Here is a 72,089-nt window from a genome sequence, read left to right as displayed (position 1 = left end):
AAAAACATCACCTTTACTTGTTCGTCCTTGATACGGATATATAAAGGTACTTTACCTACGCACTTACATTCTTTTCCTTGCGCCGCTAATACTGTCGTATTATCCGCATTATATATGCGGTATTTGCGAAAATACTTTCTAAAAAAGACTTCTGCCACACAGGAACACTGCGCGCCGGTATCCAGGAGTGCGGTGGCCGGGATATTATTTACCAAGACTTCAATCTTCGGAAGAGTCAAATTTTTCACCATTACTGTATTTATCTTGTAGGAAGAGGGGTTTTCGTGGCCTTCGGATTTCCGCACCCTCTCGTCAGCAGAAATCCGTTTTAGTTTAAATTATTTTTCCTTTCCGTGCTTTCCTTCTTTTTCCCCTGGCCTTGAGACTTTTTTCCTGGGTTGCTATTGAACTGTCGACGTTCGCCGGCTGTTTTTGAATGCTCGGGTTTCCTTGCCCACTGATTCGCTTTTTCTCCGTAGCCGTATGCTTGAGTTTGCTGTAGTCTTGGCGTACCAAATTGGTTTCGCTGTTGATACTGGCGTCTTCTTTCGGCGTCGGCCGTTCTTCTACTTTCAAACTGGATTGCTAGCTCAAATAACTTTTCCAGTGTAGTCGGATATCTTAATTCAATAAAGTCTTGCACTTGGGGTAGTAACCTCGGCAAAATCACTTGAATTATTTCAGGATCCGGACGGTTTCCATACAAGAGCTTGAAAACGTGAATTTTTCTTAAAATAAAGCTCGAGAGGTTTTCGATTCTTTGTTGATATATACTAAAAATTTCCGTTTCTAATTTCGCACGATCCCTTACAACAGGGAAGGCTTTTAGTAGGGCAGTCTTGAAATTTTCGTAAGTATAGGTGGGACTTCCTGCTTGACCCAAGAGACTTCTGCCGATACATTTGAACCAGTTAAGCGCTTGGCCCCTCAAAGCGCTGGTAGCTAAGGTAACTTTTTGAAACTCGTGCACGGGGTAGAGCATGAAGTGGTCATCCAATTTTTCCAAAAAACTGGTTACCGGTGAGTTTCCGTTAAACGTTGCTTCTGGTTTCATCGAAGCGCGCATGGTCTGGACGATGTAACCGAATCCTTCCAGGGCGGCAGCTGGCATTTCTGGATTCTGAGCCGTTTCTGCAGGCAGCACAGGTTCTTCTTGAAACTCGGCCATGGTTATTCTTCTTCGTTGGGCGCCACTATCAGGATCAATGTTCCTTCTAACCTTCTTCGGGAACATACAAGGACCTGACTCGGAACAGAGAGCTTACTAAAGCTATGTTCACTAATTGTGGTAAGTAGACAGGATACAGACGAAGGGTATACAAAACCCTTTATTTTTCTCTATATACAATAACTTCCGTACTTCGGAATACACTGACCCTCCACTCGGGGTCTAACGTAAAAAAGTATAAAAACAAAACTAAACTCTAATTTAACTTTAGAATAATACACGTGGAAGATTGGCCTTATAATAACAGGAAGCGTATGTAGCACAGAGACTGTGAACACTACAATACGTTTAATTTATCAAGAGGATTAAAACCTCTGGCCTGGAAGGCAAATAGCAACTGCGTAACTTCTAAGGTAAGCGGCCTGCTTCGAACTCACTGCTTCCTCTCCCTTGCTTGGCAAAAAGCCACAACTTAAATACTTGGCGTTCGCCAGACAAACTTTGCATAAAATCCTTAACGCTTATAATTCTGGCCGGAAGTAGAAAATAAGAAGTGATAGTAAAGATTTAAAATAAAATAAACGTTAGTAAAACTTAAGATCCTTACAGTATTTTGGTATTCAAATTTAATTAAGGTTCAAAATTAAAAAAATGAATTCATAAATTTTGTCGGGAAACTGTTAAGTTTGCGACTGAGTGTAAAGGATTCGAAGATGTTAGTTTCATGTTTAGGAGCTTTCATTAAAATAACTACTGGAGAAGTCGACTTGTTTTTACACTTCACTTCAGTACTAGCCACAGACATTCTACGTGCATAACAGACAAAATTACAGGAAACATTCCAAGAGTATTTGAATTTATATGAAAGTTTACAAGATTTAACTTTAGCAGAATCTGCATTTCGTGAATCGATATAAATTTATATTTTGTTGAAAGGACTTTTTTTTTTTTTTTTTTTTTTTTTTTTTTTTTTTTTTTTTTTCCCTTTTTTGAGAAGTAACTAAAAGGGACGAAAATTTTCGATTTGCATGTTGTTCTAAGTTGGCATGCGTTCTAGTTGGGATTGCTGGAACTAGAAATTTTGAATTCCCAAACCGTGAGCAAGTTTCACTAAATACGCTAAATATAATAAATATTTAGCAGTTAGTCAAATCATTCTGAGATTTTGAATAAATTCTCACATCAAAACCTTCAACTAAAGAAGAAAAATTATCTGAAACTTATTTTGTTGAAAATCACGTTCGCGGTGAAAATGGGCTTAATTCCGTAAAATTCGTATGTAAGTATAAAGGGAATGTGTTATGTAATTCTAGATCATCAGCGTTTAGCAAATTTCTTAGTCTAGAACAAAAACTCTTAAAATATCCTGTAGTATATCAACAATATGAAAACCTTATGTCCGAATATTTGCTTCTTGGACACATAGAGGAATCATCCGATGGTAATCTAGATAAAGAATATATGGTTCGTATATTCTTTTAAGGTATATGATTTACTATTCTTTGGGGGTTTAGTTGCTATTTCGTAGCTATTAGTTGTGACTTCCTGAAAATGTATCGGCCAGTTCAAATTCAAGATGAGTTTCGCGATTACCAAAAGTATTGTGGAAAGATGATCTATTGAAGCTCATTAAAACTTATAGGTTGTGCACAGCTACGTACAACACTACTTCAACTTCATACTTGGTTAATCGCGTACTCATTCAACTAACAATTGACGATGGGGCTAAATTCTCAAAAGCAGCTGAGATAATCCGAAAGTAGCAGATTCGAGCCTTTAATGAGGAGCCGTCCATCTGATGAGAATCTGGAGTTCCACATTTGAATTAATAATTAACAGATGATCATTATCATGAAGAAACTGGGATGACCGCTAAAAAGGCCTTAAAAATTGTCAAACTAACGGACAGTAAGCATAATATTTATTTTTCTGAAGAGCATCAAGGAAAAATTTCAGACTATTTCACCAAAGGAACTCGTCCAGGGCATAACACGGGCCGCAGGAGACAGGCGCAGGCAAGCTCGCAGCTGGAAAATCGCCCCTGATCTATTTAATCATTTATAGATGATAACTGACTTTAAATTCCTGCACAAGCCTCGAAAAACTCGGTTTCTCCATCCATCAAAATTTTACAGGCTTAAAATTAAACATGAAATTAAATGTGACCAACCGGAAAATTTTTCTCTTTTTTTGTTTTTATTATTTTCAGTCTCCGAACAAATAGAAACAGAGATGCTGCTACAAAGACATTAGCTAGGCACCCGCAAAGTGAGTCACACCCAAAGGAGCGAGAAACAGAAATTTGACCTTTTTTTTTTTTTTTTTTTTTTTTTTCAACTACGAAGAATAACACGAATATAAAGTCACTACTGCCCTTTTAATTGCCGCCTGAAAGAATCTCACTCGACGCCCCATCGTTTGAAAACTCATATATCCATCACCTGCAACATTCACAAAGCAAAAGTGAAGCAAAGGCGCAATTACGTCTTCCTTTTTACAGTCAGAAAACAAAATCTCCCGCAGCTACCAAATACTTTAATAGCCTTCTCTCATCAAAAATGCTATTCACAATCCGCCCAAAGAATCAGTTTAAGGAACCCTTGTAGAGATATTAGGTTATATCGAACCCAGAGAGATGAAAAAGGAGCAACGCCTTCGCCAGAAATCGAACAACGAACCTCTGGAATACGCGCCCAGCGTGCAGACCACTACATCGCGAAGGCACGCTAAGAAGGTAGGAGAAATACCTTATATACTTCCCTTTTAAAGGCTACTGGGGTTTTAGGGGACCAAATCGCAAAATCCTGGGCTTGGAGAATCATCATCCACCACCCTTTTAGTTCGGCGCCGCTGTAGAGACATTAGGATTTTTTAAAAGCATGAAAGATGAGCAACGCTTTCGTCGGGAATCGAACCGCGGACCTCTGGAATGCGCGCCCAGCGTGCAGACCACTACACTACGAAGGCATGCTAAGAAGGTGGGAGAAATACTTTATATACTCCCCTTTTAAAGGGCGACTGTGGATTTAGGGGACTCATTTGCCAAATCCTGGGTGTGGAGAACCATCATCTACCGCCCTTTTAGTTCGGGCGTCACTGAAGTGACATTAATTTGGAAGCAGAAAAGATGAAAATGCGCAATAACTTCGCTGGGAATCGAACCACAGACCTCTGGAATACGCGCTCAGCATGCAGAACACTACACCACGAAGACAGGCTAAGAAGGTGGGAGAAATACCTTATATCCTGACCAATAATTTTACCCCCACTTCAGTTCAGATTTTGCGAAAATCCGCTCCCTAGTTCTTTGTTAGAAAGTCTATCTATCGAAAAATAAGCATAAAAAGTAACAAAAGTACAAAAAGTAAAAGTTTTATCTGCCAAAAATAAATAAATGTCCACTACACTAAAACAATTTCAGTTAAATAAAAATCTAACAGTAATTAATTAAATTGCATTAACACAATTAAAATTTGCTCCACAACAATTACGAGCAACATCAACGATTACCATAATACTTCAAAACATCAAAAGCACTGAGCTGAGCACTTGAACTTTATTTATGAACTTTGAACCTTGGACTGAAAGCTCTGAGCTCAGTACAGTCTTACCTGCAACAAGTATCCTCACATAAGAAGAACCAGCCATACTAATATACTAACAAAATCAAATCAAACATGTTTCCACTTACATAAAAATGCAAAATTTCCTATGTAAAGTCTTCAGAGTATTAAATATATTTGGTTACGTAATTGTATTACATCCAATATTGTAAAGAGTTACTCAACAGTTATGTAACTTTGCCTAATTCTATGTTATTATGTTTAAATGTAAGAAATGTATACCAGCGTTCGTTAGGAGAAAACCCCATACAGTCAATTCCAATTTTTCAAACTATATCTGGTTACTGCACTGCAATAGCTGTCGATTCTGTAGAGAAGTACAGAATACTACAAGTAAAAGTGCATGGTGCCCTATGTACTTTTACCTGTGTACCTTAGGATGTGCTGTCCAACCGGCATATCGTTAGTGAGGCTGACTGCCGTACCGATGGGTCCGGTTTTGAATCCCGCTGAAAGCACAGATTTATCTTAGCTTCTAGTGTCTGTCCGGCAAGTGGAGCGGGACTGCACAGTTAGGGTGGTGGAACTACACCCATACGACCAGTGGTGAAATTCTGGTGTTCCGCATACTTCTTTGTTCCTTATGAGGTACCTAAGTTAGGACACTAACCACTATGCCGTCTAAAAAGGGATGCTCAGAGGTGGTAGTGGTTAATGCCCCTGACTACCGAACCGAAGAGCCGGAGTTTGAATTCCGGAGAAGGCAAGGATGTTTGTCATTGTACATTGTCTGTGCAGCAAGGGGGGCCTAGCAGAACTCTCGGACCGTCTTGTGGGGGTTTTCCCTCAACACTGGGGTGGAAGATTAACAGTCAGCAAAGCCCGGTGATACATAATGTTTAATTCAGAGAATGCACAGGGGCCAGCCTTGCTTCAACCTCTACTTATATCTTAGGAAGAAGCCTGTGTAGAAAACTTTATGTGGAAAACTAGTTTGTATTTGCGTTCTGTACGGAAAAAAATAGGAAAATTCTATGCGGTTAGCCCGATTTTAGAAAACTAAGCCGCGAATGGCTATGTAACATTTTCTATTTAGTTGTATAGCGATTTTTGAATAATAATGATTTTCGTTTCTACAACGTGACACAGTCAAGAATAAAGTAATAGGACTGAAAAGAGCGTTTTTAACCTTTTTATTTAAAGACAGTAATGGGAGCCATTGCTTAAAATTTTCATTATAGTATGCTATTCAATTTTTCAGAGATTTTAGTTACAAACTTAAAGAAAATGAGATACGAGCTTAGAGAATTTTACAATATGCAACGGGTTTTTGCATAAGTAACCGAAATTTGGTTTAAAGAATTAGGTCTTACCGATATAACAAAATTTACGCTTTATTTATTCTGTGAAGTCAGATATAAAAAGGAATAAAAAGCGAAACGTAATTAGTGTTAATTTCAGCACAAAAAGATGAGACGCGTTTCGAGAGTGGGAAAAAAGATCTAATCAATATTTCTATGGCACTGTTGATGTAGAATTTAATTTTCCTCTCAAACAGTTTTTTCATCAAAGTCGAAACATCTCTTTTCGTGATGAAATTAATTCCAATAAAATGGTGTTTCTTAACACCTATTTCTTTTTACCTAAAATTACTCAATTACAAGTATTCCTTCTTATTAACTGGATATAGCTTTCAAAGCTTGTTATCTGTGGATCGCCTTGTTGTTAGATTTTTTCTGTGCTGTATCGAAGAATGTTTTAGCTGTGAACATTGCTATTAGACTGCAGTGAATGCATCCTATGGTTGGTAAAAGGTAATGATTGCGAATTTTAATAGGCAAGGGTCGGCAAGGCTGTTTTGTTATTTCAGCTGATTGTTGTGTGACAACAACGTTTACAAACCGCATAAAATAACACTAATTTGATATATTTATATGTACGTTTGTAGAGTCATTAGGTTAATTGGAAGCAGAAAAGATAAAAAATATGCAACCGCCTTCGCCGGGAATCGAACCACGGAACTCTGGAATACCGGCCCAGCGTGCTACCGTTACACAACGAAATCGCGTGGGAAGTGGGAGAAATACCTTATACGTTTTTATTTTTATTACATAATTATTTGTATTTTATTGTAATATTAATTTTCATGTATTATTATTTTTGTTTTTATTATATCATTACTTTTTTATTATTTATTTTCATTTAATATTATTTTTATTGTATAATTTTTAAAATTATATTCTATATTTATTTTCATTTAATATCGTTTTTAATGTTATTTTAGCCGCCCTATGGCATCCGCTGAACTCTCGCATTTTTGAAATATGCCCTCCTAGTAAAAAAGTTTGACGACTCTTGTTTCCAGGTTTCGATGTAATTAATTTTTTTTTCTTTGAAATGCAACTAAGTCATTCCGAACAAAAATTCATTTTTTGGAAAAAAAAAAAAAAAGAGGTCTTAACTGCTTCAAATTTTAAAATACTACATTTACCTACAACTGCGTACCTAGCATAATTTAACTGCCACTTATTAGTCGTTAGTAATACACGTTAGGCTCTGTAGGTAAGAATACCTACTTTAGAATATAAACTGAAGTTTCTTTCATTGTCAGTTTATTTAAAAATATATGTAACAGATAATTGTTATAAATTACATTCTGAGATTGAAACGAAACAAACATTCTGAAGGTAGAGGTTTTGAGCCCTAGAACTAAACTATATATCTTTTGTGTGACTCATGAACTAACCAGAATTTTTTTTATGCAAGTAATTTGTACTTCTTATGGTACCTGTAGTATATCTCAAGGATATTTATTAATTTTGAAAAATAATATGCTTTTCGTTACGCATATATAATTTAATTTAAAATATATTTCTTTATTTTTCAATAAATGTAGTAAGTAGTCTTGAGACTACGTCATGATTTTCGAAAATTACTTTAGTGCTGAAATTCAGAAAGAAGCGTGAAAAGTAAAAAGCAAAGGAAAAGACTTAACATCTGATGAAAAAAGGAGTCCTGGTTAGAAAAAGTGGTACTTTTCTGTTATCGGAATCGTATTCAGAAATGTATGTATGCTCGTGTTACGTATGTATGTGCTATAATTGCTATAATGTGTATACACACACTATATAGGTGCATTATATATATATATATATAAATGTACAAATGTTGAATGATCTAAAATTCACTTCGTTCGAAAACAAGTTTTTCTAATACTTGCGCAATAGCTGCAAAGTAAGATAATAATAATTTATTTACTAAAGAAATACTCATTATATTATCTCCTAATATAAATTTAGTAGAAGTATTAAAAAAGAGGGAACCCATATGTAGAAAGTTTAATTCTGAAAATTGTTTTAAAGTAACTTGAATGTAAATTATGAAAAAACGTTTTACGGGGACTTGAATTTAAATCATGAATAACAAGATTTCAAACTTTGAAAAAGAAATTAATAATTAAAAACAAGTAATTATCGCTATTGATCGGAAATTAGTTGACTTTTCAAGGGGAACAAACCAACTCCCGTTCAATGAACAATAAGTGCCCGTTCAATGAACAATGAACCTTCGCATTTATTAATTATTGTTCAACAATTAACAATAATTGCCCGTTCAATGAACAATGAACCTTCGCATTTATTAATTATTGTTCATTGAACGCGAGTTGGTTTGTTCCCTTTGAAAAGTCTAGTAATTTCCGATCAATAGCGATAATTACTTGTTTTTAATTATTAATTTCTTTTTCAAACTTTAAAATTTTGTTATTCATGATTTAAATTCAAGTCCCCGTAAAACGTTTTTTCATAATTTATATTCAAGTTACATTAAAACACAATTTTCGGAATTAAACTTTCTACATATGGGTTCCTCTTTTTTGATACTTCTACTAAATTTATATTAGGAGATAATATAATCAGTATTTCTTTAGTAAATAAATTATTATATATATGTACATGTATATATAGGTGCACGTGCACACACACGCACTATATATATATATATATATATTTCTGAATCCGTTCCCAGTAACAGAAGAATAAAGAAAAATTAAAGAAAATTCTTTAATAAACCGCTTAGTATTTATTTTCAACAACAAAAGAAAGTTCACTAAAGCTAGATGGATGCTAGACTTAGCTTTGTTACTTACATAACTAAAAGAAATTGGAGTTGTCACGAGACGCTTGTAGGATATTTAAAAAGCTTCGATTTTTAGCGCAGAGAGATTTTGTTCTTTCACTTACCTTTAACATACTAACGTCCATTTAAATGACTTTTAAGGTCCACTGGCGACAAAATACATAAAGCAGTTGAAGATTGGTATTTCCACCTACTCCTAAGTTTTGAGGAACAGGCAGGCTGTGGGGAGCTCTTGATATTCCCTTAGTATTATATGCAAACGAACTTGATTGCATTAGGAAGGTCTTCCGCTAAAGCACTTCTTTTTTTAGACAGGTATAAGTCGTATGCTTCCCTTCAGCGGTTATTGTAAACTGTAGTCTTAACAGCCATGAAGTTCTCAAGCTTTCATGTGGCATGAATTGCACCTCGAGTGCAGAGTTGCAATGCGGCTCATGTTTATCAGCTTTTTATCCTTTTACTGTGTTTAATATATAATACGCATTGACGTTCATTTAAAATAAAATCACCTTAATTTTTATTTAACATAAATTAATTTATTTCCATTTAACGCAAAATATTCATTAAACCGCATTTACCGTAAAGTACTGTAAAATAAAATTAAGCGTATAACATATGTAACTGACTTTCCACTTTAGCCTTAATTTTTAAGTTTCAGCATTTTAAGGTTCAACAGAAAAACACATTTTTCTTTTTCTAGATAATAATTTAAAAAATTCATTTTATTTCGATGTTTTTAAAATAATTACACCTCAGTTCATTATTTGAAGAGCTATTATTACAAAAAAAAGTATTTTTCCTCCGTAATAAGAAGTTGAATTTAAACTCATTTCGTTTAAACTTGAAGCATAATTTTAGTAAATATATGATAGAGAAAGGACATGAATTTATATACAAATATTTAAGAAAGAGAAGTAAAGCTCTTTTCTTGTATTGTGACAAAGCCTTAACTTCAGGAAAAGATACAACGCAGCGTGCGAAACAAACATAAGAGATTTCGTGCTCACGTCTGTTGAAATAGAAATTATGTTGCTATGAATTCAAAAATTATTTCCTCCCAAATTTAATTAACTCCAAGATCGAAGAGTTTTGTTGTTAAAGTTTAAACGTTAAATTGTAAACTGAATAATTTGTTTCCTTTGAAAGACTTGAGATTTCAAAGTATAAATTTCACATTTCATGCCTTTTGTTTCTCCACCCTGTGTCTACCTTCCTTCAGATTTGCTGATATTTTTAAAAAAATATTTCGCATGACATGAGATAAGTTAGTAAGAATTAAGTTAAGAAAAATATTTCAAGTTAATTAATAAAGTTTTGAGCAGATGGAAATATAAGAAATCGAAACAGTTTTGTTATTTAACTAAAAATAAATTTTAAAGCTTTCTGCCCTGTTACAATCAGAATGGAGATTAAACAGGAGGAAAATTTCAGTAGTATAGTTGGAGCATCTGTGCTTCTTTCCCCATGAGGTAATGAAAACACGAACTAGTTTTTTTAAAAGGTTCTTCTGCTCCTCAGGTGCTTGCCGTACTCGTTTAAAAGAACAAACATACAAATAACTCAGTGGCCTTTTCAGTACATCATTACTCTGGAGGGAAGAGGTCACCAAGTTAGCTTTGAACCACTGACATCCGTAACTTTAAAATGTTTCACACTTAACATTTTACAGTTTTCCGATTTTAGGGATATTATTTAGCAAATTTTGATACTGGATATTCTGAAAGCGAGAATATGTTTAAATCATAGATTTTTTAACTTTTATTTTTGGCTGAAACTAGAAATGCTAGAAAGTTGCTAACATGAGAGACCTATTAAAATAACACAACTCTGTTGCAAACGACTTCGGTATAGGTTCCAATTCAATTTTCTAATCATGCACTGATATATTTTAATTGATATATTTTTAATTGTCGATCTATATCTGTTGTCATATACTTGATTGGCAGCATCATGTTTCAATTTCTCTGTTATTATTAGCATCATTCTCAGTATTGTAAAGTATGCTTTTATAAATTTAGAGCAACTTTCACTTTTCTTGCTATTTCTTCGAGCCTTGGATCGCTTGTGCACAATAAAATTCTTTGCCAGATGAACAAATATAATGATTATTATAAAGAGCAAAAATAGGCTGGATTTAAAAGGCAAAACATCCACCCTAGTTTTGGGGTAGATTTTCAATAAAACTTTATCTCTATGCATAAAAATCTTTTTATTACCATCAAAAAGCGCGAATATGTCATCAACATATCGAATCCAGAGCCAAAAAGGCAGTTCCTAAAATAATTTGAGCTGGAAATAATGCATGTGCGTTAGCAAGTATTGAACTAAGTGGATTACACATGATTAATCCTTCAATTTAGCGTTAGTGGTTATTTTGGAAAGCGAAATGTCTCTGAGTCAAATAAAAGTTAGTGAAAGAATTTAAATTTTCAGTGTTATATGTAGATAGTTTTCAGTTCTCGTATGCAACAATATCCTCATTCTCATCCATTTCAAGTATATGCTCAAGATTTGTGAGCCCAATTTCTCAATTTCTGGATGGCACAAATGGTTGAGTACCCTTGCTTTACAATGAAACAATGCAATTTCTGTGTTCCATAATACTCTATGGCCTTGTTAATCATTTACTTTATCGATGGGATTATTTTCATGTCAGATAAAGTTATTGTCTTTTCATAGATTTTATACAATAGCTTTCGGCTGTTCCTTTTACTGACTGACCTTTACTTCATACTTAATGAAAGCTTAATGTTGATCAGCTATAGAGAACAATAACAGTATTATCCTGATATTAAAGGTAGTTAGCAAAGGCTTAGGTCCTGCTAAGCTTAAGCTTTCTTTGTAGTTTCGAATAACTTCGAAATCGAATTTGAACATACTACGCGAAGTACTAAAAGTTGTTCTTCGTTATCGACTATACATATTTGGTGATGGTGGTGGGAGAAATTTCTGTAATCCATAAAGACCATCCATACCGCCAAAAATTAAGGGATATTCGAGGTTTCACTGCATTACATTTTCTTTTCAGGAGTTGACTCTAAAGCAAAGAAAGGCCCTACCGGTAAAAGAAACACACATTTCTAAAACTTAACCTTTTGACTTATAATTCTGAACTGTGATAAAGAAACCGTGCAGTTCTGAACTGTGATAAAGAAACCGTATCTCTATGCATAAAAATCTTTTTATTACCATCAAAATTCAGTTACTTTTTGACAATATTTATTATTACTTTTTTATTTTCCGTTAAATGTTGAACGAGAATTATTAAGTTGTTAGTTAATTAACTAACAACCATTTAATAATTAATTTGCAACAATTCCATATTAAGTTGTTAGTTAATTACTAGAAGTTTGAAGTTAATTGATGCATTCTGAGTATGCTGTAAATAAAATCAACGTGATATAAAGAGTTATTAGATTTCTGGAAGCAGAAATCTTGAATAATCAACCGTGCCTGTGCCAGGCAGCGGATTTGAGACCTTAGCCTTCTTAGTTGGATATGTTGAGGTCAGAGATAGATATATGGAAGGAATATTTTAATTCTTTATAATGACAATGATTGTAATTTTTGGCCCATAATAGTTTGCTGAAAAGTAGCAAATTATTGTTAAGGCAAAATCTTTTCGCACAAAAGTAATTTTAAAGTAATTTTTGAAGCACTTTAAATTTATCTTGAAATCTTCACTTTGGTTCCTTCTTTTGGGAATTTTATGTATTTGAATATAGAGTTATTGGCTCAAGAAAAGTAATTGACACTAAAATTATGTAAATGTATTTGAAAATAACCTCGAAAAAGTATTAAAGGAAAAGGCTTTCTTTAAAATATTTTTTTTTTTTTTCAAAAGAAGTAAATATTTTCTGAGAAACATTTTGCAAAGACACCAGTTTGCTACACTCTCACGGAAAATATGTGAAAGAAGTAAAATCGCAATTCTCACCTTCCATTATGCAAATATAAATTATCAGATGCAGGTTTGAGCAGATAATTTAAATTAATTTAAATTTCAGATGTTAAGAAATTTTGTGCATTCAGTTGTTTAATATCGGGATGTTTTTTTTTTTTTTTTTTTTTTTTTTTTTCAGTAACGGAGCTTATCTCTAAATATTTCTAAATGATATTTTAATTTTTTCGGCTATACAGTTTAATATTTAAACTGAAAAATTAATCTGATTTTTTTGACTAAATGTACTAAATATTCTCTGTTCGATTTATCTAGTATTCATTCTTTACTATGGTTTGTGATCATTGTAAATTGAATTATATATTACGATGTTATTTCATTCTTTACTATGGTTTGTGATCATTGTAAATTGAATTATATATTACGATGTTATTAACAACTATATTAATTTATTATAAACATAATAAAGGAGCTTTTTGAGGCAATTTCTTTCTAAGGAAAAGTTTACCTGTTAAAAATAACAATAATTTTTTTAAATTTCTGCTCTGGCTTGTGAACTATGTGTGTGAGCGAGCGAGAAAGATATAGAAAGAGCTAGATACACAGATAGGTAGAAGGCAGATAAACAGAATGGTAGCTTGATAGATAGGCAGAATGATAGACAAAGATAGAAAAAAGGGGCAGGTGAGACCTGCACTTTCTACTGTTAGTGAAATCAGTGTACTTAGATACTAAAATATTACATTTCGTTAGAAGTTGTGTCTAGCATGAATAGTTTGAGTTATTTAATTATAAAATAGCATTTTATTCATCTGTCAAACACAAAATAGCAAAAATAAAGTTTTACCGTATTGCAAATCCAGACAAAAAAAATGAAGTACAAAACTCTTTTATTTAAATGAATTACAGAAATCAAAAGCTACCAACAAAAGTTTACTTATTTAATTCAACTATGTAGTTATTATTTAACTTGATAAAAACATTTCTTAAATTTACCAGCGAATTCAAGAGCACTCGAAGGAACCATATACCATCAAGTCAAATCTAAACGTTTAACGAAACGTTCAAACCTTGAATCCAACAGAATCGCACCAACCTGTCTTCTTCATATTGTAACGAAGAATAGATATTACAACAGTTAACAATAAACATTTAAAGCTGTAGAGTCATTAGGTATTTTTGCAAGCGGGAAAGATGAGCAACGCCTTCGCCAGGAGTCGAACCACGGACCTCTGGAATACGCTCCCGGCATGCAGAGCACTACACCACGAAGGCACGCTAAGTCGGGAGAAATACTTTATAAAGCACTAAAATGTTTTCAAGTTAAAACAGCTTCTACAAAATCATATATCATTACATTGATACAATATCACTTATAAAACAACAATACACAGCTATATGAATATATACATATACAAAGTTCATACGAATGACATAATAGTTATGAAAACAATCAATAATTATATGCATTTACAAACGGTAAAGCAGATCGTTTGTTACTGGATATATACGTGTTTGAGTTTTAACTCAAATTGTAACCACTCTGATAACATTATCCTTACCCTGGTGCGTTTTGACAATCATTTTTGCAAGATTTCATTTTAAGGGAGCTGAGTGTAGATTAAAATCCCCTTTATTCCTTCTCTAGCGGTATAACTTTAAATTTTTCTTTATTATCCTTGTACAAATTTCTCAACATTGTACGCAATCAATGGTTGGATCCAACGAAATTCGTACCATTAACACCAAAAATTTCCGAAGGAAGCACGTAACTTACCTTTACGTGCTATGAATATTTTAACGCACCAAAGAAGGCTTCAGTGGTTAGTCTATGAACAGTATCAAAATGAACAGCTTTAACAATAAAACAGATAAAAATACAAGCGGAAAATTTATTAAAATTCTTCTTTCTACCTAATAAAGTCTTTATAGAAAAAGGCTCAGCAAAATCAACAACTATTTTATTAAACGCTCTCGAATGAGTAATTCCATCTGATGGTAAGTCTGCCATTTATTTGCTGGGAAACTTTTGCATTACTTTTAAACAAATTGTACATTTATGCAATAACTTTTTACGGCATTCTTGGACATAACTATCCAGAACATTGTTCTTATTAACGGAGGGGTTCCATCTGAACCTATATGAAGAAAAAAACATAATTATGATTACTAACAAGATACGTAAAATTATGGTTGTGAGGAAGTAATTACTGGGTGTTCTTGATAAGGTCGTCTCGAAAAGTTTTTTAAGCGTCTGCCAACTCTTAAGAATCTAGAAATGGGCACAAACTCTATAAGTTTCTAGCATGTGACAAACATTTGCGCCTTTCTAAGCACTGAATTTCTTCAAATGTAGATGTAATTAACCAGTTTAGATTTTGTCTAATACCAAGGAAGTTAGGGCGCAATAATTGTAGTTGTATTAGTGCAATGTTCTTTCTTTTTATTTGATTTATTATGAAAAATAGTGCAAATATATTTGTTTTAGTTGTTTTATTATTCACTGAAGCAGTGTGCCGTAGGGTTTATGGTAACTAACCTTAAAACTGTTAAATTGATGAACTGATGTATTATCGGCTGATGGTATTAGTAATCTATTGTGATAACATGTTATTATATTAATTTGAGTAATTATGATCATTGGATTCATTTGTAGCTTATTTGAATAACGCATCACCGTGGTTTGAGTAATTGATTATGACATTTAAAGGTCAATCAATTATCTAAGATTCTTTTTTTTTTAATTTAAACTAGTATGTTTTTGTCTTATTGCTTGTGCTATACTACCGACACTCTTAGTTGGAATTCGGATTGTTTGGGTTTTCTAACACGCAACGCAATATTTCCAAAGTTATGTGATTTTTATGAAATGATTTAGGGTTGATAAAACTTTCCTATTAATTTCGATTCATATTTGCTGTGTTACGAATTTTATAATTAGTACTATGAAAGCTTTTCTTGTTTGCAATGAAAAATAGATTAAATTCGTATTTGGGAGCTTATAAATTTTTAATAGAACAGAACGTTCTTTTGCTCATTAACTGAAGTCTATTGCTACTAGAGTTGAACAGAGCAGAAAGAAGAGAAAAAATTTAGCAAGTGTGATTCTAAATTTTCTGCAAATGTTTTGATAATCACACTCGTTTTATACATATATAGTCTCTTTTTTCACTTTTAATCTACTTGCTTTCGTTTCTATTTTAGCAGCTATAAATATAGTTTCCTTTCGTTACATTAAATGCTTTTGAATATTCTAATAATGAACACTAGCCATTATTTAGGTAGTTAAACTCATATACTTAAGCTAAAATTAATTATCAAATTTCAAACTTATAAATATTTAACAAATTCAAAGCAGCAGTCTTGCAACTTAGAAGTGGGATAATTAGGCACATGAGAATTATAAAATGAAGGAACAGAATACAAATGGAAATTATCAAAAGGATTTACTCTGAAATGCTAATTGAATGCGAAAGTCTATCAGCTTAAAATGTGCTATGAGGTTGCGTTATAATCTCCCCATCTGCCGTTATTTAAATAGCTTCTAAAGCGAATGCGCGAGAAAGCCGGATTTCCCGATCCATTTAATACCTTCTTTTCACTTAAAATTAGAAATATCTTCAATATAACGGGATTTCCAATTTACGTTAGAAACTGCATAAAATTTGTATTAGGTTTTCTCTTCACAAGATTGAAATTAAGAGTAATAGAAGGAGAATAACATATCTGAGAGGAAAATTTAATACTTTAAATCATTTGCTAACTTAGTTTTTACTGTTTATTTTCAATTGTCTCTATCAAACAAGTTTCTCGATTTCTACTATGAGATTTAGATTTAAATCCGAGTTTCAGCTAATGTGGAGAAGTACCTAGAAGCTTTGTAATCTACTCATATTTTTAGCGAACTAAATCCTGTTTGAGCCGAAAATTCTCATAGATATGCTCAGCAAATTATTTGTTTTGGGGATGTTCAACAAAAATGACGAGAAATCTCAAATTTTGCTCGATAATAGACACCGAAAAATACTGTATGGTAATAAAATCATTCTTAAATAACTGCATGAATTTTATACCAAAAATTATAAAACAGGTTTAGTTAAACTCACTGAAGGTTGGCGAATATTTTACTTACTAGAATTCTTGCTTTACTACTATAAAATAAAAATTAGTTTCATTATTTACAGAACTCTCTTCCCACGTTACAGGGTTAAAGTTAATTTCGTAAAAATTCAGCATTTTTCTTTAGAACTATGAAACAGAAACTATTTATCTAAGGTCGATGTTTAAGGAACATTGGTTTGAAAATATTGTTTCATGTGCAGCAGATGAAGCTGTACAATCAAATACTTTTCATTCAAGCTCAACTACAAACTTAAAGTCTTAAAATAAAACACAGGAACCTTTTAAAGTAACCTTAGGTAAACCTTTAATCTTTAGCAAGCTCGCACTCCACTGACTGATATTTGAAGAAATTAAGCTTAGTTCAATAATTAAGTAAATTTTACTAAGCTCACACTCCTGGTGAATATTTGCAACTGTTTATGAATGTTTCTTTAATAAGTGGGGTTCCACTGTTAGATTAAACATAACGAATCTTAAAACTACATCCCGCTTAACTTTCCAATGTTAAAGATGACCTATCATCTTCCTGCTCTAGGCAGAAGTCTAGAAGTAAAAGAACAAAGACGCGATGAAAAACTAAATTAAAAAGTTTATTAACATTAATATTTTAGGCACAACTAAACAAATTTGTCTATTGCTCCCTGTGGGAGCTCAGGAATACAAAATGCTTAAATATTTACAAAATAATATATATATATCTAATATCTGTACAACCCAGTTCTAGATTATACGGGACTTCTAAACATAAACGTTATCAAATATCAGGAAACACTCGACACACACACAAAAAAAAAAAAAAAAAAAAAAGAAAAGAAACTCGGACAATAGTTGGTGGTTCAAAAAAGAAACAGCTTTCCTGGTGCGCTGCCAAGCTCTCTTACCAAACTACAAATTCTCTCAATGTTTAAATTCCACTTAGTTTACATCCCTATGATGCTTATGAAAAGAATGGAAGAAACACGAAAGAATTAACATAAGAAAGTGTTAATTAAAATACACTTTCGCAAATAACACAAGTCTCGATTACTGGTTAGCTTTCTGACTACCCCATGGCCATCAAATCAGCTATAAAAACTCAAATTATTTATATTTGAAAAATTTTGATTCTAAGCTATGCTTCTTCTTCTTTACCGAAGTAAGCATGGAAAGAAGGTTTTTAATCTGATTTTTTCAGATCATCATTAAACATACCCATACAGGTTTTATAAAAACATAAATTTGGCCATGCTTTAGAAACAAGTTTATTTAATTAACTATGACAAAACATGAGAAGGCTATCTGGCTAAGTGTAGGGAAAGCTTATCGCAAAATATTCGCAGTTTAGGGCAAATAAAGAAAATTTTAATAAAATTGCAAATTTCTTAATAGTAATATTAATTCAGGCCGTACAAAAGCACAGAGTATTTACGCATTCAAATAAAAAAGTGCAATCACTTTAATTATCCTTCAGAATACTTACCTAGGTAGTTAGCTTGATGTATCAAAAGCACTTTTAAGTCTGAAAGCTTACGTCTGAAGTATTAAATTTTACAAACTTTGTATAAAGACTGAAAAGGTAAAGATGGCTGTGGATTGAAAGCCATGAATAAGGAAAAATAAAACTAAAATAATCACTCCGCATGAAAACATTTTCACACATGATGAAAGAGTATACAGTCTCATATTTTTAGGTAACATAGCCTGACGAGCTCTTGACGACTGTGTAAGGAATTATTTTTAAATTATCCTGTGAGTCGTTGGGCTAGTTTAATTACATTTTATTTTGAGTTCAATATTACTTGTTTGAGTTAAGCCAGAAGTGTCCGCTTTATATAAGCCCAAGTGGGACCATCTGTTTAACTATATGTAATATAATAAAGGGCCATTTTCACCCTTCTTCTGACATTTCTGTTGTCGTAATCTTTTAGCACGCGCCTATGCGCAAAATTTACTACAAATTCAGTTTTTAATTCACATTTTTCGCATATCGAAGCTGAGACGTCTGAAGATCATTTCTATTACTCCTTTCTACCCTTCCCCACATCATGGAATGTGCCAATAGGAAGTAATTTGACTTTTTTTTAAACTGGGCATTTGTGCTACGTGGCAGCTTTTTCATAAAATTTACTACACGCGCGCGGTCGTGTTTTAAAATTCGAAAAAAAATATTTTTTCTCAAATATTTTGTAATTTTTTGTTATCAATTGCCGTGTATTACTTTAATTTGAATACATTTAGCTCTGTGAATTTTATATCGGTTTTCATGGCAAAAAAATATGTGCAACCAGCTGATTTTGCTCGCATTCTTCAAGAATTATATGATGAAGAACAGAAAGACAAGGAAACTTTTGGAGAAAAAGAGCGCTTTCAATTCCTCATTTTCTTTTATTTCTATTTTTTAGAAATAAATAAAAATATTAAAGTTAGTTTAAAGTGTGTTTTTGTAACCAGTAAGAAGTAAATTTTCTTGCAGAAGTAAGTAATGCTAAAGTTACTGGATGCTGGAAGGTTAACGCACAAGAAAGCTATGACTTGTAGAAACCAGCTAAAAACAAGCCAAATGGCTGGAAGCACTCAACGCCATAGAATTAAATAACGCCATAGAATTAGAAACACCATAGAATTGCTGGTAATCCAAAGTAACAACGGGACCTTCAAGCAGGTATAACACGTTCCAAAATCACCTTTCAAAAGCTTCTCTTAAATGGCACTTCTTTCTATCTTAATCTGAATATACGCGAGGCTATCTGATTAGCATTCTGGCAGAAAAGCGTGGATGAAAACGAGACTGAGAAGACAGTTGCTTCAGTTAAAAATTAATTGTTAGTCAAAGTAAATAAATCCCCACAACTGATTTATAGCTTGTCTCTTCGTTTTCCCTCTGCAAATGTCTGATCACATATTTTAACACATGTGCCCTTCAATGCTAACACCTTAGAGCCACTTTGTTCTCTCTCCTACTCCGTATCAAAGTATTGACTTCTCTGGCTAAATTATCTAACTCGCACAGCTCTGACTGGGTAGCGATCTCTACGAGTGGCTTGCTGAGCTGCCTCGAATTACACTAAAGCGCTTTTCAAATCTTTAACATCCGCCATTCGCAGTGCTTTCTGTATTTCAGGGTCCCGGATGCCATCGATGAATATTGCAGGGACAGGATTTGCCTTGTTTCTGTCGGGCACTCCTAAAAGGCGTGATGTGACAGCCTTTCAACATCCATAGCGAGCTCCTGAAGTGTTTCGGTGAGCTTTTGTTGACGGGATTTTAGTTGAAGCCTGCTGTAGTCTTTCAAACACTTTTCCCTAAAGCGTAGCTCCAAAGCGTCAGATAGAGCTTCAAAGTCTAGTCTCTGGTTTTCGGGAAGCGTCTGCAGGATATCCGCTGCGTCTGCTTTCAGAAAAGCGGCGAGATGACAGGCCTTAGCTTGGAAATCTCATCCATTCACATCCGCCACGATAGAAAAATTGTGTGTACACTTGCCAGGAGGTCTTCGCGTCATATGTAGATAGTTTCAGAACGTGACGAGCAGGCATCGGTAAAAATTTAAAACCCTCAGAATTGCTTCCTTCTGTCGCCATGCTCTTCTTTAAAGTGTCAACTTCTTTGGCAATAGCAACAGAAATCCTTTCCTCAATTTGTTGTTCGATTTGTTGTTGGACGGCCGAAACTCTTCCTTTGACTCGTTGCTCCACAGCCGATACTCTCTCTTCTATTTGATCTTTGACAGAAGAAACCTTTTCTTCAATTTGTCCGACTTGATTTTCGACAGTTCCTATTCTGTCTTCCATAGCCTCGAATTTATTTTCTAATACGCAGGTTATTTCTCTTTTCCTTTCCTCTTGACCTGCTTCAATCTGTTCTTGAACGGCCTTCATCTCCTTTTTAACGGATTCTAGGCCCAATTTCATTTCTTCCTGTCCCGCTTTAATTTCCTCTTTAACGAAGTTTACGGCCCCTTCCATTTTTCTTGAAAAGCAGCGAATGCTGTCATCAATTGCCTGAATTGGTCTTCCATCGCTCTTGTAATTGGCATTCAAAAATCCCACCGCTGCCACCAAAAATTGTTGCGTGCGTACGGGTTCGTTATGAAATGAATGCAGAAGTCCAATAAAAAATGAACAAAATTTATTATCACAGCAAAAATGCTTGAATTTCCTCAGATATTCATGCAGTATTACAATATCTCACAGTAGTTGTCTTTTAACTACTCAAACGTTCAAGAGAACCTAATTCAAAAACAGCTAAAGAAAGCTAATCCGCGAATTTGTTACAGTCAACAAGAGCAGTTTTTTAAACAAACTCTTAAACCAACAACAAACTAACTAACTATTGAATTGAGAGTTTTTCCTCTTTTTCATAAGATTTTAAATCGCGCGAGAGAATTTTTTGGACTTTTCTCGAAATCAAAAAGAGATATTTATTGATTAAATGTTAAAAGCACGTGCTTTTGTATTTTTAATTTTCCGGCTTAGCTTTCCTTTAATATTCGTCACGCGCTGCACCGCACGGGGAATAAAACAATTTAATTTATAATTCAACTAACATTAGCTATTTAAATACCAATTTCGTAACAATAGATTGAATGTCAAACTACATTTGCATCACTGTGATTCGATTGGTTCATTCTTATATTAGGCTGATATAAAATTCAACAGTTAGACAGTTAGGCGGTTATTAGGCTGATATAATATTCAACAGTTCGGCTTGAACTTCGCAGGTAGTTTGCGAGGTTTTGTCTGTGTTAGTAAGAGGAAAGCAATAACTACGTAAATAAATCCATTCGGAAATTTAGTGCAGCTCGTTTTCTGAATGGATTGAGGAATGGGAAAATTACGCTAATATTTTTAAAATCTTCAGAGCCTGGCGCTAAAAGCTGACGGGGATATACGATAAAGTACTGTAGTTATGTTCCATATTTTTGTTAGAATATAAGTAAAAAATATAGTTTACGTTTTCCGTTTTTAAAAGGGCAAACTTAATGATGCTGAAGAAAACTAACTGAATATTTTTTGCCGTTAATTTGGACCCCTGACTATTAAAAAAGGAAATAAAAAAATTTATTTTGTATCAATGTATAAGTGATTTCGGTTTTCTTAATTAGCTCATTGATTGCTGAACTTACATACTTCAATTTATATATTGCTGTCAACGAATATATTGCTAGTTTGGTATTTCCTATCAGCGCATCAGAAATATATAGACTTACCATATCTCTGAGATAGCACGGACACGGGTTCCTGGGCCGGACCCCTATCCCAGGCTAACAAGATGTGTGATAAAAGTAGCATGAAAACATAACGTATAAACATTCTCTATTGCGAAAGCTTTTGATAGGGTATGGCACCGGAGACTTATATACAAACCTATCAAGTTAAACTACCGCGATAATTTTATTAGACTTATTGCTTCCTATTTCCAAGACAGACTTTTTAAATATTAACAATTTTAATTTGCCATAAACAGCCAAGCAGATACCTAATCCATATCGGATAACACTCAATAGCTTCCGCGAAAAAAGTGTAACACTTTAGAGACATCAATAATATGAGGTAATAACACATGTAAAATAAACATTTTCAGACACTGTTTTGATTTTATTGAGTTACATGCTCCAATACAATTCAAAATTTTACGAAACTTCTGTTTACATACTCAAGAGGCAATTAACAATGAAATTTGGGAAAACAGTGAATGCAGAATCCAATACTGCATAATTTGCAAACAGCTCTTGAATTTTTCTTCCATGTATATGATAAGCATCTTCTCCGGCGCCGCTTGGCATTTTGTATCTATATGCTTTTGCTGCCAAGGCGGAGAAGATCTTTATTATTCTGCCTCGAACCGCATTGTTCCTAGGTGTTGTTCCTAGGTAATGCCTCGCCTAAATAACTTATGATAATTGATCTTTGAAATGCTAAAATGTCCTGCGCTTCGTCAGGACAAAACAGTTTGGAAACACTCTGAGAACTGTTTCAAAACGGTTTAAGAAAAGAGGCCAACACTACGTTTTTCCTTGGATAGAAGTAAAATAACCTACTACGTGGCTGTCAAACAAATTCACCCCATTTTTGAGTTTGTTGTTTGAATTTATACAAAACGGAACATCGATTTCCTTCCTGCTTCTTTTCACCCTGCACTCCAATTTGCTTTTCACTTCTATTCCTTTGAAATTTGTCAGTGCGCGATTATCACTCCATCTTACTGCAGCTATTTCGTTTGCTTCATCAAAAACTGCATCAGAAGAAACACTTTGCAGTTTGCTCAATTTTTTTCTAAGGCACAAGTGAACATTTTGCCGTTCGATAATCTTGTAAAGTTCCACTTACACAAAATTCTTTTTCTTTCAAAAGGTCAAGTAACCCATGTTATGAGAAAAAATGGTCCATGTATATACTGTGAAATTTCGGGTCTTCCACTATTGAAAGCAGAACGCGCTGAGAAAGAGGTTCCTTCCATTTTTCTTGGGTCTCTCGATAAGGAATAATATTGAAGGGTCATACATCGTAAGATATCAGCATCCCTAATTTGTATACGAATTTTACAGGTTAATTCTTCATGAGCATCTTACAACCGCGCTTACCAAAACAACTTACTATTCTTTCATCGACTGTTAGACTTTCTGAAAACACTACAAAATGTTTCAAGGTAATATTCAGTTTCTATAACAGTGATCGAATTGTATATTAACGGTCATCTGCCATGATTTTAGAGTAGTCATTGAAATGCACATAACATTTGGTATCACTGTATCAATTCCGGGGCATAGCCTGACTCAATAAAGTTGTATCAGTGTCGGGGACATTTTCCCAATACATTTTTCCACGTGGCAAAATATGAAGTAAACCCTCCTGGCCGATAATAATTTGTCTCTTGTTTAACGCAGCAGACACAGCACAGATTAAAAAAATACTGTTAAAAAAAACAAATTAAAATTCCCAAGATTATTCTCTTGCCATATATAATGTTCATCAAATCCTTTCGAAATCTGAACTCTTTCCTGTGGGAACATAATGTGATAAAATATGATATCCACTGTAAAACAGGATATTGTTTGAATGTATAAGAACTTCTTGAACTCACTGTTAGTGACGATAATGGTGTGGTGTGGTGTATTTAATTATAGCAAAGCACACGAGGGCTATCTGCCTAAGGGGAGGGATGCCTTCGTGGAGGACTTTCTAAGGGAAACTGGCTCGTATACACGTTACACACGGGGCAAACCACGAAAACGCCCATGCTAGCCCGTTCGCGGGATTCGAACCACGGACCGAACTACCAGTGTTCAGCGACTTTACCGCTCGGCCGCTGGTGGGCACGTTAGTGACAATAAAAGAATGATCATTTGCTTGTTTTGTATACCGGTTAGTCTCTAAAGCTGTATGTGATGTCATATATTTCGCCACCATGAGAAAAGGTTAAACTGGAGGTTTTCCTGAAACCACATTTACAATATTTTGTTAATATTGAAAAGTAGTACCGCTTCGTGAAAGCATGAACTGGGGTTCACATTTTTTCATTTAGGGGCTTTTACTTCATATTTAAGTCCTGAGTTTTTGATAAAATTTCTATAGTTCCTGCGTATCTTTTATTTCAGATTCGCTTCATGTTACTGACATCTTACAGTTTGAGACAGAATCATCTGTATGTTCTTTATTATTAACTGAATCAGGCTCGGCTGAATAATAACCACTTCAGGCTTATAAATTTCTTCATCATAGAAACAATTCATATGTTAAAAGCTGTTCCATAGAAAGGTTTCATCTGACATCACAGCTGTGAATACCCACAAGGTTATCAGGACTGCTATTTCTTCTTATCTGTTTAGCAAACATATAGGTGTTCTGAGTAGAACAGTGAGTTTACTGAAAACTAAGTCCTAAGCTACTGTAGAAGATATGACAAAGATAAGAAGGGTTTAATTACCTTTTATTCTCCACAATTTACAGGTGCTCCCGCCCTTCGGGATACCAAGACCAGCACTTGTGGTCTGAACATAAGAAAATAAAAACTACAAACTAAATTTAAGTAAGAGCGAAACTCAAATATTTTACACAGACTAGTAACACTAAGATTGGCCTTTTCCGTTTATGAAGTTAAAAAATGCATTTCTCAATTCTGTGGCTGCATTATCGGTAAATCTAAAAATCAGATAATCTTACCGAAATTACACGTCACCAAATTTATTTATTTTTATAGTTAAAGCAGTTAACGATCTGAAGATTGTAAAACTTTATCATTATGTCAGCTACTTTTTGTTTTGCTTGAAAATATTAAGCGTATGGTTTCACATGGTGACCTTTGCAACAGGTTTTTCAATGCGCTTACCTCAGTTTTTTCTATCCCTTTATTTTAGATTTATCTGGTTATTTTATCCGACTCTACAAATACTGGAAAGAGCTTTTCAAATTAAATACAAAATGAGCTTCATTAATGCTTGAACCCCAAAATGTTTTTAAAAAAATGTTTTGACTCTTTTCTTAGTGAAAAGCTTAAAGTTTAACCTGGCAGAAAGTTTGAAAAGTTGTTGTTGTGTTGTATTTAATTATGGCAAAGCACACCAGGGCTATCTAAGGGGATGGATGCCTTCGTGGAGGACTTTCTAAGGGAAACTGTCTCGTATACACGTGAAAGTTTGAAAAGAAAATATATTTGAGTAAATACAGTCGGAGTAATTCAGAAGTTTATATACTTTTAATAATTTCGTTCTCGAAATCCTAAAATCCATGCGCAGCTATACCAAATCTTTCTTGATTAGTGTAATTGCTAGTCCGGACACAAACATGCGTAGTTTCGATTAGTGTGATAATTTGTGTCAACTTCTGGTCGAGTAACTAATGAAGGTGCAGGATACTGACAATTTCGCTCTCCGGTAAGTAGGAACCCTACCTATTAATATTAGACAAATCTCAAGGTATAGTGTGTGTGTGTGAGTATGGCAAAGCCTCGAGGGCTATCTGCCTAAGAGGAGGGATGCCTTCGTGGAGGACTTTCTAAGGGAAACTGGTTCGTATACACGTTACACATGGGGAAAACCACGAAAACGCCCATGCAGCCAGCCCGTTCGCGGGATTCGAACCTCGGACCGAACTACCAGTGTTCAGCGACTTTACCGCTCGGCCGCTGGTGGGCCTCAAGGTATAGAGCCAGGCAGCATGCATTCGTAAATTGTGAGCGGAAAATACGTGCAATATATGAATGGCTCTTGATATAAAAAACGTAGAACTTGAACATAAAAATATCATAAAACGTGTCCGGAAAAAATAGTAGATATTTACACATGTTTCTTAACCTTACGTAAGTTATACGTGAAATTTAGGTATATCCATTCATATGAACGCGTTTTATTCGTAGTTTTTACATATAACATGCGTACATTTCAAGGGCTTACGTATATTTTTGGTGAATATTTACGTGTATTTACAGCATAGACGTAAATCTTCCCGTATTTTTACAACATATATTTTTAGTCAAAATTCATGTAAATCTGGCCTTCTTTTTTTTTTTTTTTTTTTTTTTTTTACAAACCTATACTTTGTATATATTGTGGAGAATAAAAGGTACTTAAAAATTTACGTAAATTTTCCATATTTTTTAACTAAGCATATTAGTAATAGTTTTTTTGTAAATATTCATTTTTTATTGATTCTACATATATCTTCACAGGTAAACATATGTTTATTTAATATCATATTTCTATAATTATATGCAGGTAATATGCGAATGTAAAATTCTATTTTGAACACATTTGATTTTCATAGACCGGTGCTTTTAGTTACATAGCGATAAAAAAGAATAATTGGACCGGACATAGTTAAACTTTACGATATTTAAAACACGCCGTCCACACATTCTTCTTTGCATGTGCTGAGATTTTCCACAGTTTGTTAAATGCGATAAGCTAAAATAAGAAACCAAAAATTTGTTCATTAAGTAAATCATCTTTCTAAAAATATATGAATTTATATTGAAGTAACTACTGAGATGGAAAACAGAAATAATTTTAAATTCATTGAAAACTATATATTTTTATTTAAAAAACTTATATTGTGTATTATGTATTGAATGATCAAATAAATAAGCAAATTAAAAAAATTAATTACTTTTTTATGATTTACCGTACGAAAAAATAAAAATAATAAAAGACACCTGTACAAGCAAGCCCGCACTTTGTATTTCCTTTGTATAGTTCAGAATCGCCATCGATTCCGGACAACCCCCAAGGGACTTCCCCGACTGGTTTTCTTTACTATTCTGCTGCTTGGAGTGCGGGGTGATTAGTCTGTTAGGGTAAGGCGCCAAGAAAAAATTTTAACTAAAGAAATTCACCGCAACTCGGAAAAGTTTAGGAACCACTCCATTAAAGTAAAATTTTCTTTCCATTTTCCAAATTAATTCACTGTCTTATAGTGCACTTCATGATACAACGTACAACATCGAAAACTTTACACTAGCACCATTTTACATCTTAAACAGAGTTTTGCTACCCTAAAGAGGAATATTATTTGCTAATGTTTTACATTCGGATTACGTTATTTGTCGTATTTGCTACTTAATATGACCCTTAAAAGTTACTCACTTCCTTCAATCCCCTACTTCCATTTCATTTTTTGAAAATTGAGGTTATGTGCTGTTTTTCAAACAATAAAAAATAATCCATCTACAAAATTAAAAATCTAACAAGTAGTGATTTTAAGAAGACTTATGCGAGTTTGTCAGTTTAACTTTTATGTTCAAACAGTTTCAAAGGTAAGATTCCTCTGCAATGATGAAGAGAAGAGGATTGTAACGTTCAAAGAATTGCTGGTTAAATATTTGTACACATAAGAATTTGACGAAGAAATTAGATTTGAGATAACGGTTTAATATTACGTAAGCTTAATCTAAGAAAATCGATATCTGGAAAAAAATTAAACAAATATTTAACATATTTTTATTTAAATATTTGGACTAGTATATTTTATGCATGGATATGTGTAAAAATATTACATGCCGCTCTTACACACAAATGCCTGTCTGAGACAGAAATACATGCAACGTATACAGCCTTTTACCGAAGTACTAGGTTGTTTATTACGGCGTATTCAATGGTCTGAGGAACGTACTAGAACCTTTGGGAAATTAATTTATCCGAAATCGAAATTCTCTGAAGAGGCCACGTTGAGATAAATAGCTAGGAGAACCTTATTCTGTAGAGCTACTCTTAGTCCGATTATTTTTTGCCTAACTGACTTAGTTGGTAATTTTATTTCTTTTACATAATCGCATTGAATTACTTTCAATTAGTTGTTGGTTGGCTAATTATACTAGATGTAAAGAACATTTTAGAAAGTTATATATTTGGTTTCAAAGAAAATAATTTTAGAATACTTAAATGTTTCGGCTGGTGGAGTTTAGTGTCTGATAATAGTATAAGTGCTACTACTATTTTGAGCCAATAGAACAACAATTACTGGCTATAGAACTTCAGCCTAAGTACAATAAAACCAATATAAATGGGCAATAAACACTTTAGCATTTAGTAGTTTCTTCAGCTAGTGGAATAAAAGTACTAGTAGTATATTAATAGCTGAAATATAAAAAATGATTGCAAACTGTGTATAAAGAAAACTTTTAGCTTTCTTGTTTTCAACTTGGGAAATGTAACATAGTATGGCTTTTTTAAAATGTGAGAGCAGCCAGGAATTGTGTTGAAGTATTCGATATGTTATGACAAATCACACAGCCGCTATTTGTCTCGTGGAAAGGGCGCCTTCGTAAAGGGCTTTTTTAAAGAAACCTAGCTTGAATTTATGTTATACATGCGAAAAACTCCCAAATTCTCATGCAGTCAGCAGGTATACTGGAGCGCAAACCCGTACTAATCTATTTTACTACTCAACCATTGGTAGGCTTTCTAGCAAATAAAATGATCAGTTATGCGAAGCGGCGAATTTATCAATATTTCCTGTAATAAAGATTAAAGGAATTAAATTTCATAAAGGTAACCTATTCACTTTCTTTTTACTTCGAACACTGAACTTCAGACAGATTGTTTAACTTCCAGTACGCAGTCGCATAAATCTCGAACGCAACTTCGTGAGTGTTTGAACTGTGAAAGCTCCAAAATGTAGCTAGGCTTTAATTATGTTAACCTATTAATTATGTCAGTGCCTGTGTAGAGAAGACAAAAAAAATGAATTTCCTCTGCGGCAAATCTAATTATTTAAAGTAAGAAACATTAAATATAACATTTAGTTTTTACTTAGTTATTTTTCTCCAGTTGGCATCCTTTTGTTCAAAAAAGTAGTAAAGTAGAGACGCAAACTGGAGAACGTTGTATGCAAGTAACAATCACTTTAAGGTAATATAAAAAAATGAAACTGCAATCTGAATATTTTAGATTACAGCTCAATCTCCCTAAGCGTTAACGATTAAAGTTTCAAACAGTTGAAAAAAGTCCACTTGCAATTTTGTTAAATATTAAATTCACAGACTTTTAAAAAATTTGCAATAAGATTTTCATATGTTGGTTCCCGTTCAACATTTGAAACATTTTTATGCTGAACAGTTATGATTAGCCTTCTAGTTCGAGTATTCAAGATGTAGAACATAAATACATATATTTAAAACTAGCTATTAAAGTCAGCTATGCCTAATGACAGAAAAATACTTGCTATGATATTGTTTGTTCATAAACATTTGCTATTGCGAGATTTATGCTTTTATTTAATAAAAAAATCTTAATTATTCAAAATATAGCCATTAATTTATTTATCTGGGTCGTTTTCACATGAAGCTGAAAGCTATCAGATTTACATTACGCCAAAAGTGGCGTTTTTTAACGTTTCGAGTGCGGCCTTTATTTAATAGCATGTTCTTCGCAGTTAAACCTTAAAATTCAATTCAACAACAATATCGCAAAACAATTTTAAAATGACCATATCTTTAGAATTTCTGATACACAGTCTCGCGCACTGAAGATAATTTTTTTTTCCGTACGGTATTGCCATTCCTCGCTTTGAAATCGTTGAGTTTGTTAATCGAAAATTCTTTAATATCTGATAAAATATGAAATAGCTAATAAAACAAATTCCAAATTAATGCTTCCAGACGCCCATATTCGGTGGAGGTTTACGTTGTTCGGTATTTGATGGCTCTAGGTATCGTTGTTTTATCACGATGCAAGAAACATGCATACATTTATGCAGATTCTTCATTATTTAATTTCTTTAAATATAATACAGGGCTCTAATATTTGGTGGCAACAATTTGAAAAGTGAAACGATATTTCAACGCAAAATATCAAAACGAAATTAATAGTCTTTCTGGGCAAATTGCCTCTTTGGACTAATAGTATGCGTTTTAATTGTTCTCATTGACACAGTCTTCTTTCTACTCAGGTTAAGGATAGGAACTGTGTTATTGATGGCTATCTTACGTCTATATTATATAATATTGCATTTTTAAATATAATAATATAATAATGAATATAAATATAATATTGCGTTGGAGCTGCGCTTTGGGGAGAAGTGTTTAAAAGACTACAGCAGGCTTCAATTAAAATCCCGTCAACAAAAGACCACGGAAACACTTCAGAAGCTCGCCACGGATGTTGAAAGGCTGTCCCATCTCGCCTTTTCGGAGTGCCCGACCGAAACAAGAGAAATCCTGTCGCTGCAATATTTCATCGATGGCATCGGGGACCCTGAGATACAGAAAACACTGCGAATGGCGGATGTTAAAGACTTGAAAAGCGCTCTAGTGCACGCCATGAAATTCGAGGCAGCCCAGCAAGCAACTCGTAGAGACCGCCACCCAATCAGAGCTGCTCATGTCCAAGAGCCAAGGAATGAATTCTCTATTCATCTAGACGGTATAACCAGGACAGGACAGGAAAAAGTGCAGGGGGCACCACGACATCGTCATAGACAAAAATGGTATTGCCCCACTGCACTAACCTTTTCTGGCATTTATTAAGACAAAAGATTACAAGTCATTACATTACGCAGTTGACATAATAAATTACATTAAAGTAAAAATTTATTTACATAGGAAGAACAATTATAAAGATAAACTGGGGTACAGGTAATCGAGGTACAGATATATTGGTATACAGGAATCAATATGGAGATAACATGTTACAATTAATTAGGTGTTGCAGTTTGACATTTGTTGGTGTGCTTGGAGGAATGCCTTAGCATATGGGAAGATGGATGTGATGTGAGTTATAATGCTATGTTATTTTTGTGTTGGTGGTATAATTGTGTGATTGTGCACAGATTTTCCAGAGTTTACTTTGCACAGAGTTCATTATGCATAGAGTTCAATGTGCACAGAATTGTGCGCAGCAGCATGGAGAGCACTTTGTATAATGGGCATCAGATAATAGTGTAAAGTTCAAAGTACTGCGCTTTGGTAGTTTGAAGGCACTGGTAGTTGATAATTATCACTCGCATAAATAGTGATGACTTAGGATAGGAGCACTCCCTGTTGAATATCATATTTGCCTTAAATTGTTTCCATGGAAAGTTAAATGGTGAAGCTGCAGATTAGATGTCATTCTTCAGTGGAAGTGAGCAAACAGTCATGATTCTTTGGACAGCTGTGTGGTGGCAATTCGATTGCTAAGTATTCATCATTACGTCCATTTTGTTATTTATGAGTGGCATAGTTCTCTACCTTGTTGTTGTAGCTTGTCTATGATTAGTTTAATGTTTTTGTACGTGTGTTGATGGTTGATTAGGAATCTTTAAATTCCATTCCCACTTGATTAGGGTCTTTGACGTGTAGGCTGGCGGTTATGAAAGACATAATGGTCAGGGTCGCCTCTTTCCCCACATACGCACAAATCAGTAGAAGTAAAATTTCTTTCCAAGAAATATGTAGGGAAAGGGCCGTGACCTGAGATATATTGTGTCAAGAAATAGTTGGATACTGTGCGTGTATCGTCTATCTTCGGTATAAAGCTGCAGGTACGTCGTCCTGTTGTACCATTTTCCCAGTCTTGCTGCCATGTCTCAGTTGCAAGTTGTTTGAGCTTTGATTTTAATGCCGATTGTGGCCAGGGGATGTTTATACCGTCACCGACTTGATCAAGTGCTGCCTGTTTTGCAAGGAAGTCCGCCCTCTCATTGCCTTCGCAACTATTATGGCCTCTGGTCCATGAGAGAATGAACTGCTTATTACTTGTCCTTATGGTCTTCTGGATGTCCTGTGCTATTGGTGAGTTGGTGTAGAAGCTTTGAATAGCTTGTATAGATGACTGACTGTCTGTCACGATATGAATGGTGTCTGTTGGGTCTCGTAGCAGGTGGTTGATGGCGAGGCGAATAGCGGTTAATTCGGCTTGGTAGACACTGTTATTTGATCTCAGGTGCCCCTGCCATTCCGAGTGAACTGATGCTGGTGCTGATTGAGGTGTACTGGTGTTGATGCAGATTGTTGCTGCACAGCACACTTTATTGTCAATTTTGGATCCATCTGTGAAAGCTGTTATATTGGTGTTAGGAGGAGGTTGGTTGAAGTTGCAGTGGAGGTTATGGAGTTTGAAGGCTGGATGTGTCTGGTATTTTTGGGTTTTTTCTTCATATTCATCAGGGTGGAACATGGTATCTGCGAATTTTGCTGGTTTTCTTAGCTCTAATACTATTGTCGAGATTGCTTCTACTTGAGTTTCTATTGGTAGAAGAATAACTCCGGCGAGTGTTTGCAGGGCGTTTGTTGAAGTTGTGACATATGCTCTTGTTATGTTGAGTAGGAATGGTCGCTGAATTGAATTTAATAATCTTCTTTTGCGCTGTGTCATTGGAAATGCCCATATTGCTGCTGCATAGATGATGATTTTGTTGATTACAGTTTTGAGTAATATTTTCATGATTTTGCTGTTGAGGCCCCAGGAGTAACCTCTCATAGTCTTTAGGGATTGAGCAATTTTGGCGGTGGTGAGTTTCTTCTGTTGAAGGTGTTCGATCCAGTTGAACTTATGGTCGATAATTAAGCCAAGGTATTTAATGGATTTAACACATTTGATTTTGTTGTTGCCTATTTTCAGAATTGGGTATCTGGTGATGGAGCGTCCAAGCTTGTGAATAATCAGGGCTTGGCTTTTAGAGTGAGAGATTTGCAGTTTAATCCTGTGGCACAGCTGGTTGAAGATGTCAAGCGTAACGTTGCAATTTTCTTGGAGATGGTCGCGGGTGGAGCCTTTGACGATAAAAGCAACATCATCGGCAAAGGCCACAATTTTGGTGTGCTCCGGCCAGGTGTGGTTAATAATGTGATTGAAGGTGACATTCCAGAGGTCCGCACTCATACATGATCCTTGTGGGCATCCTCTAGATTGATTTCTGTAGATGGTTGAGTTGTTGTAAATGACGATGCTTTTCCTATTGTCGAGGTAAGAAGTTATTAATTGGTAAAGATTTTTGGGACAGTCAATCTCTCCGAGGGCCTGTTTTATGGCTGGCCACCAGAGAGAGTCGAAAGCATTTTGGAGGTCCAGGCATAGAAGTGCAGAATACATTTGGTGTTGTTTATTCTTTGAGATCTCTGAGAGTGCAGATTCAATTGCGTGAGTGGTGGATCTATGAGGTTTGAATCCGAACTGATACTTGCTGATTTTGTTATTTTTATAGAGGTGATACTTGACTCTTGTAATTATCAGTCGCTATAGTAATTTGCCCATTGCTGGTAGTAGGTTGATCGGACGGTATGAGCGCGGATCCTCTGGATTTCTATTCTTCTTGGAAAAGAAGACTATTTGACCGATCTTAAAGCCGTCTGGAAAACATTTGTATTCCAGGCACTTGTTGTAGAGGGTGAGTAGAAGATCTGGAGTTTCCCTGCATATGATTTTTAGAATTTTGTTCGGTATGCTATCAAGGCCAGGGGCTTTCTTATTATTTAAGGATTTGACGTGTTGCCTCAATTCATGTTTAGTAAATGAGATGTCGTCAGGGGTGAAGGGAAGATTGTCGTTAGCTCTCATTTGTGCTTGTTCAGGGGTGTCTTGATTGCTGTCATCTTTAAGGAAGACTTCATCCATTATTGCATTGAGGGTGTCCAGCGTGGTATCTGCATTGTTATTTTGTTGGATTTGATGGGTGGCATGTATTTGCGTAGGTCTAAATATTTTTGATGTGGCCATTTTATAGAGGGTGCCATAGGTGTTTTGATTGGTAGTGCAGTATTTGCTCCATGATTGTAATTTAGCTGTAATTATCATTTTCTTGTATACTGCCCGTTGTTTATTATACTCAATCCATGCTGATTTTCGCTCTTCCTCTGTGGTGCGCGTTTTCATACGTCTTCTGAGGGCTCTTGTTTTGTCTTGCAGCTCGCAGATCTTTTGTCCACCAATTGGCTCTTGTAGACTGGTTGGCTTTTTTTATTTTTAGTGTATTTTGACAAAGTTCTTGGATTTGTCGCGTGGTGTTTTCTGCGCTTGCATTGATTTCATCTTTGGAGTTGCATGTGGTTTCATCTTTGGAGTTGCAATGCTTTGAGGAGAAATATTAGTGACAAGAAGCTGACTTTAAAATATTGGAACTCTGGAGCTAAAGGACACATACGGCGGAACTGCAGAATACCCCAGACTACTAATATTAAGACCGCTCCTAGCAAACAGCAGGGAAACTAATTAATGGCCATCTCGCGGGGCGGAGGTTGCCAGATAAAGAAAAGTACCAGTTGAATGCCCTTCAGATTTCTGCATTGAGTGGCTGCAGTAATGGACTTTTCATAATAGGGCATATTAATGGAGTTCCCTGCAATACGACGATAGATACAGGAGCCAACGTTGCCATCATCCGGAAAGATTTGGCTCAACAACTGGAAAGCAAACTAATCTGGACGCCGCCTTGCGTTACCCTCCACCCTACGTCCGGCAATAAAATCGACATCGACGGAAAAGTAAACATTAACATCACGTTTGGAAGTGCCACCTACCGTCACACGGCATATGTGGCATAGATTACATACCCTTGCATACTCGGACTGGATTTTCTAAGGTAATGCAATTTTTCCTGGAATTAAAAAATAACGAACTGCATTCTGCCTCTGAGGACATAGTCCTATTCGGAAATAATGATGAAGGAGTTAAATCTGTCTACAAAATCATAGCAAAAGACAATATCACAATACTGGAAAGAACAGAATTTTTACTTCCTGGATCCATAGACAAAAACAGAAATTTCCACTACGGCATCATAGAATATCCCAAGAAGAATAACAGCCCGAAAAGAGTACTAGTAGCCTCAGCACTCGTCGACCTATCAAGGACGATTATCCTGGTGAGAGTTGCCAACGCAGCTTAAAAGGCTGAGAGTTATTAAGAAAGATGAAGCGGTTGCAGCATATACTCCATTTAGCAGCATTAAACGAAACATTAACACTCCAGAATCCGTGTATCAGAGAGCATTACATCGAAGTTATTGCAGAATGCGCAATTAAACGACGAAGAGAGGAATGCTGCCGAACGTGCCATCTTAAAGATGTTCTCTCCCGCTCATTTTCTGATGTGGGTCGAACCAGTTTGACGCAACATAGGATCGATAGTGGTGATCATCCACCAATCAAGCAATATCGAAGACGTCTATCGATTGCTAAACAGGAAAGAGGTACGAATACGTTTAACTGCGAAGCTATCAAGGGCCTAAAGTACAGCCGAGCGTAATAATAGCTTAAGAGAGAGTAGCCTAAAAAGGCGGACGCGTACTATCCAGAATCTCTGGTTTTCTCTAACTAAGATAATAGAACTTCGTGGTTAAATAGCGCTCTTCCTCATTTGCATTCAAGCGTGATTCTAAAACTACGTTCTTTCCGGAAGTTGTAAGTTGAAATTCAGAAATGTTAGGAAAGGAAGTTTAATTCAAAATTTAACTGTTAGATAAATTAATATAATCCTTACAAGTCATTGAATCTTTATTTTCTGACTCAGCTGGTAATTTCTCAACATTTTTTAATAAAACTCTGTAGAATAGAATTAAATTTCAGTTCTTAGAATTTGTTTAAAAGTATAATTTCGTTAATTTGTAAAACTTTATGTTACGTAAAGATTTTAATTCCCTGTGTTAAAAATATTTTCTTTCTATGTTCTTACATTGCTATCTTTACTTTTAGATTTATTTTCGTCTTCTTAAAATCCTTATCTACACCATGTCCGTATCGTGCGTTAAACTATGCCAACTGGAATCGTCCACTGAAAGAAAAGGAAGATTCAACATAACCTCCACAAAATTGGTTGTATTTTCCTCCAGTTGACCGTTTTTAAATTTTATTATCTATTGCCAACTATCGAGATAATTATTGAAGTGAAAAGTTTTGTTTTTATAAACGATGATAATTCTAATTTATCTCATTCCGGTGAAAGCCGCAACGAAGCGCAACCACAAAACCGAACCCCCGGAAATGGAACGCCGGCACCGGCCCACTCATTTCAGTTAAGCCTACTTTTACAAAAACATTCATGCGAAATTAACATTTTAATATAATGACCTCAATTTTTGAAATACGCAAGTAATATGTTAATCATTAATATATATTAATATAAAGAATATCAGATCAATAGAAATAAATGAAATATGCGAAATATTAAAATTATATATAACTATAAGCATGAAAACTAGTACTATACACATGAAAACAAAATTACAAATAGGAAATGTAAAAGAAAATTAAGCAATAATTATCTGTAGGTAATTAAATTCCACTTTAATAGTTCTGCAGTGTGTGGGATAATTCAAAACGTGAATCGACACACAGGACAAGGCTGAACGACGTCGTAGTTCGGATCCGTAAGTTATCGAACTCTAAGCCTAAAGTCGTTCATTACGACAGATTAGCTCCTTGTTATGGCCATAATACGTAGTATATGTAATGTAAATAGTATAAGACCATGGTCCTTTTTGTTTCTAAATTTGTACACTCATTGATTAATTTAGTATTTGATTTGTTTCAAGTTATTTATTGAAATTATTGTTTATGTTGTTCGTTATGGTAGTGTAATGTATCTTATTGAATTAATGCTTTCGTTGTAAATATGGCCTCCTGTCCAGGGATTGAACTGTCCGGGACGTACAGTCCTTGGGAAGGGAGCAGTGTTATGAATTTTGTATTTAGATAGCTAATGTTAGTAGAGTTATAATTAAAATTGTTTTATTTCCTCGTGCAATGCAGCACGAGACACATTTTAAGAGAAAGCTACGCCGGAAAAGTAAAAAGACAGGAACACGTGTATTTAACATGTAATAAATAGATATCTCGTAGTTTATATTGAATTTGAATCAATGTAATTGACTATTGTGTTATCTGTAACCGTAATTCCATCCTCTTGGTTTGTAGAAATCTCGAAAAGCAAAGAAATTACTAGAACTCTCTCGCGATAGATTAAAAGCTGTAAAAAGCCGGAGATAGACATCTCAGCTCAGTTGTTTAGTTAGCTGTTCTTGTTATTGTTGATCGGATTAGCTTTCTCTGCGACCGGCACCAGTGGCGTGATGCTGTAATCCAGCTGCTTTGGACGACGTGAGGTTGGAAGGTTCTGTCCTCAGTGTCTCCCTATGTCGATCAGGCTTCCGCACTAAGCTTTCTCTGGGCGCGTGCATTGCGTTCCACTTAACATTTTAGTGGTTTGAAGGATAACTACTGATTATTACTACGTGCTATTTTGAACACTTGTACAAATATCTCTGAGGATAATTCTAGCATTCCGTTATATTTCTTTTGATAAGAAAAAAATTTATTAACACTTTATCGGACATGTGCATTCAATCTATTACGAACCAGTACGCACGCAACAATATTATTTCTGTTTAAAAAAAACTACTGACTTGCCCCCTGTGTAAGAATTAAAATTTTTTTTGTAACCGATTCTGTAAGTACCATTATATTTTACTTACTAAGTAAACATTTGATACTTAAATTATCTTACTCAGTTTGTTTTCTTTAATAGTGTTACGCAAGATTAAATTAACTTATACTCGCTTCTGATTCTAGTTTATCACAACGCAATGTTTCATTTATATATTCACTGTACGTTCTACATTCAACATATTGTATCAAATGTAGGTTTACACTAGCTTGTTAAATGTATGATATTTATTAGCACTTACTATGTTTACTTACTATATTACTAATGAACTTACTATATTACTAATGAACTTACTATATTACTAATGAATTTTTTAAAAAGAACAGTGTTATGGTTAAAATTGTTTTCATCCTCATGATTGGATAACGGCCTTTTATTTTTGAAAAGAAAAATTGTGTAAACGCAACATAATATGTGAAGCTCTGTTTTGAATTAATAATTAAAAACTAGATACTTCTTAACTCTATTAATGCGAAAATATTTAGTCCAATTTAATTTGTTGTTTTCTCGTCTTAAGTGTTTTAATGCTACTACTCAAAGGGTACCTTGACTGCAGACTGCGTATGATATGAAAGAAATTTTAATAACTTAATCACATAATAATTATGACGACACAATTCGTTATCAATCTGGATAAACTTTCCTGAAATATTTCATTAACTGGAAGGCTGAAATTTCTTTTAATTTTATCTTTGTCATTTACAATTTCTTTCTTTTATTACCAAAACAGACAATGTCAAATTTCTCGAAATATGCAAGAAGCGAAATATTCAGTTACATCAAAGTCTCCAAAGACGTCATCATCAATAGCAAAAGACGAAGAAATGAAAAGGTAGTTCTTACCAATGCTCCTGAGAGACGACAACTATTGTTTCTAAGGTTCCTTGTTTTCTTTTTTTATCATAAGGCATACTGTTTCAAACTTCCTTGGGACGTTAAAATAATTTGCAATGCGATGTACATTGCAAACACTAGTCAGTTTTTTATATGTCAAGTAAATAAAAACTGTTATTAAATTGAATAGTAAACTTTCAAATTATTTTACTGGATCACAGACATTGGACTTTAATCAATTCCTGTTGAGTTGACGGCTAAAAGGCCTGATAAAAGAAAAATTTATAAAAATTAAACTTATCACAATATACATATAAGAAACTATATTAGCAGAGAATATATATGTACAAAATATATATGCAGAAATCAATATTAGCACACAATAGATGTGGAGAAATTAATATTGCCAAATAAATACTGAAAGTGATCTCAAATATGCGGAAAACTTAACGATTTTCGATATGTCAAAAGGCTGGAGTTTTGTAACTGATTAATCTAAAACGATAGGTTGAAAGTTGAAGAACAAGAGAAAATGGATACAGGGAATTAAAGCCAAAAACGAGAAAGACTCTCCTCATCCTTTCAAAAAATTTGTTCTTGTGATCGTTACATTCTCGCATTTTAAGTTAGTTTTTCCAAACTTAAACAGTGGATGGACAAAAATATGGAAACACCTTGTGAAATGCATGTTTGAAAAGAAAGCTTGATTTTAATGAAATATGTAGGTGGCGCTGGCGTTTTTGACTACTGAATCCATCTATACAACTTCGTAAATGTGCTAAACAGTTCAGTTATTGTCGGAGTACTGTTATGTGAGGTTGTCATTGCATTATGTCAGAGTTAACAGACTTCGAACGTGGGCAAATTGTTGGAGCACGTATGGTAGGTGCTTCCGTAAGCAAGGTAGACGAGGTGTTTAGTGTTTCAAGAGGTACTATATCGAAGATTTATTCCGCATATTTGAAAAGCGGAAAAACATCATCTGCTAAATCACAGCGCGGACGAAAGTGTGTCCTGAGTGATCGTGACAGACGATCATTAAGGGCAATTGTGACGAAAAATAAGAAGACCACACCTGCAAAAGTTACTGCTGAAATGAATGTTGTGTTACCGAACCCTGTGAGTACCAAAACAATTAGAAGGAAGCTTCATAAACAGGGAATTGCTGGCCGTGCTGCAATTGAGAAGCCATCAGTGATGCTAATGCCCGTAACAGGAAAAGGTGGTGTTTAAGTCATAAAGGCCTGGACTATAGAGCAGTGGAAGCGAGTAATATGGTCTGACGAGTCTTCTTTCACATTGTTTCCCGCTTTTGGCCGAGTTTACGTCTGGAGAACGCCATCTCAAGCCTATAATACAGACTGCTTGTTGCCAAGAGTGAAACATGGCGGGGTTCTGTTATAGTTTGGGCAGCCATATCGTGGTTCTCTGCTAGCCCCATGATAACTGTGTCAGGGCACATGACTGCCAAGACTTATGTGAACATTTTGGCCGATCAAGTTCATCCCATGGTACAAACTTTGTTACCCGATGGTGATGGTGTCTTCCAAGACGACAAAGCCCCTGTTCACACAGCTCACATTGTCCAGGACTGGTTTTCTGAGCACGAGGATGAGTTGTCCCATCTCCCCTGGCCACCACAGTCACCAGACCTGAATATTATCGAACCTTTGTGGTCTACATTGGAACGGAAAGTGCGTTCTCGTTATCCACCGCCAACATCGTTATCTGAACTTGCCACGTTTTGCAGGAAGAATGGTATAATATTCCCTTGGTAAACATACAGGAACTGTATTTATCCATTCCGAGAAGACTGCAAGCTGTTTTGGATGCCAACGGGTTTCCTACACCATATTAAGCAAAGAAACATGTTTTTTTAAAGACTCTCCTTATCCTTTCATAAAATTTTTTCTTGTGATCGTTACATTCTCGCATTTTAAGTTAGTTTTTCCAAACTTATACAGTGGATGGACAAAAATATGGAAACACCTTGTGAAATGCATGTTTGAAACGAAAGATCGATTTTAATGAAATATGTAGGTGGCGCTGGCGTTTTTGACTACTGAGGCCACCTATACAACTTCGTAAATGTGCTAAACAGTTCAGTTGTTGTCGGAATACTGTTATGTAAGGTTGCATTGCATTATGTCAGAGTTAACAGACTTCGAACGTGGGCAAATTGTTGGAGCACGTATGGTAGGTGCTTCCGTAAGCACATCCATATTTTTGTCCAACCCCTGTATCTGACGTCAAATGGAAACACCGGTTCTGTTATAAGAAACTGTATTTGAAATTCAAATTTCATTGAAAACAATTTGAGTAAAGTTTTTCTAGTCGAAGTATAAATGATTTTGATGAATTTCAGGTTTTACTTTATGGATTTAGGATGCGCTTTTAAAGTATCTGTAAAGTTGTAAGGATTATGTTAATTTTGTTAACAGTTAAATTTTAAGTTAAAGTTCCTTTCCTGTCAAATTCTTAACTTCAACTTACTACTTCCGGCCAGAACGTAGTTTTGGAATTTGATGAATATTTAATGAGAAGGAGCGGTATTTAAACCACGAAGTTACTTACTGAGACAGAGACAGAGAGAGAATCAGAGTTTCTGAATTACGCGCGTCTGCCATTTTGGCCGCTCTCTCTCTCAAAGCTGTTTTTACGCTCGGCCGTACTCAGGCCCTTGCTAAGCTTCGTAGTAAAATAAGTTAAGGGGCCAACTCTAATTGAAATTTGATAGTTTTGGCTATACTTATTTAGTTAATCTTAGTTTTAGTTTTATTTATATTTTTCTCAGATATCAACAAACACTGGGACCCGGGCAGTTGGACGGCAGCGAACCCCATTGGCGGCTCTGGATAATGGCGGACGTGGTGCTGTACTGATTAACCATTAAGGTAAAGGGACAGTGCTCACGTCCTCCGTCACTTATCACTTAGTTTACTTCTTAGTCTTTTAAGTTCAAGTCCAAAGTGCGGGCTTTACTTGTACACTCCCAGGCGGAGTTTTGTTAAATCTTATCGAAATAATAAAGGGTTAGTACCCTTCTCTCTTGTTGTTTCTTGTCATCGAACTCTAGCGATTATTCGCTTATCAGTTCTTAGGTTCCTCACTTCCAACATTAACTTAGAATTCCAAAGTGAGGTACCTTACAATTGGCGCCCGAAAAGAATTATAAACGGACCATGTCGTTAGAATCCGAGAAGTTTACGTTGAACCCTCCGACCTTTCAGGTCCCTACAACATCCACGAGTCCAGTAGAAGGGTTTGGATTCCTCGTGGAAACGTTGCATGCAGCTATGAAACCAACAGCCACTTTTGATGGCAAGGGCTCAGTCCTGACGTTTTTGGAGCAACTGGACCTACATTTCACCTTACACCCTGTGAATCAGCTACAAAAAGTGATCATCGCTACTGCAGCCTTAAAAGGTCAAGCCCTTAGCTGGCAGAAGAGTATAGGAAAGTTCTTGTTGGGGGACCCAGGATCTGAATCATATAACTGGGAAAATTTCAAATCGGCCTTAATTTTTAAAATTAACATTTCCAGTTGTTAAAGATCGTGCGAGGCTTGAATCAGAATTATATAGCAAATACCAAGGCGGTTTCGAGAATTTGACGAAGTTCATTCTAAGAAAAGTTCATATTTTTAATCTATTGTACGGGAAAAAGCCCGATAAAGAAATTATTGAAATAATTATGCCACGTCTTCTACCGTCAGCGCAAGATTTTCTCGAAGTGCGTAATCCGCAAACATTGGAAATTCTATTTCAGCATGCAATGAAATTTCAAAGTAGAAGAAACTCTGAGAAAGCGCGTGCAAGTCCGTTTGGCCAGTACTCAAGATTTAGTCCCCAAAAGAAACCACAAGTTCAGTACAAGGCGTATCGGCAGACGGGAAAAAGTGAAAAGTTCAATAACAAGAGCGCAGATAAATCTAAGGGCGGTGGATATAAAAATCAGCGAAAAGAGGTGGCAGGTAACCAGAATTTAAACGCAAACCGGTGATCTAGAAGGGGCAACGGTCACCGAGTAAGACAGAAGACCCCTCAGAAATTTGTTTAAATACAGTAGTAGTACAAAATCTTGCTATGCCGGAGGTACAGATTTTGGTAAATAATGTACCAACCACTGCACTCCTGGACACAGGGGCACAATGTTCATTCCTATCGGAGAATTTTTTTTAAAAAGCATTTTTGTCGTTACAGACTGTTTAAAGCCACGGGACAGAAAGTAATTGCCGCCCAAGGCAAACAGTGCGTATGTTTGGGGAAAACCGCACTGCATGTTCAGATTAAAAACGAGATCCTAAAAATTAATTTTTTAGTCGTGAAAAATTTACTCACGTCATTGATATTGGGGGTCGATTTTTTACTCGCATCCGGCGCAAATCTTAATTTTCAGAATTCTACGTTTCAGGTGCACATGGACCCGGTAGAAGAAGATGAAGTTTCCATGCCGGAATTGCATCTACAACATTTGAACCTGGAAGAGAAAAAGAAGATTGAAGGATTGATAAGGAAATTTAATTCTTTGTTTAACGACAAACCTGGTTTTTGTCAGGTAGTTAGTCATTCCATAGACACTGGGAATGCCCCTCCAGTCCGGTCGAAACCATATAGATTTGATAAAACTAAAGAAAAAAGTATAGAGAAGCATATTGAAAAAATGCTACAAAACAAAATAATCGTGCCTAGCACGAGTTCGTACGCAAGTCCGGTGGTCCTTTGTAAAAAAAAGAACGGACTACCGCCTGAACACCCGGACGCGTATAGGTTTGCAGTTGATTATCGTAAGTTGAACAGTATAACAAAATATCCCACATATCCCCCTACCAATAATTGACGAAATAATTAGAAACATTCGTTCGACTAAATTCATGACAACCCTAGACCTCACGTCAGGTTACTTTCAAATCGCCGTTAAGCCGGAGGATGTCCAGAAGACCGCGTTTATAACAACGTCAGGTGTCTATGCCTTTTTAAGAATGCCCTTTGGTTTGAGCGGAGTGCCAGCTACGTTCCAAAAAGCTATGGACATAGTCTTAAAGCCAGTTTTAGGTAAAAGTACAATTATTTATTTTGACGATATCATAGTTACCAGCGAAACATTAGAGGAACATTTGAAACATTTGGAAGAAGTTTTTGCCTTACTTAACGAGGCCGGTTTCAAAATAAATGCAAGAAAATGCAAGTTCGCGGAGAAGGAATTACGATACCTCGGTACAAAATCTCTAATAAGGGAATAGCGACTGATGATTCAAAAATTAATGTGGGTAAAAAAAGTATTTGCACACCTACATTTTTGTTTGCATTTCATAAAAAGAAGCATTAAGAAATAAAAGAATTGGTATTGCCAAATCAGAATAAGTTTAATCATCCAAAACAAACAGAAAAATTACAATAATATAAATAACAATGCTTTTTTGTAATAAAATTAAAATACCTCGTATCAAAAAATTATTTGCACACCTGCATGAATACAAAAGGAATAAAATATATAAGCAAATTTCAAATAACTAATATTTAGTATGCATTCCTTTAGCATCTATTACTGCTTGTAATCTTGCTGGCATTGATTTAATTAAATTTTCTGTAATAGTAGGGTCAGTATTCGACCACGCTTCAATAAGGGCTTGTTTAAGGGTAGATTTGCTTGAAATCTTCCTTTTTCTTATTTTTAAATCCAAAGAATTCCAAAAATTTTCCAAAGGATTTAAGTCTGGTGATAATGGTGAAGTGGCAAGTTTTCTGGGTACATTATAAAGCAACCACATACGTGTTATACCGGCAATGTGCTTGGCATCATTGTCTTGCTGAAAATAGTATGAATTACTGATACCCAATTTTATTGAACTTTGTGGCAAGTTATCTCGCAACACATCAATATAGGTTCCAGCTGTCATATTCCCATCAATGAAACACAAATTACCAACTCCTTTGCTAGCCAAGCACCCCCAAATCATAACAGAACCTCCGCCATGTTTAACTGTAGGTAACATATTTTTGGTATGAAAAGCAGTACAAGGTTTTCTCCAAACTAATTTCCTGCCATCTGATTTAAAGATATTGAACTTACTCTCGTCGGAGAATATGACATTTTTCCAGAAATCAGTTGGCATATTGATATATTCCTTAGCGAATCAAGTCTCTTCAATCTATTTCGTTCAGTTATGAGAGGTTTTTTTCCTTGGAGATCTCCCATAAATGTGTGCATCGTGCAGGACATTTCGAAAACTTTGGGCACAGATTTGAACTCCAGATGTTGAAGCGACATCATTGGCTAAAGTAATTGCACTAATAAATGGATTTTTCGATGCTTCTCTTATGATTTTTCACTTCATTTACAGTGAAAGTTTCTTTGGGCGTCCGGAGCGCAAGTTATTTGATGTAGATCCTCTTTCTTTATGACGTTTTATAACATACCGAACAGTAGAGAAGCAAACATTTACTTTTTTATCTATTTCTCGATAACTTAGGCCATTTTAACGTAAAGAAACAATTTTTTCTCGCAACGAAATCGGCAATTAAGATTTCTCAGGTGCCATTACAATTTGAAATCGACAATCAACTGATAACGTTTCGAAAACACCTCCTTTTATAGTCGTCTTACGTATGTTATTTACTGCGGGATGACTGTCAAATAATAGCATAAAAATGCAAATTTGCTAAAGTTGAGTTGAGTGTGCAAATACTTTTTTGGCATAAGATATTTTAATATTGTTGCAAAAATTGTTTTTTATTAATATTATTGTATTTTTTGTAATAAATTTAAATGAATAAGCTTATTCTGTTTTTTAAATGCCAATTTTTGTATTTCTTAATGCATTTTCTTATAAATTGTGAACAAAAATGTATGTGTGCAAATACTTTTTGTACCCACTGTAAGTCAATTAAAAGTTATTCTTCCCCAAATACGGCTAAAAAATTGTCTTCATTTTTGGGCTTATGTTCCTATTATAGAATGTTCATAAGGGACTTTGCGAAAATAGTTGAGCCTCTTCTAGTACTAAAAAGAAAGAAAAGTAGATTTTCTTGGACAGCCGAGGCGAACACCGCGTTTGAACAACTAAAGAATGCCCTAATCAATGCCCCAGTCCTTAAATTCCCAGAAGGCGAGCAAGGTCTAGAAATTTCAGCGAATGCATCCGATTATGCAGTTGGAGCGGTGCTCTCCCAAAATGGGCAACCTATAGCTTTCTTTTCCAAAACCTTGAATGCTACTCAAAGGAACTATTCCGCTACTGAGCGAGAAACGCTCGCTGTATTATTAGCAGTTCAGAAGTTTCGTGTCTACTTCGGAAGTTCATCGATAACGGTTTACTCAGATCATGCGGCAGTGGGTCGCTTGTATTCAGGAAAAAATTTATCGCCTCGCTTGATACGTTGGACTTTAAAGTTACAAGAGTTCAACTTAATTATAAAACACACTCCGGGAAAGGAAAACTTGGTCGCCGATGGCTTTTCGCGAATAAAAATTGATGAAGAGGGAAACACAATCAAGTGTGCTATGCTCACCTCAAAAGTTATTGAGTCCCGTGAAACAATAATCGAAGAATTAAAAAAGGACCCAGAGTTTAAAGATATTTACGCATAGAATCAGAGTTTCTGAATTACGCGCGTCTGCCATTTTGGCCGCTCTCTCTCTCAAAGCTGTTTTTACGCTCGGCCGTACTCAGGCCCTTGCTAAGCTTCGTAGTAAAATAAGTTAAGGGGCCAACTCTAATTGAACCTTGATAGCTTTGGCTATACTTATTTAGTTAATCTTAGTTTTAGTTTAATTCTTAGTCTTTTAAGTTCAAGTTCAAAGTGCGGGCTTTACTTGTACACTCTCAGGCGGAGTTTTGTTAAATATTATCGAAATAATAAAGGGTTAGTTACCCTTCTCTCTTGTTGTTTCTTGTCATCGAACTCTAGTGATTATTCGCTTATCAGTTCTTAGGTTCCTCACTTCCAACATTAACTTAGAATTCCAAAGTGAGGTACCTTACAAAGTATTAATTTAGAAGTCAAACAACAAAAATCAGCGTTACATTTGCATACTTCCAGAGGACTAGTTTCAATTAAAATGTAAAAAATATGTCACTGTTAGCCATTTAGGATTTAAAAACACAAGAAAAGCACATGTAACTGTTTTTATTTATCACAGGTAATCAATGGAGATTATGGTTTGGGCAAGAAATTTCCTTGGAAATGTGAAATTTATTTGCGCCAATGTATATTGAAAACCAGCGCATAGAATGCATCGTTCTTTTAATATCAAATTGGTATGATATTCCAACATTATTCATAACCTTGTCAATCAAAACGTTCCATTCATATCTCTCTACTGACGATATACTAAAAAAAGCTTCGCCTTTCGACCGAATATCTAATTTTTTTAGTACATTACAAACGATAACCTACACTAGATCAGCATTTTGATCAATTTTCGTATTATTTTGAGTACATACCTAGCTTCAGAATATAAATGTTTGTTTACTTTTTTTTCTTTTCAATCAGCTATCATACAGAGCTACTTCTTTTTCTTCGGTTCCTTTATTTTGGTCAATGGAGCTACTCTCTTCCGAAATACCTGTAGACACTGCTGCCAAGAAAGAACACTATCTCGGAGAGTTATATTTGTGATATTTCCTTACCTGTCATCTTCTCATCACTCAAAATCTCAAGAAATCCGTCTCAATATTTATCAAAAACCTGTAGGTATCTTTTCGGAGATTTGTTTATTCTCGTGAAAAATATATAGTGTTTGAAATTTTGCATAGTGTTTACAGATAAGAGTTATAACTATGACTACTTTTGTTATCACACTTTTTAAATTGTCAAAACGTATTATGTTTTCTTTGCTATATTTAATTTTTTTAAACTAGAATAAACTGCATAGTTTTCAAAAGCATCTCCTCCTCTTCTTCATGTACACTAGATTACTGGTATAGCTCACAAGCGGTAGGATTACTTATTGATTTTTCAGAATTTTTAAGATAATATTTTGCGTATCAAAGTAATTTTCTGTTATAAACGTAAATTATGATGAAATGTCTCTGTAACAGGTAAATTATTATATTAATATGTGGGGTTCCAATTTATCTAACAGCTAAGTGTGTAGGAACTTCGTGAACAGTTAAGCGAATATTCGCTTTAGTTCAGAAACGGATACGTAAACCTCAAAAAGAATTAATTACCCTTTAGTTCTCAAAATAAGAATTTCACAGATGGTCCCTTTCTCATTACATACAGCAAAGCCTCCACTTGGGCTTGAACTTAAAGTAATAAGAAATGAAACTTAAGTAAAGCTCAACTAAAAGATATACCCGAAGCTACCAAGAAATTTCTAAGTAATTGGCCCCTAAATATCAATTAAGCTGGCGAAGCTATCAAGGACCTTAGATACGGGCGAGAGTAGTAATAGCTTAGGAAGAGTGTAGCCAAAAGGCAAACGCGCGCTAGTCAAACTCTCTAACAAAGTCAGTGGAACTTCGACTTGAATACCGCTCTTACTCATTTGCATTAACCGCGATTATAAAATTACATTCTGGTCAGAAATTGTCAGCTGAAATTAAGAAGGATAGGAAAGTAGCTTTAACTAAAGATAGCTGTTAAAAACTTACGATAAACCTTACATCTTTAACCACAAGAATTTAAGTACTCGAAGAATAAGGTCTCATAATGGGCCGCCCTATTGCTAATAACCGTTAAGTCCACATGCTCAAAATGTTCGGGGTCTTGAAGATGCACGTAAATAGCTTTGAATTCAGGTTCCTTCTTCGTCAATCTAAATTCTTGATAGACCATCCGCAGCTACGTTTTCCTTCCCCGGTGTATGTTTTATAATTAAATCAAACTCTTGCAGTTTTAACGTCCAACGAATTTTTCCCGGAATACAAGCGACCAATTGCCGCATGGTCTGAGTATACTGTTATCGGGTGCTGCCGAAATAAATGCGGAATTTTTGCACGGCTAGTAAGACAGCGAGAGTTTCTCATTCAGTTGCCGAGTAATTCCTTTGAGTTTGATTTAGCATTCGGCTAAATAAAGCTACTGGCTGCCTATTTTTGGAAAGAACTTCGCCAATTGCGTAATCTGATACGCCTGCTGCGATCTCTAAATTTTGGTCCCCTTCTGTGAATTTAACAACTAGGGCGTTAATTAACTTCCACTTTTTCGCGTTTACCTTCAGGCAAGCCTCATATAACAAAGTTAAAACCAAATGTTTAATGTGTCCGTCTATCGTTTCGCTGATGACTATAATGTCATCAAGGTAAATAACTGTACTTTTGCCTAAAACTGGCTTTAAAACGATATCCATAGCCTTGTGAAATGTATCCGGAGCTCCACTTAAGCAAAACGCAATTCTCAAAAAGGTATAAACACCATGGACCTTATAAGAGATAGACTAACCCAGTGGGCGGGGCGCGCGTCACCAACATGTCGGCAAGAAAGAGTAGGGACGATCTGGTTTACTTTAACACTGAAACCTATGGCATTTGCATCACATAACTCTTTTTAATTATTAAATGTGATAGGTTGTATAGTGATGAGATTATGAAAGCCACAGTTTTTTCAAAATAGGATTTAATATATCTTATTAAAGCACTTTTTACTGAATTTCGCGCGTAATTCTTGTACAAACATCTTTACTTTGATAAAAGGTAAAAATTCTAAGCACAAAATTTATGAACTTAAATTTTGCGTCAAAATAAAGTAAAATTAAATAAGATTGATAGTACGTGATGCTTTGAAATAAATAAGGTAAAATTAAACAAGATCTGATAATTTTTGTTTTTAATTTAATGAACATTTTCAGGCAGTAACTATAATAACATTACAAAACGATCATATTTATTTGATTATATGATCATTGAATTATTAACATTAAAGTGGATTAATTATTTTAATAATTCTTAAAATTCGGAGCATAAAATATTCTCAGCGTAATGAAGGGGAAAAAAAGATAAAATAAAATCTAGAAGCACTCAGATTTTATATTACGCCCAAAAGGAACGTTTTTTTCTATCAAGAATTTAGATCTATCAAGAATTTAGATTATTAATTAGGTCTATCAAGAATTTAGATTGACGAAGAAGGAAATACAATTAGATGGGCTATGCTAACGTCTAAGGTAATTGAGTCCGTGAAATAATAATTTCGGAATTAAGAAAGGAACCTGAATTCAAAGCTATTTACGTGCATCTTCAAGACCCCGAACATTTTGAGCATGTGGACTTAACGGTTATTTGCAATAGGGCGGCCCATTATGAGACCTTATTCTTCGAGTACTTAAATTCTTGTGGTTAAAGATGTAAGGTTTATCGTAAGTTTTTAACAGCTATCTTTAGTTAAAGCTACTTTCCTATCCTTCTTAATTTCAGCTGACAATTTCTGACCAGAATGTATTTTTATAATCGCGGTTAATGCAAATGAGTAAGAGCGGTATTCAAGTCGAAGTTCCACTGACTTTGTTAGAGAGTTTGTTAGAGTTTTGTGTGTAACCTATCATGTTCTTCGCCGGTAAACCACATACATTTGAAAGCAGCATATCTTAAGAATTTCCGCACTGGGGATAAAATCGGGTTCGGATGGAGGATTACATTATTCAAAATTTGATGGCTCTAGATACTGTCGTTTTTGTCACAGTGCAAGAAACATACATGTATTCATGCAGATTCTTCATTATTTAATTTCTTTACATATAATACAGGGCGATAATATTTGGCAATAACAATTTGCAAGGAGACACGGACACATATAGTAAAAGAGCTCAGAATGGCGCTTCGAAACTAACAACCTTTCTAGACTACCGCCGCTTTGGGCTAATAAATTAAATTTACAGTGAATAAAAAAAAATCTTATGCAGAACTAAAAATAAATTTAAAGAATAATCACTATAAAATACAAGCAAACTTAATTATTACGGTTAAATACAATTTTAATATTAGAATTAAATGTATAAAAATTTTTAAGGAGTCAAAAGTGTTTATCACTATGATGTATTATGAAATATAATTGAAATAAAATTCCTTTATAGAAATTGTGCTATAATACTCATCTATAATTTTAAAAAAGCAGCACAATTTAGAATTTTAAACAAAACTTTCAAAAATTCGTTTTTAAATATTTTAGTACTTTTTACTTAGTTACACCAATAAAAAGCATAAAAATTGCAAGAGAAAATTGCTTGTTTGAAATTTTCTATTAGTTCAGATTTAAAATATTATTTTCTAAAAGAAGTAGTTACAAATTTCCTTACAGCATAGGAAAAGCTAAAAAAAATATCTAGCCCTGAAAGCATGCAATAGCTTTATAATTATTTGAAACGTTAATTATGCTTGAAAAATATGCTAAATTTTTAAAAATCAATCTCAATTTCAAAAATAAAAATATGTAGAAATTCTAATTTGTGAAATGAGGCGCTACAACCAGCTTTTCTTGACAATTAGACGCGCTGCAATAGGCAACCAATGTTAAATTTCTGCAAGTCGTCCCTATTTCTCCGGATGTGATCAAGGTGACAGCCGGCAACGCCTCAAACGAGGGAGAAAACCCATTTGGGTTAGTCTATTTCTTATAAGGTCTATGATAAACACCCGATTTCGTAATGAAAGCTGTCTTTTCGTCATTCTCAGGTTTCTTTGCGATCTGAAAATAGCCTGACGTCAGGTCTAGTGTAGTCACATATTTAGTAGAACGAATTTTTCTCATTATTTTATCAATTATCGTGAGGGGATACGTGGGGTACTTTGTTATGCTATTTAACTTGCGGTAAACAATCGCGAACCTCCATGAGTTCGGATCTGAGTGTGGTAAACTGTTTTTTTTTTTTTTTTTTTTCACAGTACTACAGGACTCTCATAGGAGCTGGTGCCTGGCATAATAATATTATTATCAGTGATCTTCTGGATGATGTGCTTTTCCAGAATGTCTTCCTTCACGCAGTCGTACTTATAAGGCTTAGACCGGGTTGGAGGGTAACCACCAGCATCGATGTTGTGGGTAACTACCTGGAAGAATTCAGGCTTTTCGTTAAATTTTTTTTTTTTTAATTTTCTTACCAGTTCTTTCAATTTCTTCCTGTCGTCTTCTTCCAAATAAATGAGGTCTACTTGTCTCCTCTTCTTCAACGGCGTCCATGTCTACCTGTAAAGTAGAATTCTTGACGTTAAGATTTGCGCTAGCTGCGCGTAAGTAATCGACCCCCCTAGATAACTGAAGTTAACAAGTCCTTTACCACAGTGGCGTAAGTAATCGACCCCCCTAGATAACTGAAGTTAACAAGTCCTTTACCATAGTGGCGTAGCTGGGGTAGGGCAAGGGAGGACATCTGTCCCCGGGCGCAGCATCCAGGCAATGCAAATTGATGCTACGAAACTTTTTAATGAAATGTTTTCCATTCTTGGCACACAGAAAGAAGCGCAAATTCTTCTTTTGTACCCGGGAGCTGGAATCCTAGCTACGCCACTGCTTTACCACCAAAAAATTTACTTTCTGAATTTCATTCTTTATTTGAACGTGAAGCCCCATTTTTCTCATGCAGGCACATTGCTTCCTAGGCGGCATTTACCCTCTATCCCGTTGTTTTAAACAGTCTATAGTGACGAAAAGGTTTTCTAAAAAATTCCTGAGAAAGGAAGCTCTACTGGGCTCCTATATCGAGAAGGGCGGTAGTAGGAACATCATTCAGTAAAATATGGATCTCCGGCAAGGCCAAATTTTGTTCAACTTGATTTCTGAGGGACTTTTCTTCCCACACGGTTATCGGGCTGTCTCTTTGGCCACCGCGGTAAGTTTAACTTGTTCTTTTCCGCCCCTTGGTTCTAAGGCTTTTTAGGTCCGAATCATTTAGACTGATCAGTCTTCCTGTTATCTGACTTTTCAACTTACTCCATTTGCCAATACGAACTCTACTGATCTTGAAGTTTCTTCTGCGGGGGAAACCTTGAATATTGGCGAAAGTTGCTTGTACTCGCGTTTTCCGTGGTTTTTCTGCTTTGCAATTTCACCGCTAACTGGAATAGGTTTTTGTTACATTTGCTGTTTTCTGACTTCGAGAAAGTCCTGGATTGACGGGGGTAGCCACAGCAGTATTACTTCAATAAGTTCATTATCTTGCTTTTTTCCATACAGTATATTAAAAATTTGGATCTTCGTTAAGATAAAATCCGTTAAATCGTCGAAATTCCTTTGCTACTTAGTAAACAATTCAAATTTAAACTTCGCACGGTATTTAACAACTGGGAATGCTTTCACTAGCGCTGCTTTAAAATTTTCTTAAGTATAATTTTCCGAACCTGAATCCCCCAACAAAAACTTGCCAGTTCTTTTATACCAACTGAGAGCTTAACCTTTTAGGTTCGTAGTAGCGATGGTAATTTTCTGCAGCTGGTTCACTGGATATAACGTGAAATATAATTCCAGCTGCTCAAGGAAAATCGGATTGGATTATTCAATTACGGCAAAGCACACGAGGGCTATCTGCTTAAAGGGAGGGATACCTTCATGGAGGACTTTCTAAGGGAAACTGGCTCTTATACACGTTACACATGAGGAACACCACGAAAACGCCCATGTAGCCAGCCCGTTTGCGGGATTCGAACATCGGACCGAACTACCAGTGTTCAGCGTCTTTACCGCTCAGCCGCTGGTGGGCCTCAAGGAAAGTCATCACCGAGCCTTTGCTGTCGAATGTTGCGGCTGGCTTCATGGCTGCTCGCAGTGTCTCCCCGATAAATCCGAATCCCTCCATCAGGTTTGCTGAAGTTTGAGGGACTTGAAAGGTGGAAGAGGTCGGCGAAAACTTTTCGTTGTCTAACGGCATAGTTCGTCAAAACGCTTCGGGCGCCAAATGTGAGGTTCCAACCTTTTATCTAACAGCTAAGTGTGTATGAAGTATGCCTCTCGGCCATTTCGAATTATCATCACGCCTGTTAGGTTTTTGTTGAGTCAACCTGTTAGACGTAACTTAAAGTGCTAAGCCAGCAATATTCTATTTTAAATTTGAAATGATTAATATTCTACGTTTAAGTTTCACCGCAAGTTGACAGTGTTTTGTAAAACACGAAGATCGTGCCTTTCTGTTATTTGCTGGAATTAAATAAACGGCTTCTTCTGAGCTGGTACTCCATTCACGCCTGTGAGAGAATTCGCGAGGTTCATTGTAGGATCTAGTTTAGTTTATGTGAAATAGAAGAGACAGATCTTACAAGTCTAGATTTAAAAGAAAATTCAATAATAACATTAATATGTACATGTATATATATTGTATGTTGTAAGAACTTAAATTTAAGATAATCCTACTATTTCAACTTAGGAGATACAGCGAATAAGCCCTGATTTCAAAATTAAATATCTCTACAACAAAGATTGATATAATTATGCGGTAAACTGTACGTTTATAAGCAAAACTGTAAAAATGGTGTTCAAAAGTTTAGAAAACTTAGTTCCGAAAGTCGTTAACAGATGGCGTTCTAATCGCAATGACCTATCAATAGCCTTAAAAAGTGGGCTTCGAATTCGAAAATGATCAGTACGACTGTTGGCCAGCGAAAAACGGCTAGCGTAGAAAGTGAAATGATGTGTTTCATTGAACAACATGTTTTTTTTTTTTTTTTTTTGGTTCTGGAATTTACCGATTAGAACACAGTCATACGGCAACATGTCGCAGTTTTTAAAACCGATTCTATGTTCCATTTTAACCCGATGCGAAACACATTTGCATGCTCTTCGCGAAATTCGAACGGACTGGCAGCGTGGCTGATGATCTAAAGGAAAATGTTGGGCCTAGGCAAACTGTAGTCACTCCTGAAAATGCAGCCAAAGTTTCTGGAATTGTTCAGTAAAATCCTAGGAAAAGCATCCGATGGATTGCATCAGAGACAGGTTTGAAGTACGCGAGCACGCAAAAAATATTAAAAAATAGCCTATGGTTTTTTCCATACAAAATCCAAAGTCATCGGGGCCATACCCATGAAAGCTGTGCAACAAAGAGTTGACTTTGCGAATCAGATTCCAACAATGGTCGACAACGACGGATTTCATGTGAGCTGCATCTCGTTCACAGATGAGGCACATTTTCATTTGAATGGAATCGTTAATTAAAAAAAAACTGGAGAATTTGGGGTTCCGAAAATCCTCATTTATGTGAAGAAAAGCACTGCACTAAGTTACTTCATGGGCAGCGGTATGCGCCAGAGGCATTATCGGACTCTTTTTTTTTTTTTCGTACGAGAAACGATAACTAAACGTTACGTTACAATTTTGGAACAATTTATCAGCACTCAACTAGCGTTGGAGGATCGACTGGGTATCGACTGGTTCATGCAAGATAGGGCTTGACCACATCGAACAGATAAAATTTTTTGCTTTCTTCATGAATACTTTGGGAATAGAGTAATTGCGTTAGATTATCCACAATTTACTGACACAGGTATAGCTTGGCCTCCATATTCTCCCGATCTGAGTTCTTGTGACTTCTTTCTGTGGAGAGCATTAAAAGACACTGTCTATCGAAACAATCCTGCTACTCTAGATGAGCTTGAATCGTTGATTGGTGTTGCATGTGATTCCATTTCCGTTGAGACATTGCAAGACGTGATATCAAATTTCATTGTTCGTTTACGCCACCTCATTGTTTCGAACGGTGACCATTTTGAAAAAAATTGTATTTTGATTGCAAAGGCTGCTTCACTTTATTTATTTATTTTTTTTTTTTTTTTTTTTTTTTTTTTTTACTCTTTTCAGAAAAGAGTTTTCAGTGCAGAGCGCCATCTGTTAACGATTTTCGTAACTAAATTTTCTAAACTTTAAAAAGTACACCATTTTTACAGTTTTGCTAATGAACGTACAGTTTACCGCATAATTCTATCGATCTCTGTTGTAGAGATATTTAATTTTGAAATCAGGGCTTATTCACTGATCACCCTGTATGTCGTAATAGACTAAAACTCAGAAGTAATGACTAGCAGAAATTGGGAGGGCGTAGAAGTGTTAAGCCATAATGAATAGGAAACTGGAGGCGAAGGCAGATTAAATCTTCAACTTTTATTTCAGGAAACACGTTGCGACCACAAATAAATTGGCGCATTATATGTGCCTATTCCAAAAAGTTTGCAGTTTAGGTAAATTTGTCAGGACTTGTGTTTCTCTTGATTTGCTTTGGAAACATGGTATGCCCTGAATAAGAACAGGGAGCTTACTCAAGCTATGTTCAAGATTTGTGTATAACAGACGACACAAGCAGGAAGGGTATACGAAACCCTTTATTTTCAATACTTTACAGGCCCTTCCGAACTTCGGAATACAGAGACCAACGACTTGTGGTCTGAACATAAGAATATAAAAGTACTAACTAAAACTCTAACTAAAAGCTAACTTTGAATTAGTATACAAATGCCTCGCACTAAGACTGGCTAAACCTCTGGCCTTAAAGGCAACCAGCAACCGAGTGAAAACTCGTAAAACTGCAATGGCAAGCGGCTTGCTTCCTAAAACTCTTTCTCTCTCCCTCTTGGCAAAAAGCCACAACTTAAGTACTTGGGCATTAGCAAGACGATTTGCATAAACAAGTTAAAGCATTTAATTCTGTCCGGGAGTAGAAAATAAGAAGTGATAGTACAGTTTTAAAATAAAATAAACGTTAGGATCCTTACAAATGTGCAGTAAGAAAGCAGGTGCAGATAGACTGCAGTCTAGCTAAGCCAAATCGTAAGAAGCAAGTGCTGTATGTTCAGGGTGAAATCTTAATTCAGACTGAGTTAGTTTTGGTTTTCAATGCATTTTGATTGGATAGTTAATATTTCTGTAAAACTACTATCGGCTGCTTGAGTTTAGTTCCATTTACATACCCAGAATTATGAAAGAGTCATATGACGTGGATTTTTCTCGAAATGACGCAGTGCAAATAGAGGAATCTTAACCAACAAAGACACAAATTAAAGTTTAAAACTTAGTATAATTAAAAAAAGAAAAAGAATCTGCGTCTTTATCAGTCCAACCCTGCAGGAAGACGTAATCCGTGTATAAAATTGCAAAGCGTATAAAATCAAAGTTTTTGCGTATACGTAAAAAAGCGTATAAAATTGCAAAGTGTATAAAATCAAAAACATGAACAAATTTTAAAAAGCATAAAAGTATTGTTTTGAGCAGCCGAGTCCAAAAGGTTAGGTTATTTAATTACGGCAAAGCCTCGAGGGCTATCTGCCTAAGGGGAGGGATGCCTTCGTGGAGGACTTTCTAAGGGAAACTGGCTCGTATACACGTTACACATGGGGAAAACCACGAAACCCCCATGCAGCCAGCCCGTTCGCGGGATTCGAGCCTCGGACCGAACTACCAGTGTTCAGCGACTTTACCGCTCAGCCGCTGGTGGGCCTCGAGTCCAAAAGGCAAAAGATGCAAATACAAGTAATCCAGTATATGAAAAGGTAAAAACATCTGTAAGTTCCTAAAGTGTAGAAGTGGTGTTAATTTTTGTTTAAGTTATAGCATCAAAGTCAAATTATAATAATTTTCAGTATATGTGGAGCGAGTCCACAGAACACGAAAAACAGAAATAATCCAACACATAAAAAGTAATCATTAAAATTTTTTAAAAAAAGTATAAAATAAAAAGATAAAAAAAGAAGCGTTAGTTTTTAAAATTTGTAACATTAGAGAAACAGAAGTTTTGAAATGAAAAAAATATATTCGATCTGTTCAGCAGCAAAACACTTTTGCTAAGCCTAAAATGTGGTAAGTATTGAATAAGCTAAGAAGTTGAAACTTATTAATATTTATAAAAGAAGTTAGAAAAAACTTCTATAGCAACACCAGATAAATATGACTAGATGAATAATTTGGAAAAGGAATAAACATTTTTCCTACTTTAAAAAATTTCACATGAACCTTTGGTCCTTAAATTCGCTAAACAGGCTTAGTCAAACTAAAAATGCGTTCTTTGGAGGAGAAGGCAGAATTTTCTTTTATATACATTCAAGAAATTTGTAAACTTTAAATGGAAAATAATTTGTTTTTAACAATGTTAAGATTACATTTATTACAGTGGTAGCCTATAAGAAACAGCCTAATAAATATACGTAACAGCGTATACCTAAAATTTCAAATCCTATATGAACTTGCTATTATTTTTATTTCCTAATTTTGTTTTGTTTCATTGTTTATTGATGCTTTCTTTAGATCCTCACTGCAGCTTTAAAATGAAAGCCTTAGGTTTTAATAAGACAATTAAAGAGCGAAATATTAAGTCGAGGATTATACTGATTCCTTCTTTTAAATAATTGATTTTCTTCGCTTGAATAATGACTTAATAAGAAGATTAACTGATACTAAAGAGAACTTTTAGCAAATCTGAACACTTGTATTAAACAACGCATTTCCGTTGCTCACTCTGTTATCAAAAGTGTTAAATGCTTAATGTATTTGTTGAGCCTAATTTAAACTGATTTTTAATCGACTAACCTCAAATTCTAAATTTCCTACCATTTAAGAGCAAAATAAGGTAGGTTACAGTATAATTAACATTGCTAAGGGTGTATTTGTTTGTTTCCTTTATGTTATTGCCTTTAATTGTTTTTTAATGTTATATCTGGTGTATATAATTTTAGGCTGATTGTATTCTTAAAAAACACTTTTTGACTATAACATTTTTAATTACTTGAAGATACTTTATTGAAGCTTAGCTAAAATTTTCAACTAGTTAAAAAGGAATAACTGTTTAGTGGCTGACCTCAAACGTAGCGATGTTGTTAATTTTCATCTACATATTCTTTTCATGAATCCAAACACTGATGAGGGATTATATCTTAACTGAACACAAAACTAAACTTCCCTTTATCCTTAATGTAAGGATAATTTACAGATAATCAAATAATATGGAAACCAAAAAATTCCCCCTTACCGTAAACCTATAATTAATTCAAGGGTTCTATAAAATGTAAGCTATTCAGAGGTGTTAAATAAATGACATCTTAATATAATAATAATAAATAATATTTCTTTAAAAAAACTGGGTAATGAAACCATTTATATCAATTGCATATAAATAATATTCTGGGTATATAAAAAAATAACAGGAAATTAATTTATTAAGTCTCATTGAAAAGCGCATACTGTTAAACTTCAGGTATAAAATTCAATATTTTAAAACAGGTGTACTGGCAGTAAACTAAATATGCATGAATTTTATAACTAATTTTATTATTAATTTAAAATTAATTTCATTGTTAATTTATAATTTTATTCTTAATTTATATTTTTATTATTAATCGTTTATTTCTTCATATTTGGAGGGTATTTCATATTTCATTCTTACTTCATTCATTTTAATTTAATTCTAATATCCAAAACTAAAATGCAAAAGTCATGAAAGTATATAACGATATTTAATCTCAGAAGAACTAGAAAAACAAATCAGAAATTTTTAATATCTTTAATATTTATATTTTAGCTGAAAATAACAAAATATGTTAATGGAACTCAGTAATATTAGAGTATTTCATTTAAGCCAAGCTTAATATTTTCTGCACTAAATTTCTTTAATTTTAAACTGAAGCGTAGACTTAAAAAATTCTCGTAGCAGTTTAGCCGCTTTTCCACCACTTATCTGATTAATATCAATTTAATCACTGTACGCAAATGAATAAATGCGTTGTTAAAAAAAAAAGCAACTGCACGTAAGGGGTAGAAAAGGTTCTGCTTCTGTCTTTTAACAGTTTAATAAATTTTATTCTGAATGTTATCTTCTGTTTTTTTTTAATGTTTTGGACATCTAAATATTAAAGGAAATGATAATCTAGCGAAGCACGACTAGGTGCATTACATGTAAATAAAACTTTTTTCAAAAATTATGTAAGACTGAGATTCAGTGTGTTTTAATGTCAATTAATGAGGTGGATATTTAACCAGTTAACTGTGGCGCCCTCGTTTAAGAGTGCGCACCATTTTGTGTCGCCAGAATCGAGCCATGACGAGTATATTCGTCAATCAAGTTGCCCTGGTAAGATACTGCATGAAAAAGATGGGTTTATTTTATAAAATTGAAACTTTTATTACTAATATTTACTTATTTGGTTAACATAAGCGCATATTACATACATATTAAACTAAAAACGCAATAAATTAAATTAAATATTATACATATAAAAGTAAGCATTTAAATTCCCGCTGTGGAGTGATATTCAGCGAAACAGGGTACTATACACAATGGGACTTTGCAAATCGAACACCAGTAACGCGATTCCTTCCTGATCTTACGTTTGTAGCAATGCGAACAGCGAACACTTTCGCGTAGTTTTTTTTTTTTTTTTTTTTTTTTTTTTTTTTTTTTTTTAATGTTCCGGGTATATAATCCGGAACATGATTCCCACCTAATTGGCTTATATTAGGTTAAATGGCCGAGTTTGTGTCGATTTATTTCTTTCAATTGGATCCGTCGCAAAAGTGTCTTCAATAAATTTGAGCAAAATGTTAATACGCGATAATCTTCCATTATTTTTTATATAATATGAATGCATTCAGACACATAATGTCTAAGAAATGGAGTAATATCTTTTTGTAGTACTTTATGAGTCGTTTTCTTGCTGTGGAGTACGCTAAGGTAATTCCATCGGTCATATCCACTCCACCCATTTTTTTATTATAATCAAATACTAGCTCCGGTTTCTTTGTTATTATTTTTCTTTTCTCTGTTTCTATTACGTTGTCATTATGTACAGTACTTACTAAATAAACCTCCCTCTTATCTTTCCATTTCATTATACGCATGACGAGTATACTCGTCAATACACAAAAACGCTCCATGACGAGTATAGTCGTCAATCACAGTTAACTGGTTAATATAATAAATCATCTAAAATTATTTTTCAAATGGAAAAACATCTTATAGCTAACAAAATTATAAATGGCATTCCTTTATATAAGTCAGGCTAAAAGGTTTCACGAAAATAAGCTTTAAAACTCATTTAAAGTCTTAATGAATTCACTTTACTCGCATTTTAACTTAATCAGCTTATTCTTGTATTACATGCAAGCATTTGAGTGATTAATATGTTGAATATAAAAATAAGGATTTTTGTATGATTAGCCTGACGTCGAGCAGTTAGCATGTAAATGTTGTAAAAAAATAGAGCAGAGTACTAAAAACTGCCAATCAAATATTTGAACATTTTAATAATAATAGCGTCATCTTAAATATGTTTTCTTAGTATTGCCCTCTATTACGTAATTAATCAACTACTGCTGATCCAAGTTGTCAGAATCCACTGACGTATGCAGGTTCTATTTATATAACTGATTTAAAAAACAAGAACTAAATTCATTTACCTTTTCTGATGCATAGTTGAATCTAACGTGATGTTTCAGCTGGCAATCTTTTTTACAGAAAAAAAACCACCATTCTATTTCTTGACATCACAATTTTATTTACATAAAGAAAACATTAAAAAAGAAAAAAATAATACTTCAATTCATTTTCTTAACATGTTTACTCCAGAATTTTTCTTTCACACTGCAGCGCTTAAGTTTATGAGCCTTCTAATCATTCAATTTCGGTAGCTATGGTAACTGTACAGCCTCTCTCTCGCGCCCTCTAGTGAGGGAAAAACTCTTTAGATGAACATTTAACATACTCCTACCTTTAATTTATGGTGGAAGCCAGAAATTAAACATTAAAATTAATTTTACATCATTACTGAAAAATAATAGAATGAAATAAAACTAATATCTATGAAAATTTCAAGCAAAAAAAAAAGTTAAAGTTCTAAAATTGAGTTGTCAAAAGTGTTCATACAGTTCATCAGCTGGATTACTGGGTCATCGTTCTTAGATATCTCCAAATGCAAAGTTTACGAATCGGTCGTAGAAAAGTTCCTGAAGAAGTTTTTACCTCTGCCACACGTGTATAACCGTCTCTAGTTGGAAACAATTTTGTGACTTTGCCTATTGGCCAGTTAAGTCTCTTTCGGTTGTCTAGTTCAATCAATACTACATTACCCGTCTGGATCACCTGAGCCTTTTCTCTTGATTTTTTAACAAGATTTGCAAATATTCTTTTCGAAATGTATTTCTCAATCGATCTAGTTTTGCACAGTAAATAATGATATTGCAGTTTTCTTTCTTTTCTTACATAACTAAATTTTTATTAGGAACCTGTTCCGATTTGGGCCAACTATTTTCTTCGTCTTTTAACCATTTTGGTCCCTCTCACCATCTCGTCTCGATAAGATGTCTTGGATTACAACCACGAGATGGCAGGTCCGCTGGATTTAGATTACCTGGGATGAGATACCATTGGTATGACTCTGTAAGTTTGCATATTTCTCTGATTCTGTTACCCACAAAAGTACCCCATTGGTCATTTCTTCGTATCCATGATATAAGTGTTGAAGAGTCAGTCCAGTGATAAACTGGTACTGCAGGGACATCCAGAGCCTCACGAATATAGTTTGCTAATCTGCTCCCAAAACACAAGCAAGAAGTTCTAGACGCGGGATTGTCAAAGGTTTTTTTGGCGCAAGTCGAGATTTTGCTCCCAGAAGCTGTACCGAAATCCTATTATTATCTTCACAGTGCAGGAAAATTACTGTTGCATATGCATTCTGACTCGCGTCGCAAAAAAACATGTATAGATCATTTTTTTTTATTTCCGTAACCTATACGTCTGTTTACCTTTACGTTAGATAATTATTTCAATTCACTATACCATTTCTGAAAGTCCTTTTGGATCTTCTCTGGGAGCGGGGAATCCCATTCTGACTTAGCTAGCTGACCAGGGCTCCTGAATCATTAGCTTGGCTGGCAACAATGCTGGGATGAGAAAACCGATGGGATCGTAAATACCTTGTGTTATACACAAGATCTTCCGTTTAGTAGGATTTTCTGTTTCAGCGTCAAATTCATTGCAGATCATTAAACAATCCTCATTTCTATCCCATTTAATCCCCAAAACCGAAACTGGAGTTGTAAGATCTTCTTTAAACAAACTTCTGTCTTCAGTTCACAAAAAGTTTTCTATTTCTTCTACCGGACCGAATTGCCATAATCTCAAATCCATCTTAGCTTCAGCCATAATTTCAGTTGACTTTGGGATAAATTCTTCTACTTCGGATGCACTGTCTACAGAGGTTATCAGGATCAATGTTCCTTCTAACCTTCTTCGGGAACATACAAGGACCTGACTCGGAACAGAGAGCTTACTAAAGCTATGTTCACTAATTGTGGTAAGTAGACAGGATACAGACGAAGGGTATACAAAACCCTTTATTTTTCTCTACATACAATAACTTCCGTACTTCGGAATACACTGACCCTCCACTCGGGGTCTAACGTAAAAAAGTATAAAAATAAAACTAAACTCTAATTTAACTTTAGAATAATACACGTGGAAGATTGGCCTTATAATAACAGGAAGCGTATGTAGCACAGAGACTGTGAACACTACAATACGTTTAATTTATCAAGAGCATTAAAACCTCTGGCCTGGAAGGCGAACAGCAACTGCGTAACTTCTAAGGTAAGCGGCCTGCGTTGACTTACTGCTTCCTCTCTCTCTTGCTTGGCAAAAAGCCACAACTTAAATACTTGGCGTTCGCCAGACAAACTTTGCATAAAAACCTTCACGCTTATAATTCTGGCCGGAAGTAGAAAATAAGAAGTGATAGTAAAGATTTAAAATAAAATAAACGTTAGTAAAACTTAAGATCCTTACATACTTCCCGCCAGAGTTAATTAGTTTGAAACTGAGGTCTAAAACGACCTTGTTGAAAACTTTTAGCTCTAGAATCTAACGCGAGGCCAACCTTTTACAACCATAACTTAGCTAGAAACTAGAAATTTAAAAGAAAGAAATTTGTTAGAATAGCAGCTCCCAGGATATACAACAATCTTTTTTTCATCTGTACTGCATCTAACCAGGAGCTTTTATTCAATTCTGGTTCCTTCCAGAGATCTGGAAGGAAAACTAGTTTAATGAAATGTTACACAATGACATGGCAAGTAAAATATAGAATTATACTGCTCTTAACATTCTTATTTCATTCATGACTATTTTAATTATCTCTCCCCGTGCTCTCTGACATGTGTTGTAAAAGAACACCAAACACGAATGTGTTTCTGTCTACGTGTGCCACACTTCCTCCTACAATCAAAACACTAACGTGTTAAAATTCAACATAACGAGACCTCTTAACACACCCTACTTTCAACTCTAAACCCTGAGGTACTATTCTAAAAGTGGCTAACTCTAAAGTGTAGCGTCAGAGAGCCTAACTACATCATTCAACCTTTACCACATATTCGCCATGATTTAATCTTTACAGTCACACGAATAACAAATTTTTAACATTACTTTCACTTTTACCATATCACGGTATTTCTTAACATTTAAAATAACAGTTCACATGTATATAAGAACATATCAACATGCCGTTAATTTTACACATTTGAAAACATACATTAGTAGTACATTGTTAACTTCTATTCTTTTCAAAGCAAGTGCCAATTCTTTCTACATTGAAATAATACTACATTTCAAAAAGTCTTTCAGACTAAAACTTCTTTCTTGCTAGAATGTTTTAAATAAAATTTATACAATAACTTTTTACAATATTTAAGTCTTTACACAACGCTATTATACATCAACTTTAGTTTTACGCACGAGTAATTTAAAAACATAATACGAAAATCGGTCACAACTCATTTCTCGCCCTTTTGGCGATAAAGGTAGACCTCGCATGAGGTAAAACTCCTTGAAATCTGCCACTTGCAGTAAGAATGAAAGATTAACTTAAGTTTGCAAAGTAACATAAAATTTTACTTATCTTTGTAATATTCGGACATCCTTTTCTGGGCCCAGTCTTTAAAGGTACTGCAGATAGTAGCTTGGTTTATCCTCCTTCTTGTACGGGCTCGCCCTTCAGTACTTTCCTCTGGAGGCTTCCTTTTTTCACCAGTACGGCCACCCTTGAATACTTTCCTTTTCTCCTCTGCTTGTGGTCTTTGCCGTTTGATGGCACCTGGTCTTGGCGGAACCGGGAAACTTCTGTCGTGATCCTGCTTGGACCTCGTTGTTGGCCGTTCAAATTTTTCTTGTACTTTTTCCTCCGCCGCTGATGGCCCTTCCGCAGTTCGGCGACTTTTGCTGCGGAGAGTTCTGTCGGATGAGTAGATCTTCCGTTTTAAAGCCGGGTTATAGTTGCCGTCATTTCTCCTGGTCCTCTTCACATACGTCGTCCTTCTCCCTTCTTCATTCTGGGGGTGTTCGTGAACTCTGTTTTCTGGACGGTGGAACGGCTTCTTTTTCTTGTTAACTTCCATTTTTCCGCGGGGCAATTTTCTTTTCACTTGCTTCTGTCTCTCGTTGGCTTGCCCTTGTACTTGTCGTTTTTTCACCTCTGGAACTTGTACCTGCGGTGTCTGCCGTGCCGGATCCTGCAAAAGATCTGAAAAGATTTGCATTTTATTACGATCGAAATAGGGCTTGATTTGATCATTGTTTGCGGAACAGGTTTCACCATTTCTGGCTTTTAACACTACAACAGCGTGAGTTATTTTTTCTATAACATATGGTCCTTCAAATCGTGGAAAAAATTTGGCAGTTTTATCTTCTGGTGCTGAAGAAAGTGAATGCTTAATTTTTAAAACTTCATCCCCTAACTTTATAAGTTACTCCCCGTCGTTTCAAATCATAATATAATTTCTGTTTTCTTTGTGCTACTTCCGTATTCTTTTTTGCTTCTTTTATTAGTTTTTCTATATCACCCATTTTAAATTCTGGGGCTCTTTGTTGCACATAAAATAGTTTATCTAACGGTGTTATAATCTTTCTGCCTTGAAATAACTCAGCAGGAGTTTTAGCCCGTTGTATCATGTTTTGCGGTCCTAAGGGCGAAAGCAAATTCATTGACATAGTTATCCCAGCTTTTATGAAAATTTTTAACATAACTACGGATAATTTTCACTATATTTCTGTTGACCCGTTCCGCTATATTTGATTGCGGCCGATACGGGACCATTTTTAAATGACGTATGCCCAGTTTTTGGCACATGTCTTCAAATATATTACTTACAAATTGAGGACCGTTATCCGATATAACTTTTAGGGGCGCCCCGTATTTTAAAATATATTTATTTAAAATAGAATCGGTATCCAATTTCGCGGAGGCTCGTTTTAAGGGAACAATTTCGGTCCATTTACTAAAATGATCAACCATAACAAGGAGATAGCGACTTTTATTTAACTGACTTTTTGGGAAAGGGCCCAATAAATCGATGCCAATTATTTCATTTGGAAATTCGGATTTAATACTATTTAGAAACCCGGCCGGGAGGAAATTAATATAATTAACGGCTTGACATGTTGGGCAGGACTGGACATACGCCCTTGTTAACTTTTGCAGTTCAGGAAAGTAGACTGCCTCGCGTACGCGTTGGATAGTTTTTCGAATACCAGCATGAGAAGCTAAAGGGCTGTCATGGAGCTCATGCAGGATATTTAATCTAAGACTAGCTGGGATAACAGGTCGAAATTCGTTGTTGGAATTCGTAGTTTTTGTGTAGAATAATAGACCATCTATTAGTTCGTAATGGGCCGCCCTATTTCTTATCGCCACAATATCTTGGTGGCTAAAATTTTCAGGATCCTTCAAATACTCATAAATACTTCCAAACTCAGGATCCTTACCCAGTTCTGTTATTACAGTTTCTCGGGAATTTATTGTACACGCTGTAAGCATTGCAACTTTTACGGTATTACCCTGTTCGTCTAATTTAATTCGTGATAGGGCATCTGCTACGATATTTTCCTTTCCGGGGGTATGCTTGATTACCAGATTATATTCTTGCAGCTTGAGTGCCCATCTTATTAACCTTGGGGATAAAATTTTCCCTGAGTACAATCTAGTTACCGCCGCATGATCAGAGTATACTGTTATCGGCGCCTTTCCAAAATAGACTCGGAACTTTTGCACTGCTAACAGAACTGCAAGTGCCTCTCTCTCGGTCGCGGAATAGTTTCTTTGTGTTTGATTTAAAGTTCGGCTAAAAAATGCCACGGGCTGCTGATTTTGCGAAAGTACCGCTCCTACCGCATAATCCGAAGCATCCGCTGAAATTTCTAAATTTTCATCCTTTTCAGGAAATTTTAACACAGGGGCTTGCGTTAATGCTTGTTTTAATTTTTCGAAAGCACTATTGGCTTCGGCCGTCCACGAGAATCTTCCTTTTTTCCTTTTTAATTTTAACAATGGCTCAGCGATAGCCGCAAAATCTTTTATAAAGGACCTATAATATGAACAAAGTCCTAGAAAAGAAGAGAGCTTCTTTGTCGTGTTTGGAGTCGGATACTTTTGTACAGCGATTATTTTTGATTCATCTGTCTCGATCCCTTTTTGCGATATTTTGTAACCTAAATATTTTAATTCAGGGGCTGCAAATTTGCACTTTTCGACATTAACTTTTAGACCGGCCTCATTTAATAAAGAAAACACCTGTCTTAAATCCTGTACATGTGTGTCTAGATTATCACTAGTAATAATGATATCGTCTAAATAGATAAATGTGGACTTTCCAAGAACAGGTCTTAACACAATGTCCATGCATCGCTGAAATGTTGCTGGGGCGCCTGAAAGGCCAAACGGCATACGCAAAAATGCATAAGTGCCAGACTTGGTTATAAAAGCAGTCTTAGGCACGTCCTCAGGCCTCACCCCTATTTGAAAATAACCAGTCGTTAAGTCTAAAGTCGTCATAAATTTGGTTGATTTTATGTTCCTTAAAATTTCTTCTATGATCGGCAACGGATATACCGGATATTTCGTTATGGAATTTAATTTACGGTAATCAATAGCGAATCTCCACCTTTTTGGATGCTCCAAAGGATAATCATTATTTTTCTTACATAAAACCACCGGGCTAGCATAACTACTTGAGATGGGCGTTATGATCTTTTTACGTAGCATATCGGTAATATGCCATACTATAATTTTTTCCTTATTCTTATCATACCGGTATGGTTTTTGACGAACTGGCAATGCATCTCCGGTGTCAATACTATGGTTAGTAACCTGAGTAAATCCTGGAATATCACTAAATAACGAAGCAAATTCACTTACCACTTGTCGGATTCTATCTTGCTCGTCATTAGGCAGGTGGTCCAGATTTCACCTTGGCGGTTCAACCTTTTCTACACGCACTGGTTTCATTGTCAGCTTAAGGGACGCTTCATTAAAATCCAGTGTAGCTTGTGCGTCTGAAAGAAAGTCTATTCCTAAGATTAAATGTGCTTGCAGATTCTTTACTATAAAAACATCACCTTTACTTGTTCGTCCTTGATACGGATATACAAAGGTACTTTACCTACGCACTTACATTGTTCTCCTTGCGCCGCTAATACTGTCGTATTATCCGCATTATATATGCGGTATTTGCGAAAATACTTTCTAAAAAAGACTTCTGTCACACAGGAACACTGCGCGCCGGTATCCAGGAGTGCGGTGGCCGGGATATTATTCACCAAGACTTCAATCTTCGGAAGAGTCAAATTTTTCACCATTACTGTATTTAACTTGTAGGAAGGGGGGTTTTCGTGGCCTTCGGATTTCCGCACCCTCTCGTGAGCAGAAATCCGTTTTAGTTTAAATTATTTTTCCTTTCCGTGCTTTCCTTCTTTTTCCCCTGGCCTTGAGACTTTTTTCCTGGGTTGCTATTGAACTGTCGACGTTCGCCGGCTGTTTTTGAATGCTCGGGTTTCCTTGCCCACTGATTCGCTTTTTCTCCGTAGCCGTATGCTTGAGTTTGCTGTAGTCTTGGCGTACCAAATTGATTTCGCTGTTGATATTGGCGTCTTCTTTCGGCGTCCGCCGTTCTTCTACTTTCAAACTGGATTGCTAGCTCAAATAACTTTTCCAGTGTAGTCGGATTTCTTAATTCAATAAAGTCTTGCACTTGGGGTAGTAACCTCGGCAAAATCACTTGAATTATTTCAGGATCCGGACGGTTTCCATACAAGAGCTTGAAAACGTGAATTTTTCTTAAAATAAAGCTCGAGAGGTTTTCGATTCTTTGTTGATATATACTAAAAAGTTCCGTTTCTAATTTCGCACGATCCCTTACAACAGGGAAGGCTTTTAGTAGGGCAGTCTTGAAATTTTCGTAAGTATAGGTGGGACTTCCTGGTTGACCCAAGAGACTTCTGCCGATACATTTGAACCAGTTAAGCGCTTGGCCCCTCAAAGCGCTGGTAGCTAAGGTAACTTTTTGAAACTCGTGCACGGGGTAGAGCATGAAGTGGTCATCCAATTTTTCCAAAAAACTGGTTACCGGTGAGTTTCCGTTAAACGTTGCTTCTGGTTTCATCGAAGCGCGCATGGTCTGGACGATGTAACCGAAGCCTTCCAGGGCGGCAGCTGGCATTTCTGGATTCTGAGCCGTTTCTGCAGGCAGCACAGGTTCTTCTTGAAACTCGGCCATGGTTATTCTTCTTCGTTGGGCGCCACTATCAGGATCAATGTTCCTTCTAACCTTCTTCGGGAACATACAAGGACCTGACTCGGAATAGAGAGCTTACTAAAGCTATGTTCACTAATTGTGGTAAGTAGACAGGATACAGACGAAGGGTATACAAAACCCTTTATTTTTCTCTATATACAATAACTTCCGTACTTCGGAATACACTGACCCTCCACTCGGGGTCTAACGTAAAAAAGTATAAAAATAAAACTAAACTCTAATTTAACTTTAGAATAATACACGTGGAAGATTGGCCTTATAATAACAGGAAGCGTATGTAGCACAGAGACTGTGAACACTACAATACGTTTAATTTATCAAGAGGATTAAAACTTCTGGCCTGGAAGGCGAACAGCAACTGCGTAACTTCTAAGGTAAGCGGCCTGCGTTGACTTACTGCTTCCTTTCTCTCTTGCTTGGCAAAAAGCCACAACTTAAATACTTGGCGTTCGCCAGACAAACTTTGCATAAAAACCTTCACGCTTATAATTCTGGCCGGAAGTAGAAAATAAGAAGTGATAGTAAAGATTTAAAAGAAAATAAACGTTAGTAAAACTTAAGATCCTTACAAGGTTATGCAGTTTTCAATATCGAAGGACTTCAAGAGTTTGTCAGTAATTGTTTTGAGTTGTTTTGGATACTTGTTCAAATGGTATCTTATAACCGCTCTGAGTAAAAAAGGGCTACAAGTAGCACCAAATAACACTCTTATGTTGATAGACTTTAATTTTATTTGCCTTCTCCCACCATAAAAATCTCAAACATCTGCGATCTTCTTTAACTTCAATTTGGAGGAAGGCTCTTCTGATGTCGGATACAACAGCAATAGCCTTTTCTCGGAATCTCAATAATATAGCGGGAATTTCTTCTATCAAGTTTGGTCCTTTGAAGAGACAGTCATTTAGGGATGGTGCTCTTCCAACTTTGCATGAGGCGTCAAAAACTGGTCTGATAGACGTAGTAGCGCTCCCTGGTTTAATAACTGGATGGTGGCACAAGTAATGGCCTCCTACGTCTTCTAGTTCCTTTTTTGAGACTTCCTGTATAACATTCTCTTTTTGCCATTCTTTAAAGACTAGGTCATAATCTTCAAATTTACTTAACTTCTTTCAGTCTTCTTGTACTGCTAAACAACCTTCTTTCTGCTTCATTTCTATTTGAAGGAATGTATGGGTTAATACAAGTCCGTGGAAGACCAACACGGTAACGCCCGTCTTCACTTCTCGTAAGTTCTTTGAGGAACAAATCATTGGCTAGCTCTTCTTCTTCCTTCTTAGACAACGCTTCAGCGGGATAATTAATTCCTATTGTTTCTAGCCGCCATAAATCTGGAATGCTAAGTTCTCTCAGAGATAAATTAGTCATCAACGTAGCTGTACCACTATTCATGTAACCTTTAGATGGATTCCCTAACTCACCGCAAATTGTCCATCCAAGGTTTGTCTGAATTGCCGTTTGACCGTTGTTCAGCTGCTTGATTCGTCCTGTTAAGAGTTGGCCATAAACATCACTGCCAATTAAAATTTCTAATTTCTATTTCAGGACACCCAGTACCAATATCTGACATCCATAATCTATGTTTCTTAAGCTCTTCGAGAACAGACTCCTTTGGAATGCGTGGAATGTTCCCACATATCTTTTCTTGGTCAAGGAATTCGGTTGTGAGAACTGATTTGTGACCATTACCCGGTGCACTTAACTTAATTTTATATTTACTATGAGGTTTAGCTTCTATTTCTGCACCTCCAAATACCGTGTGGGTAATAGTTGCTGTAGTGAGAGGCTTAAGACCAAGTTCTCTCGCGGTGCTCTTCAAAATATAACTCCTTTGGGACCCACTGTCCAATAGTGCCCTAACCTTAATTTTCTTATTACCCTTAATTAGTATTTTTAGTGTCATGAGAGCTACTTCTTTTGAAGACTGCTGATATGCAAGTATGTTCTGTATATTCGCTAGGGGTTTACTTTTATCACTAATTTCTTTCGTTTTACCTATCTCAGGACAGAAAAGCTCTGTATGAGGTTTTGTGCAGACATGACAGCGTACAAAACTTTACACATTTTGACACGGTGGCCAAAGCGTAAACATTTCAGACAACAGTTCTTTTTCCTGACTTTCTTTATTTTTTCTTCCAGAGAGAACAATCTGGCGACTACGCAGTCCTTACTTTCATGCGACTTGCCACAGAACAAACACGAAATTTCTTTAGCAGCGAATAAACCAGCTGCAGTAGGGTACTTGTTATCCCTTTTCAGTATTTTCTCTTTTACTCTCTCTTTTGGGATAATACTTTCAAAGCCTGTCCTGGCTAACTGTAATCTTTCTTCATCCGCTACATCCCTCTTCAAAAAGTTCATTAACAACATTAAACTCAACTTCGGAAAACTCGCTTCACTATCAGAATCTTCGTTTACCCTAATATTGCATCTCTGCCATGCTCTTAAAATATCATCAGGTAAACAGGATTCTATCATGGGGTATAGCCAAGCTGAATTACTTTCTATATCAAGCCTCATGGATTCTAAAGACCTTAAATGTGCTTCTACTTTGGTAAATAAGTCAGACAATGATAATCTGTCTTTACCCCTAGCTTGAACATTTGCTGTAATTAATTTCAAAAATTCCCTGACATACACTTCGATAAGAATATCTTTGTCCCCATAATGGTCTTGAAAAGCTCTCAAAGCTTTTGAATAATTTTCTGAAATTATCAGGTAACTTTCTAATAAATGCCTAGCACAAGTTCCAGGTTCTACAGCATGTAACAAATATTGGAATTTATCACAATCATCTAATTCTTTATATTCATGTATCTTCTTAAACTGTGCCCAAAATGGCAAATAATTAATTAACTGAGAATCAAAATGTTTTATATTCAATTTATGTAATTTATACCGTTTGACTTTAGAGTTACTACTGACATCAGAATTACTAAAAACTGCGTCATTTGGAACTTTGTTTACATTTAGTAATTCATAACTTTTCTTTCAATTGTGATGAATTCATCAGAATATTCCTCACAGCTTATAACTTCAGTTTCTAAATCATCTT

The 72,089-nt window shown here is 35.3% G+C and overlaps 1 long non-coding RNA gene across 2 annotated transcripts; it reads right to left on the bottom strand.

Annotated features, from left to right (window-relative positions):
* Nucleotides 1-13,648: 13,648 nt before the first annotated feature.
* LOC118197941 (uncharacterized) lies at nt 13,649-61,025 on the bottom strand. Of its 2 annotated transcripts, none has more exons than XR_004759675.2 (4): nt 60,857-61,025; nt 42,893-43,031; nt 38,562-38,818; nt 13,649-14,047 (listed from the first exon to the last, which is right to left on the bottom strand). It is a non-coding gene; the product is annotated as an uncharacterized LOC118197941 (long non-coding RNA). The 2 variants fall into 2 exon arrangements; XR_015038743.1 differs by lacking the exon at nt 60,857-61,025 and adding an exon at nt 51,595-51,849.
* Between the last annotated feature and the right edge of the window lie 11,064 nt (nt 61,026-72,089).

Source organism: Stegodyphus dumicola, chromosome X1 (genome assembly GCF_044657685.1).
Source record: "Stegodyphus dumicola isolate Sdum_Otavi_A_Nest chromosome X1, ASM4465768v1".
NCBI classification, from domain to species: Eukaryota; Metazoa; Arthropoda; class Arachnida; order Araneae; family Eresidae; genus Stegodyphus; species Stegodyphus dumicola.
This window is presented reverse-complemented; position numbering and strand designations above follow the sequence as displayed.